This window comes from Cervus elaphus, chromosome 9 (assembly GCF_910594005.1).
Source record: "Cervus elaphus chromosome 9, mCerEla1.1, whole genome shotgun sequence".
Classification (NCBI taxonomy): domain Eukaryota; kingdom Metazoa; phylum Chordata; class Mammalia; order Artiodactyla; family Cervidae; genus Cervus; species Cervus elaphus.
This window is the reverse complement of record NC_057823.1, coordinates 4,824,087-4,884,536: the sequence shown is the minus strand read 5'-3', so window position 1 is coordinate 4,884,536 and position 60,450 is coordinate 4,824,087. Positions and strand designations below refer to the sequence as shown.

Below are 60,450 nucleotides of genomic sequence, written 5' to 3'. Positions count from 1 at the left end.
CCTGGCCGCTGGGCTTGCAGGTGCAGACTGACAGCGGCGAGTCGGTCTGGAGGAAGGCGGAGAAGGTCCATGAGGGGAGGGCCAGGGCGACGGGCCTTGGCGTCCAGGACTGGGAGGCGGAGGCGGCAAGGACGTGGAGACGAGAGGAACGGACCTTGGATTCCTTTTCTCACTGTGAAGGAGTTTGAGGGTTGCTGCCAGAAGCCGAGGCATGGGAGAAGATGGCCATGTGTAGGCACCAGGGCCCGGCAGGTCAGTGACAGAGGGGAGGAGAAGACTGGCTGGTGAGCCTGGAGCAGAGTTCAAGCCTCTTGAACAAAAATTGCCACCATCTAGGATTATGGGAAACTCAGGAGGTCTGGCTCTCAGAGCTGTAGTTTTACAAAGGATCATTCCTGGGTCTTCTCAGAGAATGGCAGAGTCAGAAATGGAGGGAAGGGAGTGCAGTGCTGAGGGCCCTTAGGGCCTGTGATTTGTTGGCAGTGACCTTCTTCAGAGGCATCTCCCCCAGCTAGCCTCTGGATCTGGTTCCAGCAGGTCTGAAGGTGTGAAATGATGGGAGAGTTGTTGTCAGATCCGTGTTTCCATTAGCAAAGCTAGAAGTGAGGCACGAAGGCTGGACCCATTGGGGAAGATCTCAGAGGTCAGTGGGTAGGGTGAGAGGACTTTGGGGACGGGGAGACTTGTGAACTGTAAAGGAGGAACAGCCCTCATAGGGTGGCCAGGGCAAGGGCCAAACTGGAGGGAAGGAGCAGGACTCTGCAAATGGGGAAGTTAAGGGGCTAAGGGGTTCCGAGCACAGTGGCAGAATTTGGGTAGGCTGGCAAGCCTGTGACCCAGGGCCAGGCTGGGGGCACCAGGCCCTCAGAAGGGGGGTAGTGTAGAGGAAGGGATCCAGGTACAGAGTTCCCCTTAGGCCACCCTCATCTTGGCTACCAGAGCCAGTTTTCTAAAACTAAGTATGGCCCATCTGTGTTTGAAATTGTAGTTCCTGAGTGTTGCCTGCACTGATAAGGGCCCACCTGATAGGCTCCTGCCCACACCCAACCATACCTGTTCTGGATGCACAACAGAAAATAGGAAGCAACAATTGCCACCATCAAGGATTATGGGAAACTAATGAGGTCTGGCTGTCAGAGCTGTTGGTTTACAAAGGAGCATTCCTAGGTGCCTCTCAGATTAGAAAGGAGCGCCTATTCTCAGATACACTGCAGTCCTGACTTTGCAGCAATCACCCCATGCAAAGTGAGTTCCAAAAATCATTGTACACATCAGAGGAGAGCATGTCATGTAGTTTTCTGAAAGGATTCTGCTTTTTTCTGGCTTATGACATGCAGTGAACATTTATGGACACAGCTGAAGTGACAGGATAGGGGTCAGGGAGCTGGCCTGTACTTGGAAGAGTGTACAGAATTCCAGTGGAGGCTAACAAGTGAGAAGATTCTGCCACAAGTATGTTGAGAACTGCAGGGATGGGGGAGAGGGGGACATATGGGCATGACTGACAGCTGATCTAGCCTGCCAGGTGGGGAAAAGCAGTTGAGGAAGGCCTCCTGGACAAGAGGAAGCCTCAGCTGAGGATGGAAAGGCAGCAGGAATGTGCTGGGCCAGTGCTTTAGGCAGACAGAGCACTCAGACCCAGCGGTTCTGAGGTGAAGACCTACACGCTGTGTTCAGGGAACCACACGTCAGCTATTCTTGTTGGAGGTGGAGAAGGGATACTGGAAAGTTATGGGGGCTTTGAGGTGGGTGGACTGGCACGGGTGACTGGAGGCCCATAGGCTGGCTTCAGCTTATTAAGTGCCTTGTTTAACCCTGAGAGTTTTCTAGGTTTCTATGTTTTTTAGTTGCCACCATTTAGAAATTGGGAGCTTTCACCTTGAAAACTCTCAAATTGTTGGTTTCACTGTCTGGCTAATAGTTAAAGCTCTGGCAACGTGAGGCTCACATTCCCATAGTTTCAGCTGGAACTGAGTGGCAGCTGCCCCATTAGGTGAGACCCTAGTTCACCACAGTCTTAACTCCCTATTACCCACTTCTGCCTGCGACTTCACTCACCCCTTTCCTACTGGGCCTTGGGGCATCACAGGGTGGAGACCTGGCTATGGAGGTAATGGGCAGCTGCTGTGGAGTGTTAAGAAAGGAAGTGAGCAATGTGATGGGATGTTTGTTTTGGAAAGATCATTAAGGCACATGAAGTTTCAGGGCTGAGGGACGTAAGATCACAAGACCAGTTAAAGAGCTATTGCTAAAGCCCTTGTAAGAGAAGATGACAGCTGGCCTGGGTCCAAGGCAGCAGGTGTCAAGAGGAAGGAACTGATTTTAAAATTGTTTCAAAACTTTAAGAAAATGCAAATTAATTTACAACCCACTATCAGTACACACCCCGCTACACACCCCAATAGGGTGGCTGTATTAAAAAAGACAATAGCGAGTGTTGGCAATGTTGTGGAACTCTCATACACTGCTGGTGGAAAAGCAAACTGGTTTATCCACTTTGAAAAACAGTTTGGTAGTTTCTGATGACATTAAACATATACCTGTCATATCGCCCAGCAATCCCATCACTGGCTATATACCCAAGAGAAATAAAAGCATGTTCACATAAAGAATGTTCATATCAGCTTTATTCAAAACAGTCAAAAACTAGGAACAACCCATGTGTCCATAATTCAGTGAATGGAAAGGAACTGTGGTATATCCGTGCAGTAGGATATTGCCTGACAGCTGGCCAGATGGCAAGTGCACAACAAGGAAAAGTACTAAAAACAGTAAGTGAAAGAAACCAAACATAAGACCACATATGATTCCATATATATGACCTTCTGGGAAAAGCAAAGTCATATTAGTGGTTGCCAGAGGTCAAGGTAGAGGGTGGGGGGAGATAATTACCAGGAGCCACAAGTGAATTTTTAGGGATGATCAGTTCCGCTCAGTTCAGTTGCTCAGTTGTGTCCAGCTCTTTGCAACCCCATGGACTGCAGCACTCCAGGCTTCCCTGTCTATCACCAACTCTGAGAGCCTGCTCAAACTCATGTCCATCGAGTCAGTGATGCCATCCAACCATCTTATCCTCTCTCATCCCCTTCTCATGTCTTCAGTCTTTCCCAGCATCAGGGTCTTTTCCAGTGAGTCAGTTCCTCGCATCAGGTGGCCAAAGTATTGGAGCTTCAGCTTCAGCATCAGTCCTTCCAATGAATATTCAGGACTGATTTCCTTTAGGATGGACTGGTTGGATCTCCTTGCAGTCCAAGGGACTCTCAAGAGTCTTCTCTAACACCACAGTTCAAAAGCATCAATTCTTCCACAGTCAGCTTTCTTTTTGGGATATTGGGTATACTCTATTTTTATCTTAATTATGGTGGCCCTCATATGACTATGACATGGGTTCAATCCCTGGTCCAGAAGATCCCCTGGAGAAGGGAATGGCAACCCACTCAGTATTCTTGCCTGGAGAATCCCATGGACAGAGGAGCCTCATGGGCTACAGTCCATGGGGTTGCACAGAGTCGGACATGACTGAAGCGACTTAGCACACAGGCGTATGACTATATATGTATCAAAACTCAGAACTGTGCACCTAAGAAGAGATGACTTAATGTGTGTAAATTATACAAAGAAAACAATGTAAAGGAAAAAAAAAACTTTAAGAGGTGAAATTGTTGGGTCTTGGGGATAGGGTGTAGGGCTAAGAGAGGAGTAGTCAGGAAAACCTGGCTTGGTTTTTGACTGGGGACTTCTGCCCTTGGCCTGCCCATGAGGAGGCCCTTTAGAATCTGTTTCTGGCTGCCCTTCCCTGCCCTGGATGCTGCAGACACTGCCCACCTCCCCATCCCACATGGGCCTCTTTGCCTGGTTTCCAGTCAGGCTCTCCACTTCAGTTATGGTCCTTTGGGCAAGGGATTAGCTTTTCTTAGCCTTGGTTCCATGTGGAGTGGGCTTTCAGTCTCCCCCTACATGGCCTGCTCTCCCTCCACTCCCCTAAGCCCTCCTCTGTCTTCTCCCCAACCCTTACCAGGACCAGAGATGTGCCAGAGGGTTCAAGTCAATACTCTCAGTTGTGTTATAGAAAGCCACACTGCATTTAAGCCAGTGGGGAAAATGTGGGGAGTTTCCTGCACCGTAGCACCTGAGGGATTGCAGGGGTAAAGCTAGTCTCTGTACTGCAGGCTTGAGAGCTAGGGTGAGGCTTTGGCAGCCAGAGGGAGGCTCTCTGTCCCATCCCATTCCTCTGTGTCAGCTTCCTTCTTCCCATATCACCTTCTGCTGTCCCACCACCCGAGGGGATGGCCCTCTGTCTCAAATCAAGTTTGAAAAACCCCCATAGGAGGACTCGAATAGCTCACTCCCACCCCTGTGCTGGTCAGTCAGCCTCATATGAGGACATGGAAAGAGAAAGGGTAGAAAACAGTTGGGAAAGGCAGAAGTCTGGATTTTACTTTCCAGTGATAAGAAGCAGGGTGTCCGAGCTGGGGGCATAGCTGAAAGTATGGGAGCTGTATGCAAATGGGGACCCCATGGCCCCAAGACTGAATGCCATGATCCTCAGCACTCCTCTTCCAGGTCTTTCCCAGAGTACCAGCTGCTGGACCCTTGCTCAAACGCAAGGGACTGGAAAACTTTTCTGCAAGTCTGACCAACCCTGAAGACTAAAGGAAAGGCCTGACCCCCCATCTGCCCACAAGTCCCCCACCACATTGACCAGTGGTGAATCTCAGCATCAAAGTAAGTGCCACTGTGTGCCCAGGACTGTTCCACCTACCTTGAATCTGACTGAACAGTCCATGGTCACATGGCAAAGAAAACTAAGACAAATCAAATAGAAAAATAGGCTATGTAGAGAAGGAAATTCCAACAGGAAAAAAAAAAAATCTTCGCAAGCTTCAGAGGATATGAAAAAATATTGCCTCCTTGAAACAAGAACCACCATTAAAAAAAATTCAGCGCACAAACTATGTCTTGTGCTCTCAGCTGAGATGGCTTAGAAGTAATGACATCCCGGGAGTAAGACACTCAGAGCCTAAGTCTTGTTTCTAATGCCATTCTCAAATAAAGGAAACCAGGGGTCCTGAGAGCAATGGCTGATTCTAGGGCAGGGTCTGGGAGTATCCGAGATGAGCCTAGAGCAGGCTGTAGGCAAGACAGGAAGTGCTTCCGAAGCACATCCACAAACAAGGGGGCGTGCCACAGGAGCCCACTGAAGGAGTCCCAGTAGCCATCGCTGGAAAATTTGAACAACAAAATAAGTAACCTAGTTCTAGGTTGTGACTCAAAGTATGAAAATAAATATCCATGAGTTTCATAGTAATAGAAATAGATGATTTAACAACAAAAAAGTGGGGAAGAACAGACAAATCTGTACTGAATTCCAAATAATTTATGTGGATACGTCCCTCCTATGGAGGTGAAGCATAACTCCCTGCTCTTTAAGTGTGGGGTAGGTATTGTGGCTTCCTTCTAAAGAGTTCAGTATGGAAAGCGGATTCCCCAGAAAGCCCTGGGGAATAGAGAATCTGACAAACACTGCCTCAGTCAGGTGACCATGTTTAACATCACAGTGATAAGACATGTTGACAGTATGTACCCTTGATGTGAAATGATGAGAATGGCATTTTACTTCTGGAGTCTTCCTCTCCAAAACACAGAACACCAGTCTTAACCATGAGAACCATGAGAATAGCATCAGACAAATATAAGTGTAGGACATTCTACAAAATATCCACCAATAGTCCTCAAAACTGTCAAAGTAATAAAAAACAAGGGAAGTCTGAGAAACTCTCATAGCCAGAAGGAGACATGTGATGTCCTTGAATAGGAAAAGGGAATTAGAGACAAATTATGGACATATGAATAAATTATGGGCTTTAGTTAAACATATCAGAGCTTAAAAAAAAAAAAGAGTTCTTGAAAATTAAATCATTTGGAAGAAATGAAAAATCTTGGTAGTAGACAGGTTGGGAGAGAAAACTGAAAAAACCTCCCAGTTAGTAGCACAAAAAGCTAAGATGAATCATAGAAAGGATGAGAAATTACAGGTCATTCTAGTAGCTTGACTTCTGTAGTCAAAGTCTCTACCCCTGAGATATATGCTCCAGCAGCTTCACCTCTGAATAACAGAAAGGCTTGAGAAGCAAAATGAAGTCTACAAGAAAGTAACTCAAGAGAACATCCAGACCTGACAGTTATGAGTAATCAGACTGAAGTCAACACTAAATGAAGAGAGATCCAAGGCACCTTGTTGTGATATTTGAGAACATAGGGACCAAAAGGAAGGAAATAAGGAGGTCACTGACACAGGCGTACCAGAGGGACTTTGGACTCCTCAGCTGCAATACTGAGAACATGATAAGGGATCGTTGCCTTTATGATTCTGAAAGGAACATTTTTATCTGACCTAGAATTATATAATTAGCTAAACCTTCAATCAAGTGTGAGTAATAAAGTCATTTCTAGACATGCTGGGCCTCAAAACATTTACCTCCCAGCATCTTTACTCAAGAAGGATGTGCTCCACTAGAACAAAAAAGAAAATTCAGAAGAAGACTATGAGACAGGAAGCAAGAGAGATGAGCGATGAGGCGGGACTTCCTGGAGGAAGATGAAAGGTGACCCCAGAGTGACAGCTCTGCTGCTGATGGGGAGGGCAGCTGAACCACATGGCCTGTCATCACCAAGACCCCCATTTCCATCTGGTCACCTTCTTTACTTGAGGACAGAATGCTCAGGAGAACTGGCCCAGATTCTCATCAGAGCTTGCCTTGACCATGTGTAAGGAGGGTCTCTCCTCTTAGGCTCTGCTGAGGACACACACATCACTCACAGGGGTTTTCAGCTTTTCCCCGAGAGCAGGAAGTAGACCACAGTGGGCTCAGGAGTAGAGAAGACAGAGCAGCCACTCTCACTGACCCGGCTTCTGCTGCATGTCCAGCACCTGGCTGACACCTGTCTGTGGAGAGCCCTGTTTCTCAAACCCACTCGTGGTTTTGCTTGCAAGTTCCCCAGAAAGGGCCTTGTCACCTCCTGGAGAAACGGAAGTCAGACCGTGCCCCAGGACTGCTCTGCTCACCTCCTCTGGGAGCCTCTGCCCAGCGGGGCCAGTGCTGCTCTTCCTGCATGGCTGATGTGTGCTTGTCCTCTGATTTCAAGACTAGGTAGTAATTTTGTTTGAATATTATTATGTGAATATGATAAACAGAACTATAAAGAAAAGCAAGGGATCAATTAGTATGGAAGTGAGGATAGTCATCACTTCAGAAGTGAAGGATGAAATACATTTTTCTGGTTCCTGTTCAGATAAAGATGTTCTGGCTAGTTTGTAGTCTCCTAACCTCAAAAGTTGTTCTGGTCATTGTTTGGTCAGGAGGACAGAAACCAGAGCAGGCATTTCCAGCAGAACTTACACCCTTGTTTATTTGTAAGAAGGGCAGAAGGAAGGTCTGAGAAGGCCATCAGGGCCCCTCGGGTTCCTGCCAGCTCTTCAGAAGTGGGATCCTGGAGGAGCCACAGGAAGCCTCTGTTGGTGGCCAGCAGTGTGGAGCACTGCCATAGTGGGTGTATCAGCGCTAAGGGCCACAATAGGACCCCCCATCTGCTTCTGCCAGAGCAGAAATAAGTGATACGAATTTCTCAAAGAATAATGCAATTTCTAAACTTTCAAATCTCCCGGGAGTGCTTCTCACTGGTGGAATTTAACTGGAAATGTAGTCCCCCAGTTTCCAACCCCCGTTATACAGGGGAGAGCCTAGGAGGAGATGGAAAAGTCACTGAATAGCCCACAGGTAATTCAGAACTAAGATCTGATGGTATTCTAGAGCCCGACATATCAGTTAGTTGCCATGAAGACACCATTCGAGCTATCTGGGATAGCACTTTCATAGGGAGCCAAATTCCAACTGCAGAACTGCCTCTCTGGCTTTCTATCTTCCTGCCTGATTCTATTAATAAAATTGGTAACTTTATAGGATCATTGGGGAAAAAAGTACAAATCTGAGTTTCACCTCTGTATGCTGTGTGCAGGCTCTGGGCAGCCATCTCAAGCAGCATCTCGTGGCCCAACCCCCTCCAACTTCTGTCGAGTGGATACTCATTCCAGAGTTCCAAACCTCCTGCATTTTGTTCCACCCCAACACAGTCCTCATTTTCCTCCTAGAAGCATACGGGTCATGGGTATGGGGGCAATGCCAGTGGCTACCAAGAAACAGGGCCGCCCCCATGAGTTACTGCTCAGTTTGTTTTGAGGGGCCCTCAAAAATATGTACACAAAAAGAACAAGATTAACACACACATGCACACAAAATTTTACAGTTATTTATTGTCTTAAAATTGCATAGTACTTTGATTGTGCATGCTTTTAAATAGAGGGCAAGGTAGCCCACTTGAAACTATTCTCTTGCATGGGATTTTTCGGGCTGTTTTTACTATGGGCAGGAGCAGGGACCAAAATGTTGCCTGGGCTGAAAAAGAACCATGATGAGATGAAAGAGAAGTTGGACAGTCGGAGAGATTTAGATGAGAAGACACTGTTGAAAAGAGCTGCAATGTGATAGACCTATGGAGGCATAGGAAGATGGTGGGGGGGAGCTTCCTCGAGGTCAGGGCACAGGACTCAGTAGCAGCCAAGAGAGGATGGGACAGGAGAAAGGAGTCCAGAGGGGCAATGCCTGGCACTCAGATCTGAGATGAACATTCCCTGCCAGGGGGCCGGGTGCACTGGGTAGCCTGAGGGCACCGTTGGCTACAGAAAGCCACATACTAGAAAAATAACTTAAAAGCTATACAACTGTCATTATAAATACTTTGTCTTTAACTAGTGTTGGTTAAAAAAGGTTCACAGTTACTCTGAAGAGAGCTGTATCTCTATTGCACGGTATTGGAAGAGTCTGCTCAGATCCCCATGTGTAAACAATGATTCCCTTCTCCTCTGGCAACGTCAGGACACAGAGAAAACACTACTTGCTGTAAGCAAAGCACTTGGGTACAAGGCACATGGAAGCTGTCAAGCTCTATCGGGATCTACTGAGAACACGCCGAATGCCAGCTTTTCTTCCCACTTGGTTTCACTGGGACAGGTCTTCAAGGTGGCAGTGGTCTCCTCTCTGTTCTCATTCCACGGTTACAGACTTGGCCAGATTTCTGGGGAAGTCAACCTAAAACAACAGAAAGTAGCTGCTCAGACCCACAGGTCTCAGCAACACACTGTTGTAAAGCCAGCTCTCAATGTACTTTACAATAGGAAGATGAATATTCCTGGGCACCTCCAACCATGAGCTCCTTGAGACCTGCATCTTGGAAGGGATTTCTTATTCTAGAAACAATTATGTTTATACAGTAAACGTTAATGGTGCACCTGATATCTGTCATGCAGTGTTAACACTATTAAAAGGATATGATTCATGCTATTAAAAACAGCTAGCTCAATTTGTACTGTTAAAAATTCACTTTTCTTGGAAGTAGACACACTAAAATATTGGTTAAGGGTGGGGCTTGGGAAGGAAATGTGACTGAGGATGGTTGATAAAGTGGGCTTCAACTTTATCTACAGGGTCTTATTTTGTTTACAATAACATTAAAGAAGAGAAGAAATAAATGTCAATGATGGATGATGTATGTACCATCGGATGTTTGTTATATTGTTTTTGGTGTTGATATGTATTTTTTAAAGCTCCTCAGAATAAAATTGTAATAAAACTTCTATCTGCACACACACTTTCTGGTGAGATCATAAATTGGTTCTTTTCTGGAACAGAAATTGAAATAGGAATCCCAAAATGTTGAATGATTTGCTAGATTGAGGATAAACCTTCTAATATGGGAGGAAGATGTACATATGCACAAAGATAATTCACTGCAATTGTTATTTATGCAGATATTCCAAAAGATTAGAAACAGTTTAACCAATAGAAGACTGATTAAGTCACTGTTAAAATCTAGGTTATAAGACTGTGGTGGAATATTGTGCAATGATCAAATGCTGCTTACAAGTTCAAGATCTGAGAACTTGTATACACTTGTAATATATTAAAAAGAAAGTTGTGAAATTTCATCCTTGATATTATCTCAAAAAATCTTAAAAAATTTACAGGCACAAGGAAAAGACCAAACTAAGATATTAAATTTGCTCATCAAATTGCCTCTGGGTGAGAAGCTTATGGTTTAATACGGTCTTCACACATCTTGCAGTTCCTGTTGTTGTTTTCAGGGGGTATAAGTTACTTTAAAAAACTATTTTAAATGAAAATATTGCCCTTATGAATATTTATACCCAATAAGTATTTAAGAGCCAAATGGAACTCTGGGATTATGTCTCTCCCCTTTGCTGGATGAGGTGCAATTTTTAGACGTACGTCATATCCTCGGAGTACAGCCAGGTGGAAGGAGAGGAGCTGCAGTGGAATCACACTCAGGATACCCTGCAGGCAGTCCACGGTGTGGGGCAGCTCGATCGTTTTATATGCGAACTTGGAGCTCTCGGTGTCGTCCTTGGAGCAGAGTATAATCGGGCGACCCTAAGACAGAGAAATGTGATCACAAGATGCAGGTCATCTCTGAAAGGAGCAATCCGTCACACACAGCAGAGTTTCTAAGATCAACGCATTGCAATAATAACAGTGATCTTTTGTCTTTGCTGGAGTTATGGGTCAGGTGAGGTATCTGATTTGTGTAAAGGTCAAAGAGTTTGGAGGCTTTTGTCAAAAAGGTTCCTATGCTTCCGGGGTTGTGGTGGTGGGGCACCCTCCTGCTGCATTAATTCAGCACGCATTTATTGAGTGGCTTCAGTGTGCCTTGCAAAGAGCAGGAGTTCTTACCCCTTACTCTAGGGGCTCATAGTCAAGTGGTAGGAAAACAAAAATGTCAATAAGCAAACCAATAAATAGCAGTGAATTTCCGATAAATGTCACCATGGCAGTAAAACCCTGTAACATGATTGGGAGACAGTTGGGAGGGTTTGAGAAGTTCTCTGAAAAGGAGGCATTTGTATAGAGACCTGAATGATGAGAGGCCAACTGCTGGAAGAAAGGTGGGAAGACTGTTTGGGGCAGAGGAAGCAGCCTGTGTTTTCCAAGTTCTAGTGGACTACTGAAACTGGGGGTGGGGGGCGGTTTCAGTAATGGAAACTCCTGAATTTGGATCCAGTTGGTCAGAAATGTGGGTGGGCTGGGAAGCCGAAAGGCTGCAGTTGGTGGCTGACATGAGGGTGGTCTTGTAGAGGACAGAGTCCTTCACCTGTGAAATCTAACTCTGGGTGGCCAATATCAGAATTGCTCCCCAGGGATCTCTACCAGACCTCCTTTGGTCTCATGTTTCGGATCCAGGACCCCTCCGGGTCGTCTGGATCACTGGGCCTCACCTAGGAGCTTCTGTGGGCATGGCTGCAGGCTGGCCAGCCATTTTCTGAATGTGCACCATGCGTGAGGGATCCCAGAAGTGTGTGCTCACACCTGCTCACCAGCAGGAACGAACACTCACTGCTGGTGCTGGCCAACAGTGGGTGAAGTGGGCATGAGTGGAAGAGAACAGGAGAGAAGTGACCCAGCCTGGCGGAAGGCCTCACCTGGCGAGCTGTGACCTGCTGCAGGGCGTTCTGGCATTTGGCAAAGCAAGGATCCTTCATGATGACCATGATGACAGGCATCTGCTTGTCAATTAGCGCCAGGGGGCCGTGCTTCAACTCTCCAGCCAGGATGCCTTCTGAGTGCATGTAGGTTATCTCTTTAATTTTCTGGGGAAACATGAGGCGGAATCAGTGTAATGCTGCTAATGGGAGCAGATCATCCAGTGGGGAGAAAGGGAAGCCAGGGAAAGGATGATCCAGGAAGCAGGGAGCCGAGGTCCACAGGCAGATGGACACACTGGAGTGGTCAGTGGTACTGAGGGCAGCCAGTGAGGCCAGGCCCAGGGAAGAGGGTTACCTGCTGTCTAGAGCACGCACAAAGCCCAGCACACAGCTTGTATCCTCAGTCGCTAGCTCTGGGGCACAGCCATCCTGCCCCCACCGTGATGGGCAAGTCAGTATCAATCTAGCTTTTCCCCTTTCCTTTTGAGCCAGCCCCATGGTTTCCCTAACAGTCATAGTTTGTAATGATGGCATTGTATTCTATACCTTCATTTAATTATCTGATTAACTAATCCCTCAATTCTAGATCATTAATAACTTCTAAAGTGTTGCTCCAACTTAACTATCAAGCAAAAAGACACACACTGGGGTGTTAATGGAGTTTCCCCCTATGTTTAGAGAGATCCATTTTTTTTTCCAGTTACCATTAAAGCCATGTCACTGAACTGGTGAGAGTGTTGAAGAAAACATTTCTCAACTCCCCTAGAACTATTTGGGTCAGGGAAACATTGTTAGAAGTGTGGCTCCACCCTGGATGCTGCAGACAGCAGAAGTACTGTACCCAAGCGACCACAGAGGGGCCACGGACTTGTGCCAGCAGCAGTGTAAAAGCTTCTTTCTTTCCTCCAGGACTAACTTGGAGACATAGTTGAATATGCATCTTTCACCAGCACACTCAGGAGCTGCAGCTGAGCACCCCAGGTACCAAAAGGTGCCCCGCCCGAGCAATGAGACTATTGCTCCTGAGCAGCTGTGTGCCTGGCCTCTCAGAGGTGCCAGAATCTCCACTGGAAGGATGTGGGAGCTGAAGCTTACTGCAATCAGGCAACTCATGGCTTGCACCTCACCCCAATTCCCTACCTCCTGTAATACTGTTTCCCACCAGTGGCATCATTATTCCAACTGGGCGCAGTGGTGGGCTATAGGCACTTGCTCCACAGGGAGAGGAGGGGGTTCTAGCTGAGTTATAGATGCTGCCGCCCTTCTGACACTGTCTCCCATTTACCTTGCTTGATCATCTGACCCATAAACAGCAAGTGGAGAGTGAGTAAGCCAAGCTCTAGGCTTGGGTCTCTGTGCATCTCTTTCCACCCTCTTAGTAGCCCTGTGGTCTTGGTATCTTGCCCCTACTCCATCAGCTTTCTCTCAAGCCACATCTTTATTGCTGCAGTGGGCAAAACAGCCAGTCATTGATATAAAAAGTGCACGGCTTTCTATGCTTATCTCCTGCACCTCACCTCAGAAGATTGAGGAGTAACACGGGCAACTTTGTAGAGACTCTACCCTGCAGTTCTGGTCTGCCCAAATCCTCCCACACAGACTTCTTGTGGTAATAGAAAAGAGCAAAGTGTTTTTTTTTTTTTTTTTAACTGAGTTTGAATTTTAGCTTGATCACTCCTACTATGTAATCTTGAGCAAGGTGAATTTTTTGGAGGCTCAATGTCCTCCTGGGTCAAACATGAACAATAACTGCCAGTCTCTCAGAAGATGCTCATGAGGTTTGAATGGGCTATCCCGGATAGCGCCTGGTGCAGGCTCACACCCCAGGGCTCTGGGCCCTGCCCCTCTCTGCAGGAGAGACCAGCATCTCTGTGTCAGCAGGGCTAGAACACTGGGTCAGAGAGCGACACCCTCCCCTCCCCCAGCCCAATGCCCTGCCCCCCTTCCTGTCCGTTTCCTGAGGTGTCTCCTGCGCCTGCCCTCACTCAGGGGCCGGTGGAAGTGGGGGTTGGGCAGAGGGTGCTCACCAGGGCTCCTTCCAGGCACGTGGCATAGTTGTAGCCTCGCCCCATGACCAGAAGCGACCTCTGCGTGTAGAGCTCCAGGGCCAGGTCGTGGATCTTCTCATCCAGGGACAGCACTTCCTTGATCAGCTCTAAGTCAAGCACAGAGGAGAGGGGGAGAGCCAGTCACACCAATTATAGAGCAAGATTCACAGAGAAAAGTCATGGTGTATAAGACAAGGCTTTCGAACTCACATCGCTTACACACTTGTCTCCCTTGCATTAGTTTAAAAGAATTTTAAATGCGGATTATGGGAAACAGCTTCTGTTATCGGCTAGGATTTTATTGTGACGGTGATTTGTATTTGTGTTCATATTTTCCTGACCACATAAGGTAAGCAGGGAAGTGTTATTTCTAGCGCCATTTTACAGGCAAGGCAACAGAGGGTCAGTGAGGCTAAATCTCCAGCTGGCCAGCCAGAGCTGACACTCCAGATTAATACTCCTTATCTGGCCATGTGCTATGTCTGGAAAAAAAGCCTGTGTGAGATGGACCAGCACTCCTCAAACTCTTTGGTCTCAGGATTCCTTTATAATCTTAAAATTTATTGTGAATTTCTAAGAGCCTTTATTGCCTTTATTTTTGTGGGATTTATCTATCAATATTTACCAGATTAGAAACTGAGAAAATTAATCACTCATTTAAAAATAACAATAAACCCATGAAATTAAAAAAAAAAAAAACAGTGAGAAGAGTGGCACTGTTTTACATTTTTGTAAATCCTTAATGCCTGACTTTTTCATAGAAGACAGATTCTCTTATCTGTTTCCTCATTCAATCCATTGCAATATGTTTTTTGGTTGAAGAAAATCTGGCCTCACAGATTTGTAGCTGGAGAAAGAAAGAGTATCTAAATAAATTTTTCAAATAATTGTGAATGTCTTTGATATTATGACAAACTTAAGAAGTGACAATTTCTTAAAATAGTAAGTGCAAATGTGGTATCTGAGATCATATCAATAAAAATTTCCTACTTTGTCAACTTAAAATGTATACTTGCTTAAATGGATCTTTACATGTGCATAATTTTGTAACACTGCATTGGCCATTTGCAAAATATTGATTCACTGGATTATTCAAATCTTCCAAAAATGGACACATTATAAAATATTTTTTAAAAAAAAATCAGACTTGTTAAAATCACTGTGAGCTTATCAGAGATGTTTTTGAGTACTGGGAGGTCGTCACACTTGAGCTGACAGCTGCAAGTTTTCCAGATCCTGTTTTGGTTGAAAGCTCAAAGGTTATCGTTGGCAATGGATACTATCATCAGCTTTTCTTGAAGTTTTGGGCTAAGTTGGTTCACTTTTGAGAAAATGTCTGCCAAGTACCAAGTCAGCTTGCTACTCAGTCAACCACAGGGCGCTTTTCTCTGGAACAACCGTCGGACTTCAGGGTGCAGCAGAAGCACTTTCTGCATACGTCCCATTTGTCACATAGAATATTAAAAAGTGTTACAATTTAGTACGATTAATGCATTTTGCCACATAATCAAAGACATTGCTAAGTGAAGTTGTTGCATTTTGGTCATGAGAACATTGTACTGCCTCAGCCCTGAAGACTGCTGAAAGTGCCAGTGGCGGCCACTGTAATGTGCTGTAAATGTCCACACGGCGGGGGAGGCAAAGCATCTTATTTATCATGAATACCATGTTACTACAAAAATAGTTTTCACTGAAAGGGTCTTTTAGACCCCCAGGATCTTTGGGTCACATCTTGATAACTGCCCACTTACCAGAAGAGAGTCCTGTTCTTGCAGGATTATTACCTGGCTTAAAGTTAAAATGCTTTTCTTGTTAATAAATTTTTAGAACGTTGTCTTGGTCAGATTCAGACCTTGAGATCTTGTATGGCTACACAGTGGTTTTCCCTCACTGCCTTCTCTTTGCCCTTGGTTGCAGAAGAAAGTCTGGTAAGACTGGGAACAGCCCCGCCCAGAAGAGCCTTGGGGCCGTTCATGTTTCCTGAGCAACTCCTGATTGTCTGCCCTGGCTGGGCACCTGGACACCAGCAGTGACTCTGACACGTAGAGTTGGTGCTCACTAGGTTGACACGGTTGGGGAAGACAGGCCAATACACAGGAGAACAGGTAATTTCAAGTCACGGCATGTGCTATAAAGGAAAGAAATGGGTTCCTGCTTATAGAGAGCTAAGCAGGGGATTGGGCTTCCCAATTCTTGCAGGCAAGAATCTGCCTGCAATGCAGGAGACCCGGTTCGATCCCTGGGTTGAGAAAATCCCCTGGAGGAGGGCATGTACTCTTGCCTGAAGAATTCCATGCACAGAGGAGCCTGGAAAGTACAATCCATGGTGTTGCACAGATTAAGGCCCCTACTAAGGTTACCAAGGAGGGTCTCAGGAGGCGACTTTTCAGCTAAGACTTGGGTGACGGGAGCTGTTTGTCATATCAAGAGCTGGAGGAAGAGGGTTTTGGTAGAAGAAAGAGCCAGTACAAATGTCTTCAGGTGAAAAGCGCTTGGCATTGCTGAAGATCAGAAGGTTGGTGAGGGAGGCCCCGGAAGGGAAGGGAGCTGGCAAGGGTCAGAGGCACAGGGGCCCAGTGTGCAGGGCTCCAAGGCCTAAGGACAAGTGCGGACTGGAATCCTGGCCCAGTGAGGGGGCTGCTACAGTTTAGCAGTAAGTAGAAGTTTTGAGGAGAAGGGAATGATTAACAGAATCATTTATGGAGAGAGTCAGGCAAAGGAGCAGCCAGGAACAGTCCACAGGATTTGACAACGAGCAGGTGAGCTCTGGAACATACCGGGCAGAGATTTCAGGCCATGGATGATCTCTCGCCTTCTGTTTTGCAGTGAAATGCGGTCTTCAGACATCATCAGACCAAACATCACCAAGGAGATGAACTGACTGGTGTAAGCCTGAGGACAGAAGAGTGTTGCTAGCAGAACTGGGGCGATGTGCATGTGGTGACCGCTCAAGATGAGACAGATCCCGGGGCTCCCCTCCAGGGCTCCCCTCTGCTCCCCACCCAGCAGAGGCCCTCCTGTGGGTGCCCACGTGGCTCCTACCTTCGTGCTGGCCACACCGATCTCCGGCCCTGCGTTGATGTGGACGCCGCAGTCAGTCTCTCGGGAGATGGAGCTGCCCACAGTGTTGGTGATGCCCACGGTCAGAGCTCGGCGGTCCTTACAGTAACGCAGTGCCAGGAGCGTGTCTGCAGTCTCCCCTGCCACACAGATCCTTCTTTTCAGTTCACAGGTATGTGGCTCTGCCAGCCTTAACCTCCACCCCTGACTCATTTACTTCTGGCTCATAGGCAGAAATTGGTGCCCAGACAGTTTGTGTGTGTTTAGAAAGGAAAATGTGTGGTCAACAATTTTTTCTAGTTGATTCTTTTTTTTTTTTTTTTTTTAAGGTAAGATGTTCTTTATTAGCACAAGCTGGAATTAAGGTTGCCGGGAGAAATATCAATAACCTCAGATATGCAGATGACACCACCCTTCTGGCAGAAAGTGAAGAGCAACTAAAAAGCCTCTTGATGAAAGTGAAAGAGGAGAGTGAAAAAGTTGGCTTAAAGCTCAACATTCAGAAAACTAAGATCATGGCATCTGGTCCCATCACCTCATGGGAAATAGATGGGGAAACAGTGGAAACAGTGTCAGACTTTATTTTTTTGGGCCCCAAAATCACTGCAGAGGGTGACTGCAGCCATGAAATTAAAAGGCGCTTACTCCTTGGAAGGAAAGTTATGATCAACCTAGACAGCATATTAAAAAGCAGAGACATTACTTTGCCAACAAAGGTCCGTCTGGTCAAGGCTATGGTTTTTCCAGTGGTCATGTATGGATGTGAGAGTTGGACTGTGAAGAAAGCTGAGCGCCGAAAAATTGATGCTTTTGAACTGTGGTGCTGGAGAAGAATCTTGAGAGTCCCTTGGACTGCAAGGAGATCCAACCAGTCCATCCTAAAGGAGATCAGTCCTGGGTGTTCATTGGAGGGACTGATGCTGAAGCTGAAACTCCAATACTTTGGCCACCTCATGCAAAGAGTTTACTCATTGGAAAAGACCCTGATGCTGGGAGGGATTGGGGGCAGGAGGAGAAGGGGACGACAGAGGATGAGATGGCTGGATGGCATCACCGACTCGATGGGCATGAGTTTGAGTAAACTCCGGGAGTTTGTGATGGACAGGGAGGCCTGGAGTGCTGTGATTCATGGGGTCGCAAAGAGTCGGACACGACTGAGCGGCTGAATTGAACTGAACTGAATGCCAGAGACACAATTAGCACTTAGATCTTGAAAAAAAGGAGAATTCTCTAGTCTTAAAAGTAAATAGGAAAATAAAACATTCATGGGGATTTGGATTCAAAGTTTGAAATTAATTTATCACTTCTCATTTTACTGTTTAGTGTGAAGTGCATGTTCTAGGGCTGTTGAAACCTTGATCATGACAACTGGCAAACTATTCAACAGGATGGGGCCTCCATATGGGGACTGCCACCGCAGAGGCATATGGGAATCACTTGATCACTTGGGTGTTTAGTAATGCAGTTAATGTGGTTCACTGTGATCATTTCTGTAATTAGATGAAAGCTGACTCCTAAGTGGAACTAATTTGGAAGGAATTTATTAAAAGTCTGTGTGTGGTTGAATGTTAAACAGAACATTTAAATTCCATAATTGAGGTTTTCATGAAAAATATGTGAGACAAGTTTTTCTAAAAATGGCTTAAGATTCAGGATGGGGAACACATGTAAATCCATGGTTGATTCATGTCAATGTATGGCAAAAACCACTGTAATATTGTAAAATAATTAGCCTCCAATTAATAAAAATAAATGAAAAAAAAAATAAAAATGGCTTAAGACTCTCTTGTCCCTGGTCTTCTCTAATTTTTCTTGAATCGTATAAGACAGAGTGGTTTATACTTACTCTTCTGTTATCTCACTTCCCATTTTCTATTTAACCCACTCTGTCTGGCCTTGTGCCCTGGTGGATTCTCAGGTTCAAGATTTCGCTACTATTTATGTGACAAGTAGTTTCTCACCCACTGTCCCACTGAATTCTCATGACAGCTCCTCCCCAATGGGAGGCATCACCTCCATTTCCCCTTTAGGATGAGGTATTCAGAGATGGAGGAAATCAATGCCTCAGTTGCTCAAGGCCAATTAGCTATAGGTGATGGAGTAGGCCTGGCTTGGGCCTGGCTCCCAGTATTCTTTTTTGGACTCTAAACGATCTCATTCAGAATGGGCTGAAATTTAATATTTAAAAAGCAAGAATGACCCTAAATGGTGCTTCTCAAACAGATCTTGTTTTAGAGGAAAACATTTCTTGTAGCCTCCAAGTGTGGACTCAAATTATTTTTATTAAAAAACAACTTAAATAGGTTCACGCATAAAACAGCAAGAAGTCCCTGTTGGTTAGTCCTAAAGAACTCAAGTGAAATTAGATATGATCCGGAACATAAAATCAAACATTCAATGTCCACACAGCCACCGCTCTTGGCTCTGCCATCCTAACTTTGTTCCAGTGCAGGCTGGTGCAACTGTGGCCCACTTCTCCTTTCCTGTTTCCACTCAGACTTGCATCTAGCACAATGGGCCACATGGCCCTTTCTCAGCACCAGTGGGGGCCAGGGCTGGGAGTTGGGGACATATCTATATTCATCAGTATCCCCATTTTTGATAGTTTTAAAATTTTAATGTAAAGAGCTAAACAAAATGAAACTTTAAACTCCTTCTATGAAGTCACTCATGAGGTACCACTGCAAAATTTCCACACTAAATGCACCTCCATTCTTTGGTTAATGGCTTCCATCAATTCATGAAACATTTTTAGGCTCTGACAGAATTATAAACCCAAAGGTAAGTGGCAACTGAAGCTAGAGGGCAGCACCCGGGAACGAGGTGGTCAGCTAGATAGTGGGTATGTCAGTGTTAGTTTTTCTTAGCTTGTCACTGAAATGGAAACGCTATTGATAATTCATGCTGAAAACAGCATAAAGAGATATTAGGGCATTCTGTTAATGCTGCAGTTGTGATAATGACACTGTTGTTATATTTTTTCTTTTATCATTTACAGATACATTCTGAAATATTTATGGATAAAATAACATGTTTCATATAGACTTTTAAATAAGCCAGTGAAAGAGAGGGGTTAAAGTGGCTATGATGATACAAAATGGGTGAGCTATTTCATAACATAACTGCTTAGGCTAGGTGCTTCCTCATGCGAGACTCTCTTCTATAAAGGTTTGGAATTCTGCATAGTTAACTGTTATAAGAATTCTCCCAGAGCTCATGCATACGAGTTCCAAGCACACAGCTGTGGATCACCTCCCGGACCCTCTGTCCTGCCTTGAGCTGGAACAAATGCTCCAGAATGTTAGAAAGTCACCCTGGCGGGGTTTCCTGAGCTGAGAGAGGGTAGCCTGGATTCTCTACATGTGAAGAGTGTCTATGCCTCCAACTGCTGGACTGCGTGAGCACTGCATGGTGCCCAAGCAGTTCTCAAAGGGACTATCAACCAGGAGCATTAAACTTTCCTCTAATTTAAACCCAACACACATTTATGAGTACCTCGGTGAGGGGGCTCTTAAGTCCTGGACTTGGAATGTCAGGAGAAGGAAAAACTGCTGCATGGCCCTCCTCATAAAACGGGACAGTAGTTGATGACTCTGAGGGTTAAGTGACTCTGAGCCTCAGAGCATGTGGTGCACAGTCTGTGCAGAGAACATCACTGGATGAAGGAGGGGGGAGCTGTGGAGTGCCTCACTGGGAGGACAGAGCCCTGAGGTGAACTAATGGAAACCTATAGCCCTTACCTGACTGGCTTATGAAAAAGCAAACGTCATCCCTGAACACAGGTGTGTTCCTGTCCAGAAAATCACTAGCAAGTTCAACCATCACAGGGAGCTCGGTCAGTTCCTCCAAAACTTGCCGCGTCTAAAGCCAACAAAAATGGGAACTGGAGTCAGTTACAGACACTACAGGGACAAAGACAGCTGAGCTTCTAAGACATCGCTACATACAGGTGGGCAGGGAAATTCAGGCATTCACAGGCCAAACTGCAGAAGAAATGGCTCCATGCCAGTTCTCATACTGGCTCATGGCAACAAATTTGGAAGGCCAAACACAGGACAGGATCTAAGACTCATCATGCCCTAGCCGACACTGCCTCCTGGGCACAATCGAGGGTCGAGCCTGTCGCACTTACGGCCACAGCAGCGTGGTAGCTGGTCCCACAGCCAATCACAATGAGCCGTCGGCATCGTCTGATCTCCTTCAAGTGGTCTTTCAAGCCACCCAGGAGCACTGCAGGACACATGCAGAGCATTAATGCTGACATGACGCAGGGACCACGCATAGGCCTAGGGCTCGGATGAGGGATTACCTGTGTTGGTCTCAAAATTCACTCGACCTCTCATGGTATTGAAAACTGATTCTGGCTGTTCAAATATCTCCTTCTGCATAAATGCACTGAAGTTACCTGGTCAAACAAGCATCAACAAGATGAGTCAATTTTAATTTTGTTACACTACCACTGCTTAGCTTTTAAGAAAAGTTATGCAGCCACAGGGACACGTATAAAGGCCACTACAGATTACGAAGGGTATCTCCAGGTATTGTCCCATCTGAGACTCACGGTGACAAGTCAGGTCAGGTATGCTTACTGTCTTCACTGTGCATATCACACCCTGCAGCTTGAAGGAGGGAGGGATGTAAGCAACAAATGCGTGGCTGGCCTTCCTGGGCCATGCTCCTCTTGGCAAGGCCACAAGAAAGCATAATGCTTTCCTTCCTTCTACCCTCCTACTTAGGAAAGTACGCATGAAGCAAGTCCAAGGAAATAGGCCACTTTTTAAAACCAAATACACTCCTAACTTCTGTATTGAAATGAAAAACAAAAAAACCTTTTGAGCCACATATTTCTAGGGCTCTGATGTGAATGAAACCAGATAATATCCCAGACATCCTGACAGGTGTTACGCCTGATGCCTGTCAACAGGTGTGCAAACAGGGTGAGTGCCCTCTGTGACATACAGATGCACGATGCCCAGCATTGCAGCGTCCTCGTATGCTGCCCTCGGCAGAGAACTTGTAGAAAGAGTGACACGAAGCAAACAGAGCAAGTGAGGAGAGGTGGGGCCGCAGCAGATACAGATCAGAGAAGGGCTCTCTGAGGGCGCGACGTTTCGGGGGAAATGACCAAAAGAAGCCGGTCCTGTGAGAAGCTGAGTGAGTGCCCCCCTCAGGTAAGCAAGCACTCCACTTGTCTGAGTAACGGTGAGGAGGGCCGGATGGGTGGACAGAGGCATAGTGAGAAAGGGTTGCATGAGGTGGTGCCCGGCTGGGTGTGGGTGGTTGTGGGCTGTTGCTGGGAGTGTGGGTTTTATTCAAGGAGCAGTGGGAAGCCATCGGAGGGCTTTACGCAGCAGGATAAGGGGGTATGATTTGCGCTCTTAAAAGTTTACCCAGGTGGCCCTGTGGAGAAGCGTGTGCACAGAGACCAGTGTGGGTGCAGGAAGACGGGCTCCCCTGGCGAGGAGAAAGCAGTCCTGTTTACCGCAGGCCTGTAGGAATGTGTCCTAGAGAGTTCTGAGGGGAGGTAGTTGATGGACTGAGGTCAGATCAAGCAGGAAGACCTGGTGCCTGGACACAGTCAGACATTCCCTTTGGAGTAGCCAGGCCAGGCACCCCACATTCCCTGAGCTACATGAACCACAGACCACCTGCGGCCCCACCCCAGTGCTTAGAGCAGGCAGGAAGGCTGTGGTGCCCGCCCTGGACTGGGAAGAGAGTCTCCCCCACAGAGTACCTGCCCCTGAGGTTGCTGCACAGGGACTCTCAAAAGACACTTGCCTTTCATGATTTGCTGCAATTCCATCTGCAAGGTCTGGATGGCTCGAGATGGGTCATCACTAGCCAAACGCTTGACCCGATGAATAGAGAGCTTCCCATCAGCCACTGCGGCAATGTCATCATCCTCAAGGAAGATGACCCGGTTGGTGTGCTCTATGATAGCACTGGAGCAAGGAAAACATGGGTGTCAGAGACAGGGCCGACCCTTGACAGTTACAAGGTGGCAGTTACTCACTGCGTCTCAACTGTGGGTCCGTATCAGCAGGACCGAAGAGCATTTTGCCATATGCCATAGTTACACTAATTCATACCTCTCGTCCCTTCCAGCCCCCAGAACTACTTTGAAGCCAGCCCCAGACATCAAATCATCTGTAAACCTTTTGGCTTATAGCTCTAAAAGATAAGAACTATTTTGTAACCCTACTCTAATACCATTATCACATCTTAGAGTAATAGTTATTCCTTCATATCATCAAATATCCAGTAGGTTCAAATTTCCCCAATAATCTCATAGATGTCCTTTTATAATTGTTTTCTTCAAATCAGGATCCAAACAATGTCAACTGTGGAGAATGTTCAAGAACTAACATATTATTCTGAATCATAAAGGGAAAGTATGAAACATTTATCTTGCCTTTCCAAATGATTTGTCTTTCAGGATAACCACATTTTACGAAGACAAGTTTCTCTTTAGAGGAGGTAAATACAGCTAATAAGGAATGACAGAATTATAATAATCAACCTATGAACTTATAATTGTTAATAGCTCTAATCAAGGTCTATCAGTGGCTACTGACACGAAGAGATGAAACTCTGAGAGCAGCTTTATAATGGATGAATAAGGCCGGTGATACCGATTTTAACAGCACTACAAAAGGACAATGAAACAGAGAGCCTCCTGATGGAAATACACACTACCTATTAAATAGTCTTGCCAAAAAAAAATCAAACCTGATGATCAAGTTTCTAGATAACTGTAAACTCCTGTTTGCAGGAAATACAGAAGACCACGGAGGAGGCACACAACAAAATCCATTTAGTGGGAAACTCATTCGGACAAATGACTCTTCTTGTACACACATACACATGCATGCAAGCCAAGGGAGGGACTTAAAGGTAACTGCAAGATCTACCCAGTAATGAAATGTGCAGTCATTGGCGTTTATTTTTATATTAACTTTCTCTGTGTGGAAAGTAGTAACGATTTTTCCCTTGAGATGGTAAATGAAAAAGAAAGGTAAGCAATAGTACAGGTGGTACACAGATATGCTAAAAGCCATGAAAGTGGGCTTTTCTGGTGGTTCAGACAGTAAAGAATTCACCTGCAAATGCAGGAGATCCCTGGGTCAGGAAGATCCCCTGGAGAAGGGAATGGCTACCCACTCCAGTATGCCTGCCTGGAGAATTCCATGCACAGACTAGCCTGGCAGGCTATAGTCCATGGGGTTGCAAAGACTTAGACATGACTGAGCAACTCACACTTAACACCCTGAAGGTGGTGCTTGAAGGGCCATGAGAGGAAAAAACGCTCATTCCGCCAAGTGCTACACCAATATGCGCCCTGCGCAGAAAAATGAGATTTAAAACTGCTGATACAAAGCTAAAAAGAGAAAACAATCAAGTTTATGGTTCTAAGAGAGGCATCTCCAGATCCTAGCGAAGAAAGATAATGTAGGATGGAACGCGCTTGCACTAGAAAAAATATTTTAAACAATAAATGTTCTTTGAATAAAAAGCAGAAAACACAGTCAACAACAGGAAGAAGTAAAAATGGCCTGATTCAATCTCTAGTAAAGAAATACCGCTTACACTGACTGTACTTTCCTTCAGACAGGGCTTAACATGTGTGCTTGATTTACGTGTGCATGTAATCTGCATGTTTAAATATAACGACTGTTTTAATTTACAGAATGGATGGGGAGTCATCAAGATTACAGGCCCAGGAGTTAGACCTGAGGTGGAGTCCTCATCCCTGTCTCTCACCAGCCTGTGGCCTTGGACAACACAGACACGACCCCTCTAAGCCCGCCTTGGGTTCCTCAACTTCAAAATGGAAGGTGACCACTGTGCCTCCTCTAGAGGTCTGTAGTGACGACTACAAGGAGTCTTGGTAAAGCCCTCCTCACTGTGTCCAGCTTCCAGTGCACAGGGCAAGCTGGTCACTGTTGTCACGAGAGCTCCACAGCATGCCTTCATACACCAGAGGGTCACCTCCGTCACTCTTATTTTCCAATACGTATTGTTTCATCTATACACACAGCACACTGTAGAATCACTTTTTCAAGTTCCAAAAACTTACACAAACAAAAGAATGTCAAAGATTCAATGATAGAATTGAATTTACAGATTAAGAAGAGTAAATTTCTTTAATAATAATTTTAAATTATGAAATTAACTGTAAACCAATTAATGTCTTCATAACAACATTAAGCCTTCCTACCAAGAAATGTGGTAATCTCTCCCTTTATTCAAATCTCTTCTTGTTTCTCATGGTAAGCTTTTGCAGTCTTTTCCAAATAGGTTTTGAATTATTTTTATTTAAATTTATTTTAGGACCGCCCTGGTAGCTCAGCTGGTAAAGAATCCGCCTGCAATGCAGGAGACCCTGGTTCAATTCCTGGGTCAGGAAGAACCACTGGAGAAGGGATAGGCTACCCACTCCAGTATTCTTGGACTTCCCTGGTGGTTCAGACGGTACAAGAATCCACCTGCAATGTGGGAGACCTGGGTTTGATCCCTGGGTTGGGAAGATCCCCTGGAGAAGAGAACGGCTACCCACTCCAGTATTCTGGTCTGGAAAACTCCATGGACTGCATCGTCCATAGAGTTGCAAAGAGTCGGACATGACTTCCCTACCAAGGAATGTGGAATCTCTCCCTGTATTCAAATCTCTTCTTGTTTCTTATGGTAAACTTTTGCAGTCTTCTCCAAACAGGTTCTGAATTGTTTCTATTTAAATTTATTTTAAGGGATTACAACTTTTTTTTTCCAGCTGTGGTAAATAGATTACTTTTTTTGTTCAACAAAGTTTTGCTGAGAGTCAACTGTACCAGTCACTTATGGAGACATGAGTGGGGGATAGGGTGGATGTGGTCCCCTACTACCCATCTCGAGCTGACAGCAAAGTGGCTACTCCTGGGATGTCAAATTTCCACGTCTTTATACTCTGAAGACCCATAAGTATTACTTCTGACAGCCTATCAGGTGGACTTTATATAATCATATAAAAGTATATGATCATATTGCCATAAATAATTGCTTAATCTTTCATGTATGGCTTTTTTTTTTTGAGAAACATCTACCGTACTTCACTGAATACAAGGTAATATTGATCTTAAGATTGTGATTATTTTATGTGCTTCTAAAAAATTAAAACTATAGCAAATTATAATTGCAAGATGCTACTCATAGATGCTAAAATCTATAAAATAACTATATCTTAGAAGCACTGAAATATTAGTTTCTCATTGAAATGGTGCACTAAGAAACACAGTTTGGGAACTGTTGCCCTTTCCTAATCAGCATGAAGTACAGTGCTGGCTGGGGGCTGAAACAGGCCTTGCAGCCTGGGCTGCAGATCCCCGTTACTTCAGGTTTCCCGGGAGACCTCACCTGGGGAGGTCTTGCTTCACATCGAGGCCCTGCCAGAGGGTGGTGGGGAAAAAAGGCATAATGAAGATTTGGATAAAGGAGGTAGTAGTGGTTGTGTTTATGATGGTTTTCTAGGGCTTCCCTGGTGGCTCAGCTGGTAAAGAATCTGCCTGCAATGCAGGAGACCCAGTTCGATTCCTGGGTTGGGAAGATCCCCCGAAGCAGGGCATGGCTACCCACTCCAGTGTGCTTGCCTGGAGCATCCTCATGGACAGAGGAGCCTGGCAGGCTATACAGTCCATGAACTTGCAAAGAGTCGGACACGACTGAGCGACTAAGCGCACATGATGGTTTTCTATTTCAACTAGCAGGAAAGTGCTTCTGTCTTTTCTGAGTGTATTTGTGTGTATCCATTTTTTGGATACACTAAAATGGGCATGAAGCATACTTTCTCAAGTTTCAGAGTTACTGTTTGGTGTACTGATGAGAATGTGGACTTTGGGATCCACTGGGCCAGAACCCTCAATCTTGACTCTGTCTTTTATGAATGGGCAGACTCTGGCAAAGGCAGGCGAGGCTCAGGAAGGACCGAAGGTCTGGAGACACTTGCCCATCTAAAGGGAGCAGCCTCTGAATCGCTGCAGAAATGACTGGAGGGAGCTGTCTGGTGTGCTCAAGTCTGCTGGTTATCCAGGAAAGTCAGACGTTTAGATTTTTATGGAAAATTTCCCAGTTTTACAATGTTGGCAACTAATTCAATTATTCTGTACAGCCCCATATGTTGTTAGATCAGTGGACTTCGCCTTTGGCCACCAGGGCTGCTGCTGCCAGCCATGCCCAAAGTGGTCACTGGGCGAGGATTCCCTCGGGAGGGCCGTCACCTCTTCCCTTTGCTGAGCTTTGAGAAAGCAGCTCAAATGAGGGGGTAAGTAAGAAAGGAGGGTGTTCAGCCAGTCTTTCTTGATTCCATAATCCTCGGAAAGAAAGGAAACAAGGTCTGGCTACCTTGCATCAGAAGCAAAAAAGAATTCCACTGCTTTATTGCCCACAGCGTGAAGGCAGGTCGAGCTGTCCAGCCTCTTCATCCTCGTTTTACAGATATTCTTCACATTCTCAATATTGCCTAGAAAATGAAGGGAAGGATCACAAATCCTGTTCAAACTATTTCCTCTGAACAACAGGAAGAAGCCAGTTTCCCCTTTGAATACGTGTGGCAGAAATGTGCAATTTTTAGCTCTGTCTGTATCAGCCAAATTGTGTAAAAGATCTCCAAATAGGAAGAGCTCTGAATTGACTGCTAACAAAACAAACCAAATCAACACTCAAATCAGGACATGGGTGCCTTTATGTAACAGAACCACATACAGCTCCCTTGGCTTGTGTACGTAATTGAAAATATACACAATAAAAAGCTTTTGAAAACACGGAGCCAAGTCTCAGTTGCATGAAGACCATCTGGACCTGGTCCCAGCAGAGTGCAGGGACGCATCCTGCCTCTGAGGGGAGCTGCTGCCCCCGAACACTGTGGCGCTGTTCAAGTCCTTCTCATGAAACTTACGTGTCCTATATAAGACGGGGATCTGTTCTGTGGAGAGTTTGTATTTGCTCCTTACTCCGATGAGTAGGGGACTGCCTCTCCTGTAAGAATAAGAGGGAACTGAGTTACCTATCGCCTTGACACCCTGGGCTGGGTTGGATGTCCTCTGAACACTGAAATGGTACCCACATTGAGCCCCCTTCCCGGGGCAAAGTAACTCCAAGATCCCAAAGATTGTCCCAGAAGTTATAGAACCACTAATTATAGATAATTTAGAAAAATAAACTTTTATTGCTTCTTCACACTACCTTCCTCTGCATTCAAAATAGTAACATCATGATAACAGACTTTAAAAGGAGCTTCAAAATGTGACAGGGACCAACGAGCATTTTATAATTCTATAATTTGAAATACTTAAATTCCAAATGGCAATTTAGTTCCTGTTCAAGGAAAAATAAAATTATAAAACATTCACATTATTTCCTGCCTTGATATTGTGATAGTCTGGGCCACAGGTACGTTCTCAATGGCTCCCCAGCGCCTTCAGCATGAAGCCTGCACCCACAGGGCGGCCTAGATCCTACGGAGCTGGACCTCTGCCACCTCCCGGCTCCCCACCAGCTCTTGGGTTTCACGGGGTAGTGTCCAGACAGCCCTGCTCGCTGCTGTCACCCACGCCGGGCACATAGAAGGTGTCAGTAAGCGCACACTGAGACTATAGGAGCCTCAAGTCCCACCGGCGCCCCTCCCTGTCACCATCCTGGCCTAACTGCAGATCCCTCACTCGAGGCTCCTTGCTCACGCTGGTTTCTCGGCCTGCCTTACCCAGGCCGACACCTGCTTCCCCTTGGGCCCCCTGTGCACTGCCTCCTAGCCCCCATCCAGAGAACGACATTCTCAGCCCAGGTCTGCCCTCCTGCACAACCAACTGTCCAGTCCTTAAGGGTCCAGTGTCCCTGGGTCCCCGGCTCAGCACGCAGTAAGTGCTCAACAAGTATTGGTTGGAGTGATGGATAGATGAATGGGTAGATGGTCAGACTGACTGTGGATGGATAGACAGATGGATGGATAGAAGGGATGGACAGATGAATGAGTAGATAGACAAATGGTGGATGGAGAGACAGATGGACAGGTGGGTGGTATAATGGCACCCACACAGTACTGGGCTCTAACAGAAGGACATGTGGGCTGACCCAGGCCCTCTCAGCTGATTCTTGGGTCACACCCGGCATGAAGGTGATGAAGCTTGAGCTCTTGGCTTTCAAGGCCTCTTCTTTACTGGACTCAAATCAACATTCATTTTTGTTCTTAATTTCATGTTCGTAATTTTACATGCTTTTTCTAAAGGGAATCTTTGAAACTGACCTGAAACCTGGATCTGCCCTTGCTATACAATTTTATTTTCAGTTGGAATTTGTTGTCAATTCCTAAAAAAAAAAAATCTAGAGATTTCAAATAAATATCCAATTTTCTAGTTTCTCTTTTAAAGAAATCAGAAACTCCAGCCACAGTTGTCCCTTAGTACCGTCCACTTTGCCAGAGGCCCTGCTCCTACCTTGGGCCTCAAGCTAAGTGATTTTGTTTTATTTATTTGTAACTGGAAATGTCAGTGCATTCTGCCTTACCTTGTGGCCACGGCTTCTCCAGGGTAGTGGATGCTCTTGAAAACCAGGGCAAATGCGCCTTCCTGAAAAGACAAGAAAGGAGAGTGAAGAACAACTCACTCTGGCTAAGCTAGGCTGCTGCAGCCCAGTCAGTCCACGACTGCAGACAACTCTCCCTGGGGCCTCTTCACTGCAGGCGGTCCTGGGGTCACTCACTCAGGGTTCTGAATGCAGGATGGCGCATGCACAGGGATGTCAGGAGGGGAACGAGAAACCGACCACACCACAATCAAGCACCAAAGCCCGGAACTTGTGGATTTCACTGGGAGCAATACACATCACCCTGTCCAGGCCCAGAAGGAACAGCTTTTGGCTCTGTGATGACCTGGGTGGACTGCTGCGGCTAGGAAATGAGAACTGCAGGGGTGCGGCCCTGGGCCTCAGGGACTGTACCTACTCAGGGAGCAATCATGAGGATGAAAGGGGCTAAACTAGGACTATGTTTAGCGCCACACACGTTAGTGCCTGGGTTCAAATTCGGGCTCCTCGCATCAACTGGGCAATCGTTTCAGCCTTCTTTGTGCCTCGTGGTGAGCGGCCATCCTGTACGATTTCTGTGAGCCAAAGCATTTTAAGTGCCTAGAACAGTGCCTGCCATGGAAGCATGAGTTGTTATAATTATTATTTCTATGGCAGTAACGACTCTGTGTCTTACCTTGTTGGTTTGTGCAAATCAGAATTAGAATACAGCTCTCCTATCTCCAGACTCCAAATACTCTCCCTATTTAAAACCTTGATGCAAAACTCTCTCCTACATTCTGACCATCCATACTAACCAGGGCCCTACTTGACCTTATGTACAACCAGCTATCAGTCTGGATTTCTAAGACTTGGGAACCTGGGCACACCCAGGGTCTCACGCTATGGCCAGTGTGCCAGAGATACCCAGGGCCAGCAACTCCAGGCCTCTAAGGGTCTTTCAAACTGCCCCAGATGAAGGGGGTTTAGACAGAATCTGAGGAGCCTGATATTCATCCCGCTGGTTTGTCAACAATGAAGTAGGACTGAACAGAAAAGTTCTTCCCAGTCTCTGCCAAAAAGAGCTCTGTGTTGCTACGGGTACACCGCTGACGTTTAAAAGGGCCACCACTGGGATGCATTCCCAAAATTTAAAATTACAAAAAAAAAAAAATTACAAATGGGAAAGAGGAAATACTGTGCTGCAAAACTAAACTGGTTCACTGTGCATTAGTTATGGGACAGGCTTTTATTTATAAATATGTTCTCTAAATTAAGGTCCCCCAAGACAGGAGTCATAGGGCAAAGGGTTTAACAGTAGACTTACTTAAAAAAAAAAACTGAAAAGACCAAAGGGTCACATATTTTAAACTGCAGTGTTTGTACCCAAAGAAGCCTCTGACCCCAGATGTTCCAGACTCCTGGCCCTGAACACTGTCTCCAAACTGCCCCCATCTTGGGGAAACTACGGACGGCACCGATGCTCAGAGGGTGGACTCCAGCAAGTCTGGAGCCCTCTCCTCCTCCTCCACCATCCCACAGAGGGCCTACTCTACCTCCTTCTCCAAAGAGGGGTCTCTCCTGGACAGTCCCCCACCAAACCTCAGAACTCCTCCCATATCTACAAGGATGCAACCTTTTAAGGCCAGACACTGTGGATAAGCCATCTTTAGTCCTCAGGTCCTTGGTGCGGGTTTGCCTAATAAATGCCGATGAAAACTGAAAAGGAATGAAGGGAGGGTTTAGACAACTGAGAACTGTAACTTACCAGCTGCTGAATGACTCTCTCTACCAGAGTTGAAAATGTAATGTCCTCAGTTTCTCTGTTGTCGAACACGTATTTAATCAGCTTGGCAATGGTTTCCGTATCTGTTTCTGACTCAAACTCATAGCCTTTGCTTTCCTGGAATATTTGGTTGGACAAAGTGTCAGATAACAGGCATTGTGCAATGCTGGCCTGGCCAGCTCCCTCTCCTCCCTTATGACTTGTCCTTGGAGTGACTTAAGGCGAGAACAAGGAAAACAGGGAAGGGATGAGAAATGTTTGCCTGAATCCCACAGCCTAACACAGCTGAGTCACTCTAGTCTTCCCTGAGATCATCCCGCCTCAGAAGCTTGTCCTTGCAATTAATCTGGACATTGCAAAAAATGTAGCAATCAAAATGATCAAATACACTGAGTCAAATCCACCACCTCCCAACCAATACCACAACCTCTTCATACTTGAAACACTTGCGTCTGTCTTCCCACCCTGCATTCCATTTGGTGTATGAGTCGGTATGTTATTTAGTGAATACACTTTGTTCTTTAGAATCTGCTGTGAATCTGAAACAACATTTGAGGTAAATGTGAATGCCCTTCCCTCTCCTCCAGGGAGATCTGGGAAGGAGGCTGAGCTAGGGATAAGGTCTGCGTCCAGTGTGGTGACGTGGCCAAGAGTGGATGGCAATTTGCTCCAGCCTTTTTTTCTGGCAGGAAATAAGACGGTTGGAAAGTTTCTAGGAAAGACCAATATCACTTGACTTAGATGTTACCCAGGGGCCGTATCTTACCAGAAATTTCCTCAGGTCTTTGTAATTTGTGATGATCCCATTATGGATGACAACGAATTCTGGAAGAAAAGTTTAGTCAAGAGAGAAATGCTATGAAGATGTGAAGTTCAAGTCAGATGTGAAGACAGACAATTTGACAGCTTGAAACTCTACAAACTTTGCTTATACAGAAACTTGTGTTAAGCAAACTTCATTTATAGAGATGAGAACTGACATCTGCCATGACTTCAATTTAAACCCGAGGAAATAACACCTTTCTCCTTTGATAAAAAGGAGAAAGCCTGGCCATGCACTGAGTTCTGATTTGTGGGCTACAATATCATGAAATAGACGTTGGTATTTATGTCACGTGAGATGATTAACCCTTCATTATCTATTAACTGTCTTCATATCCACTCCCTTCTCCATTTTTTTTCCATGTCTATTGTGACATTGTTTCCTCACATTGTTTTCTTAACCCTGTCACACTTTCTCTCATCAGAGCCTATTGTCTTAACTTCTCATCAATAATTTGTTTTCAAGAATCTGTGTTTTCTTTGTAAAAGACTTCTTTGTGTAATTTTTGTATGCAATGCAGCTGTTGGGTATAAGTCTTCCTTGAAAGAATGCTCTTCGGCTATCAGTGATGAGTTAGAGAAACCTTACGAATCTTATTTCCCGGTTGTTTTCTTTTCAATTATTCATCCTGAGTCAGGGCAGGCACTTCCAAGTTTGGGTGTGGGGTATCTGCTTGGAGCCTCCCTGCTTTGGGGACACAGACTCACTGTCTGCACTGAGGTGGGGTCCACCCTATCATGTGAGTGGGCAGGAGGCTGGGATGATGCGGCTGCTCTGCTGAGAGGCATGCCCTGGGCTTTCCTGTTCTCTGGAAGAGGCTTCACCCTCCCAGACTGGGCAGGGGAAGCTGCCTCCAGGCACCAGTGTGAACAGGGGCAAAGGCACCAGGGAGGTGCTGTCTCCTGTGGCCTGACTTCCACAACAACTAACAGCAAGTGAGGCTTGTCAAGTGTTTAGTTAATCGTATTGAGTGGGCCAAAAAGTTTGTTTAGGGTTTTTCCCTAAGATGTTAAAGAACAAATTTTTCAGCCAACACAATAAATACCCTTGGTGGCTCAGATGGTAAAGAATCCACCTGCAGTGCGGGAGACCAGGGCTTGATCCCTGGGTCAGGAAGATTCCCTGGACAAGGAAATGGCAAGCCACTTCAGTATTATTGCCTGGAGAACCCCCATGGACAGAGGAGCCTGGCGGGCTGCAGTCCATGGGGTCACACAGAGTTGGACACGACTGAAGTGACTACCATGTTCAACATGTTCATTAAATACCCCACAGCCACTCTTATGTATCTGACCCCTGCTCTAATACGATGCTTGGCAAGAACTTGCATTATGCTGCATTCGGGAATCAGCCTGGGTTTTGGGGGCCCTGGCTGACTCCAGAAATCATTCTCTCTCCCGGACACTCTTCCCATCATGACCAGGTGTGGGTTGTGGGGTTTTCCGACCTGACCAGGCCCAAACTAGAGTGGTGACCCTCTAGATGATGTCTCAGACCTCTGTCGCCCTTGAAGCCCTGTAAGGAGTCAGGGATTATCCCCTGCCTTCTCATATGCCCATATGTCCTGCTCCCAGAGGCCCTATCAGCCTTGGGGGCTGAGCACAGAGTCTCCGAGAGCTTCCAGCGGCAGCCCCGAACCCACACGTCCTGCCTGTGTGTGGAGGAGCTGGGGGCACCGTTTAAGGGAGCCGCCACACAGAGAGCCGTCCTGGGGGCTCAGGCAAGCCATGTGGGCCCAGGCCTACTGGGGGCTGACGTGCTGCAAGGGGACTTGGAAGGTCAGGATTGGAGCAGGCACCTCAGGTGTTAGACAAGACCAGCACTTCTACCTGCCCTGGTGCGGACCACTCTCTTCAGAGGCAGGGCTGGGTACAGCCGGATGAGAGATGAACTCAAACCTTTCCTCAGGCACTCTGCCCTCTGGAACACCCTGGTCCCTAGTCGAGAAACAATGCCCAGGTCTTCAACCCTTTGCACCACCAAGTCCCCCTGAGGCTGGGTCCCCAGGGCCAACAGAATTTGTGGGAAGGGCCACTGTGTTCCTGTGGATGCCCATGGAGTCAGCACTACCCAGAGGCATCTGCACTTAGGAGGCCAGGTTGAATTTGCCTCCTGTCCAGGGCCCAGGGTCACCAGTTTGGATACTCAGGGAAGACAGGGCAGCTGAGAAGCCAGGTGGTGCTGAGTGTGGATCAAGTCTGACACACACGTCACAGGGCCAGTCACGCCCCTGGGACAGGGGAGCAAGGCTGTACTACATACCGTTGCCTTTGTCTGAGCGCTGCGGGTGGCTGTTGACAGCATTGGGCACCCCGTGAGTGGCCCAGCGTGTGTGGGCAATGCCAAAGTGGGTCTCAAACTCCACTTTCAAGTCCATGCTGTCTTGTTCTAGATGAAGGAAAAATGTTTGCCACACTTTAAAAATAAGCATTGACATGATGCTGTTACCTAAGGTGGCTTCATTAAACGGAGACAACATCAGCCACACCAAAAGTACATTCCATCATAAACCACAAAGGCCCCATTCTGGGAGTTTCTGCCAGACCCTTGTGTTACTTAGTACTTATCAATAACTTAACTCACTTACTTGAAATAAACTCACTTTAAAAATAAAGGCTCAGGGATTTCCCTGGTGGTCCAGAGGCTAAGACTCTGCACTCCCTATGCAGGGGGCCCGTGTTTGATCCCTGGTCAGGGAACTAGATACCACATGCTGCAACTAAGAGCTGGCTTCAACTATAATAAAAAAGATCCCACGTGTTGCAGCTAGGACCCAGTGCTAAATAAATAAATAATTAAAGAAAAAAAAAAAAATAAAGGCTCAGACGTTAAAGCGTCTGTCTGCAATGCAGGAGACCTGGGTTCGATTCCTGGGTTGGGAAGATTCCCTGGAGAAGGAAATGGCAACCCACTCCAGTACTCTTGCCTAGAAAATCCCATGGATGGAGGAGCCTGGTGCAGGCTACTGTCCATGGGGTCGCAAAGAGTCGGACATGACTGAGTGACTTCACTCACCATAAATGGGAAAGCAGTATCATTTGCCAGAAAAATTAAAATACACAAGTACTAAATATTGAAAAAAGAGATACTCAGAGCACCGTCACCTGAAATAAACCATCCCAGGCTCTGGGCAGCAGTTTTGCAACATGGATTTAACCCTCCTCCTAAAGACGAATAAGTTAACGTCTTTAGTCTCCAATGCTGCTGGGATGAGAGCTTCTCAAGCAGCCTAGGCTGTATTTGCTACGAACTCGGCAAGTCCTCCACTTACTGTAAAGCTCTTCATCAAGGGCCTTGACATTTCCTCTTTTCTTGACTAGCTGGATATGCCTTTCTTTGACTTCATTATTATTTCCATCAATTGCCACACCTGTAAAGTAAACATGATTTTTGTATTGGAATTTGTTTTGTCTCTTACACGTCATTATAGGGAGCAACCCAGGGGAGGGCTATACAACTGTGAATTTATTAGTTCTCATTCCTTAGGCTTGCAGCCCAGAAGAGAAGCAGACAGTGTTAGAACATCAGCTTGGAAAGAGGAGGCCACGGCTGTGGCAGTGCTTCCCAGCAGGCAGGGAACACACGCTGGAGCCCTGCTGCGGCTGCTCACCCAGGGTAACTCCTGGGAGCCTGCCTGCAGGAGGCGTGCCACCGTGTCTGCCACCAAGGGCAGTGGGCTCACTTAAGGAAGCTTCTGTGCTTTGCACTCTGGCACTGTAACAACAGTGTTTCCACTGCACTAGTGCTCCTACAATCTTCCATCTTGCTTTCTATTAAGAATTTATGGACATTGGGTGCCTGGGCTGCGGGCGGCGAGGCTGCGCGCTCTTCCCCGGGCCGCTCACTGCAGAACCAACTCCGGTGCCGCCGCCGCCGCCGCCCGTGAAGCCGCCGCCGCCGCACGACGCCCGCCGCCGCCCCTGCCCCGCTGCTGCCTCCGCCTCGGGACCGGCTGTATGGTTAGGCCACAATCTTCAATGAGTAGACATATTCCTCAGTTCTGTGGTGTTCTCGGTCACACATTTATGGAGTTTCTGAAGGGCAGTGGAGATTACTGCCAGGCACAGCACGACCTCTATGCAGACAAGTGAACTGCAGAAATTCATTACTGCTCAACCAAGAAGCCCCCGTAAGACTGGTTAACCTGGACACAGAAGTGTTGAATTGAAATCCACAGAGCATTTTTTTACAAGAGTTCTGATCTGGATGGGGTAAACCTCAGTGCACTTCCTTTCTATTGCCTCAGTATTACTGGATTGAAGAATTGCTGCTTCTTGTTAAGAGGTTCATTCATTCATTATTCCCAACTTCATACTTAAAAGCACTGAGAATTTCAAGTGGAGTATATTGAAGTTGACTGCGTTTCTTTGCATCATTTCTGTATTCAATTTTTTAAATTCTTTCATATCCCTATTGAGTGTTTTTTAACTAAATTAACATGGCTTGAATGAACCGCCCAGCTCCTGTGGAAGTTACGTACAGGAACATGAGATTTCTTATTACACACAACCCAACTAATGCAACGTTAAGCAAATTTATAGAGGAACTTAAGAAGTATGGAGTTACCACAATCGTAAGAGTATGTGAAGCAACTTATGACACTACTCTTGTGGAGAAAGAAGGCATCCATGTTCTCGATTGGCCTTTTGATGATGGCGCACCACCATCTAACCAAATTGTTGATGATTGGTTAAGTCTTGTGAAGATTAAGTTTCGTGAAGACCCTGGTTGTTGTATTGCTGTTCACTGTGTTGCAGGCCTTGGCAGAGCTCCAGTGCTTGTTGCCCTAGCATTAATTGAAGGTGGAATGAAATATGAAGATGCAGTACAGTTCATAAGACAAAAGCGATGAGGAGCTTTTAACAGCAAGCAACTTTTGTATTTGGAGAAGTATCGTCCTAAAATGCGGCTGCGCTTCAAAGACTCCAATGGGCATAGAAACAACTGTTGTGTTCAGTAAAACCAGGGTGCATGATGCCATTGCTTGGAAGTGGAACCTGAGACACGATGGAATTTGTCATACATAGCAGATAGCCCAGTTGACTTGGTGAATAAGTCTGATGAAGCTTCCATAGGAGTGTTGAAAAGCAGTTTTACCAGGCCACAGGCCTGGCAGAATTGCAGTCTCTGTTCAGGTTATGATCAACCTATTTGAATACTAGTAAAGAATTCTTGCTGTTCAGCATTAATATGTGCTTATAATTTGTACCAGTTGACCTTTCCTGAAATCATGCAGTATTGAGTCATGTCATTAAATCTGTTTCCATGCCAGAATCTTACCAATACGTAAGAAATTTAGAAAAACTAGGTGCCAAAATACCCAGCACAATACTTGTATATTTTTAGTATCATATAGAACAAATCCCAGGAACTATGAACACTCTGGACCTTATGTGGTTTATTCCTTGCATCATTTCAAACATAGTAGGGCCTATGAGGTTTGTTTGCTCACAATATGTTTACATCGCCCACATTCATACCAGTATACATCAGATTTGCTCCCTTTTTAATTAACCAAGTCTTACAGTGATTATTTAATATCTTTCTATAAATCTCATTTTATGTTGTAGAAGGCCTCCATTTTGAAAATCTACATTGTACAGAAGCACATGTCTTTAATGTCTCCAGACAAAAGCCTTACAGTTCATTTTAATGTTTGCACTTTGGGGTGCAACTTACAGGGAGGGGCTGAAAAAAGAATGGGAGGGGGCTATTAAGTATTTTTAGTAAAATGTTGCCTTTGTCTTGTGCAGAACATGTAGAATATACGCTTTAATTTAGTAAATATTTTTTTAAAAGGTAGAAATACTTTGTTACTGTAACTAAAATAATTCTTAATCAAAATTTCTGAAATTCTTGTAATTTTTTTTCATACTTACTGAAGTTGTTTACCGACTTAGTTTTGTTTGAAGTGTGATTCCCAGCCCCTCAGAAAAAAAAAAAGTGGGTTTCTGCTAATGAATTGAGCAGACATTTAATATTTTATATACCTTTTGAGCTGTGTAACTTAATATTTGGATACTTGACAATTTGTTTTATTATGTAATTGATAAAATGGTGATGTGTATTAACGTTAGCTCAACCATATATTTATACTGTCCGGGAACAAGTGGTTATAGTTCTGTGGGAGAAATAATTTGTCAGTGTTCACCAGCTTGTAAGAATCTAGTGCAAGAGCTTAAACATTAAATAAATGATGATATGCGTTTATCGTCAAAAAAAAAAAAAAGAATTTATGGTGGTGGTGGTGGTTTAGTCGCTAAGTTGTGTATGAATCTTGTGACCCCATGCGACTGTAGCCTGCCAGGCTCCTCTGTCCATGGGATTCTCCAGGCAAGAATGCTGGAGTGGGTTGCCTTTTCCTTTTCCAATTAAGAATTTATAGGGATATATAATTATCTGGCTCTTCTTTTTCTCCTAAGGCTGCTTAATTAAAAATGGGAACAGACTAAATAGCCACCTCTTATGTGGATGGAGAAGTGAACTGTGAGATGGCCATCCAGAAGAGTACTGTGCAGTCACTTAGATTATGTTAGGAAGCATTGAGGATAACGGAAAATGACAAGGCAAGTGAAAGAAGAATACAAAATTACAGAACGGCATAATTGTAATTAGGTAAAAACAATAAATAACTGCATGACACTTCTACTGTCCCCAGACCCCAGATGACCAGAAGAGGTATTGATATTGATGGCGGGCACTTTTGGTGGATTTTTTCTTACCCTTGTTTTTCCTTTCTATTTTTCTATAGAAATTTTCAAATTTCTTTAATGAACAAGCATTATGTTTGCATGGTGGTCTCCTTTGGAGCTTACCTGCTGAGTCATAGCCTCTGTACTCAAGCCGCTGCAGGCCCTTGATGAGGGTTTCAAAAATCTCCTTCCTTGTCCGGGGGACTCTGTAATTCATGTAGGCGAAGATTCCTGTTAAAAGAGGGGGAAATCATACATTTACAAAACACTTGGTTCATGTTTAGAAGAAAACACTTCTGGGGACACAGACACCGCTGGACGTGCCTCATCGGAGAGCTTCCTCTGCCTGCAGAGGACGGTGTGGCCTTCCCCAGACACAGCGGAAGAAGAGCCGAACTCCCTTCCTGCTTCTAGAAGGGTATGGTATGCAGTCCTCCTGCAGTGACTAAAGGACTCACGAAGCCTGTGAAGAACACACACACACAGCATGGCCTTGCAATTCCATGATTTCTCTGATGGACATACTTGCAGAAGACATCGTTCACTGTGGCAGCATTTATAACAGAAAAGATCAGCAAAACAAAGCAACTACCTAGGGACACCTGGAAGTCCCCGCTCTGTGAACTCCTTGGTTTGCACCGAACACTCCTAGGAAGAGTGATAAGGAGATCACCCCGGCCTCCCGCCACAGGTAAGAGCAGGGGCTGGGACCTTAGTTCCACTTTCCACTTGGCCTTGCGGCTTGGAGCATTACATTCAACAAGCACTGTTGTTACACAATAGCAAGCATAAAATCATCTCTTGGCCCCACAGAGAATCCTTATCATCAAGGAAGGCCTACCAGTCAAGAAGATTTTGTTTGGCTTTATTTTCAGCAATCATATATCAAAACAAGATTTTACCAAATAGGAAAAAACAGTCATCATATTGGTTCTTTTCAAACTCCTCCACTCCAGTGCTTGAGACTATGAACCCTGGGTCTGTGTCTATCTTGCTCTGGGAGTGTTCCAAAACATCATCTCTCTGTCCTTGTGCCCTACACAGGAAAACTTGCCTCTCTCACAGTTCAGCTCCAACCCCACCTTCTGGGGCAGGCTTATCCGGGCCCTGGCCAGAAGAGTTCACTTACTCAGGTGGTGCCCAGTGCTCTTACATCCTGAGACATCTAAATCTCCTGACAAAGTCACAGACAGGTGCTTCTATCTTTATATTTCTTACTGTGTCTTGGCACATGGTCCTTGTTCAATAAATGCATGTGGAATAGTGTTAAGTAAGGAAATAAGGGTTAGTTGCTCAGTTGTGTCCGACTCTTTGAGACCCCGTGGACTGTAGCCTGCCAGACTCCCCTGTCCATGGAATTCTCCAGAAAAAAATACTGGAGTGAATTGCCATTCCCTTCTCCAGGGGATCTTCCCAATCCAGGGACTGAACCCGAGTCTCCTGCATTGCAGGTGAATTCTTTTACTGTCTGAGCCTCCAGGGGTGCTGAATAAAATGACCACAAATCTGTATTAACTTAAGAGTCCACTGATGGATGAATGAACAAAGGAACTGTGGAATATATATATATATGTAATATTAATGGAATATCATCCAGCCATAAAAAGAAAGAAATTCTGCCATTTGTGACAATATGCATGAATCTTAAGGACAATATGCTAAGTGAAGTATATCAGACAGAGAAAGGCAAAAATTGTATGATCTCATTTATATATAGAATCTAAAAAAAAACTAACTCATGAATAAAGAAATCAGATTAGTGGTTGCCATAGGTAGTAGGTAAGGGGTGAGGGAATTAGGTGAAGGTGGTCCACAGGTAGAAACTTCCAGTTATAAGATTAATTCTGTGGATGTAATGTATAGCATGGTGACTACAGTTAATAATATTCTATTGTATATTTCAAAGTTGCTAAGATAGTATATCTTAAATGCTCTTATCACAGTGAAAAATTTTTAATTATGTGAGGTGATGAATGTTAACTAATCTTACTGGGGGTAATCATTCTGCAACATGTATATACATGCATGAATGCATGCTAAGTTGTTTCAGTCATCTCTGACTCTTTGCAATCCCATGGACTGTAGCTTACCAGGCTCCTCTGTCCATGGGGATTCTCCAGGTAAGAATACTGGAGTGGGTTTTGCCATGCCGTCCTTCAGAGGATTTTCCTAAACCCAGGGATTGAACCCACGTCTCTCATGTCTCCTGCATTGGCAGGCAGGTTCTTTACCGCTAGAACCACTTTGGAAGCCCATGTATACACATAAACACATACCTATATAACACATATCAATACATATATACATATACAAATCACTATGTTGTGTACCAGTCAGTCCTAAATACTCATTGGAAGGACTGATGCTGAAGCTGAAGCTACAATACTTTGGCCAACTGATACGAAGAACTGACTCATTGGAAAAGACCCTGGTGCTGTGAAAGATTGAAGGCAGGAGGAGAAGGGGATGACAGAGAATGAGGTGGTTGGATGGCATCACCGACTTGATGGACATGAGTTTGCGCAAGCTCTGGGAGTTGGTGATGGATAGGGAAGCCTGGTGTGCTGCAGTCCACGGGGTCACAAAGAGTCAGACACAACTGAACAACTGAATTGAACTGATGTGTACCTTAAACTTACATGTCAACTATATGTCAACTATATCTCAATAAAACTGGAGAAAAAATTTGCCAAAGATAAACCTTGGAGAGGGCAATCTGCCAGCATATAACTGAGGACTGATAATGATTATATAGCAAACCACTCATGTGATATTTCTGTAATGTTTCTAGATTATATTCAAGTTAATACTGTATAATTGAATGAATGATTAAACTTCAATTAAGTAAATATTATATGCCACCGACTCGATGGGCATGAGTTTGAGCAAGCCCCAGGAGTTGGCGATAGACAAGGAAGATGGCTGGACAGCATTACCAAATCAATGAACGTGAACTTGGGCAAACTACGGAAGATGGTGAGGGATAGGGAGGCCTAGTATGCTGCAGTCCATGCAATTACAAAGAGTCGGATACAACTGAGCAACTGAAGTGAACTGAACTGAATTGAAGCAATAACAAGGGTCACATCACGTGAAACATAACTTGCTAAAATTAATCTAGACACAGTCAAAAAAAGATGATAAAATATACAGTGCTAAAAATTATATTTTGCATTTCTAGGTACTGTATGCTACTGTATATAGGATATATTTGCACACAAGTATTAAGATGCAGAATTTATATTTTAAAACATGCACAGTGTGCTTTCTGAGCAGTTACAGACATTTTCCTCTAAAAATGGCCAAGGATAATTTTGGTAGTCAGTTATTTTTGTCTTCTAGGTCAGGTGAGAAGCATTTACCCAGCTAAGCATCTGTGCTTCAGGAGCTCACGATTTATCCTACACTTCAAACCTAAACATGTCTGGCCACAAGATGTATTTTTGTCAACTTACTTAAATATAAAAAAAGACCATTACTTTTTAATGTAAATTTTTAACAGTTCTAATAGGATACAGGGGCTTCCCTGATGGCTCAGTTGGTAAAGAATCTGCCTACAATGCAGGAGATCTAGGTTCAAGTCCTGGTTTGGGAAGATCCCCTGAGAAGAAAATGACAACCAACTCCAGTATTCTTGCCAGGGAAACCCTATGGACAGAGGAGCCTGGCAGGCTATAGCCCACAGGGTTACACAGAGTTGGACACGACAGAGCAACTAAACCACCGTTGGGATACAAGTCATATGTTTTTGCTGTTCAGTTGCCCAGTCACGTCTGACTCTTTGTGACCCCATGGACTGCAGCATACCAGGCCTCCCTGTCCCTCACCACCTCCCGGAGTTTGACCAAGTTCACTTTCATTGCACAGTGATGCCATCCAGCCGTTCATCTTCTGCTCTCAATCTTTTCCAGCATCAGGGACTTTTCCAATGAGTTGTCTGTTGGCATCAGATGACCAAACTACTAGAGCTTCCGTATCAGTCCTTCCAGTGAACTTTCAGGATAGATCTCCCTAAGATTGACTGATTTGATCTCCTTGCTCTCCAAGGGACTTTCCGCAGTCTCCTCCAGCACCACAGTTAAAGGCATCAATTCTTTGGCGTTCTGCCTTCTTTATGGTCCAGTTCTTACAATTGTACCTGACCACTGGAAAGACCATAGCCTTGACTATACAGACTTTTTTCAGTAATGTCTCTGCTTTTCAACACATTGCCTAGGTTTGTCATCGCTTTCCTGCCAAGAAGCAATCGTCTTCTGATTTCATGGCGGCAGTCACCATCCACCATGATTTTGGAGCCCAAGAAGAGGAAATCTGTCACTACTTCCACTTTTCCCCTTCTATTAACCATTCAGTAATGGGAGTGGATGCCATGATCTTAGTTTTTTTAAATATTTAGTCTTAAGCCAGCTCTTTCACTCTCCTCCTTCACCTTCATTGAGAGGCTCTTTAGTTCCTCTTCACTTTCTGCCATTAGAGTGGTATCATCTGCCTATTGGAGGTTGTTGATGTTTCTCCCACCTATCTTGATTCCAGCTTGTACCTCATCCACTCCAGCATTTCTCATAAGTCACATACCATAATATTATACACTTGAAATAGTATATAATACAATGGTTTTTAAGTATATTCACAGAGTTGTGTAGCCATCACCAAAATCTATGATTAGGTAAAACTTTTCATAATATTAACTTTTTTGCAAAAAGAGCAGGAAGTTCCCTGGAGGGATATGGTGAAATTCCAGTCAATGTAAAGAGCACACAGCTATGAGAGAGATGGCTGTATGAAGGATGGAGCAACTCACAAACCATTCTTGTATCTTTTAAACTGTGAAACTTTCCTGGCACCTTGGGAATTGTTCTAGAATTATACCTGCACTTCGCAAAACGGAGCTAACAGCCATTGCAAATGACACAAAGGCCCACCCACAGGCCAGTTATTTTAAATCCAAAATACCCTTCCGAAAGAGTGCTATATGGCTCTGCTCTTAAATTCTCCCCTGTAATTCCCTTTCCTCTGGGTCACACTTCACTTCTGAACTCATGTCAGGCACATACACATCTCTGGCTCTGAGATCTACAACAGCCTCCTTGGTTGCGGCTGCCTTGACTGCTGCTCCACAGTCCCTGATGGGCTGGAACAAGCTGGAACGGCTAAAGGGTCCTGGCCCTCAGGAGCACCAGCTGTGTCCACACCCAGCTGGGAGGCTTGGCAGCCACTCAGACACTGTTTGGTTGATTACTGTGGTGAGAGGGGTTGCCAAGAAGTGGTTTTCAAGGTCTTTGCGCAAGAAGGCATAAATCTAACTTTTAACATGAAATCTCTAGCATACCAACATGTGTTCAGTAAGTTCTTTTAAGCACTGTTTCTCTCCTCTGCTCTTGGCTGCACTCTCCCTGCATGCTATCAGATGAGAGTGAATAAACCAGCACCTCCATGAGGCTCTTACTGTTTTAAAAATAATGATATAGCATACAAAGCTGCTTTCTCAGGAATCTTGCTTGCTATTCATGTCAGATTTCCCTTCTGGAATCCCTTCCATCAGCAATAAGAGTTGCAGAGAGAATCCATTTTTTTACCTATGAAATCAGTTAAGATCAACCAGCTTTTGACAATAAGAGTTTAAATTTGTGCACTCTCTTGGAAGGCAATTTGCAATCTCTCAAATTAAAATGTACACATCTGGTGATCAAGCTTCTGCACTTCTAGGAATGCATCCAGCAGATACTTGTGCTGAGATTCAAGTGTACACGCATGAAGATAATTGCTCAGTGCTGTTTGTGGTAGCTGAAGACTGGGGACAGCCTGATGCCTAGCAGGGCCCAAGTAAGTGATGGCGCAGCCACACACGGCCACTGCGGGGCCACAGGCAGGCAGCCCTACATAGAGCATATGGTAAAGCTGTGTGTTCTCTTGGAAAACAAGCTACATCTCCAAGATGTGTCAAGCGCAACAGTGGCCTGCAGAGTATGTGTAAATTATCTAAGGTGGGGCAGGAAGAGATGCAGAGTATTGCTGGCAGACCCAGGGAACAGTGATGGCCTCTGATGAGGATGCTGACAAGAGGCAGAGATTTCTTTTCTGCTGCATATGTCCTTAGTGTACAGTCAGGATATTTTGCCATGTGCCTGCATATAGTATTTTACTATGCGCTGCTATACATATTGTACATATATAATTAGAGAGTGGTGGGTACAGGATTGTCATCTAGCCCAGTTCGACCTCACTGTAGCTCCCCAGCTCTGCTCACCTGGAGGAACAGTAGCCTCCACAAGTGAGAAAGCCCTGTCTTACAGCCAGTCTCATATGGAAGAAGACAGCCTTAGGGTCACCCCACCTGAGTGACTCCTCTTTCGCCTGCTCACTAGTCTGTGATGGTGAGAAGCACAGAAGGCAGCAGCTACCACCTGCTGCCTTTGCCAAATGCTGATTTCAAATCCCAGCCCACCCCTTGTTCTGTCTGTGTGGCCTGGAGCAAGTCACTGAGCTCCCAGGGGAGCACGGTGATGGCGGCACCTACTTCCCAGGGCTATTGAGAGAATTCACAGGAGTCTTTGTAAAGCAGCAGGAACAGTGTCTGTGGCTGTGAAAAAGGAGCAGGCGAGGAGCTTCTTCCTCCTGGGGAGAATGTGGCACAAATGCAGGTATGCATACGGCACAAGAAGCTCTTGAAAAGTGATTAAATAAAACCACAAGGAAAACAGTACCATTTTACTGTTATTTGTTTTTGGCTTTCTCCTTGGGGAAATGATGGTTAAACCAAATGTGTGATCTGGTGACAGCTTCATTAAGATGTAAATCATCCCATACACATTTCTCTGACCCACAGGGGCCACATCACTGAGCTCGGTGCTGCTGAGACGGCCCAGTCAGGGGGCCTTGCAGGGTGAGTCATGAGAGGACGTGGTTCACAGGGACCATCCCCCTGCTCAGGAGATTTGCAGGCAGAGAGGCTAGATGCTGAGAGGTGGGAAAGGGGCAGAGGACTCTTGGCCTGGCTCTCTGAAGAGGTGGCTTCAATTCATCCTGCAGGGGCCAGCTGACAGGTCACCCACCTGGCCTATTGCAGGCTGTCCCCTCTCCCAACTGTTAAAAGGTCACACAGCCCTTTATTTTCCGTGTAGCACTTCCCTTCTCATCTTCTGTCTGACTCCCTTCAGGATTATAACCTTCATGAGGATGGAGACCACACATGTCTTGTTTGTCTATCCATTGCTTATTCATTGCCCAGAACCCAGAGCAGAGCCTGGTACATTTTAGATGTTCAGTAACTATTTTTTTTGAATGAATAAATGCATCAATAAGTGAACAGGTTTAGGGAGTTGATCTTAGAGAAGGTGACCTTTGAGCTGGGCTGGAGACAGCCACTCTCAATGCATGAGCAGTGAGAACCCCGGAGTGTAAACACTGGGGACACAAAGGTCAGAGAGGTAGGTAGTGCTGAGCCTGATGTCCCTGCGTGTTAGCTCCTTTCACTGGGGCAGGAAGGCACTGCTCCAGTGGTAATCCCAAGACACTCAAGCACAAAGACATATGCCTCAGCATTACCCACCCCCAGCTACCATGTACTATGAGCATCCTAGGGCTGGAGTGGAGAGCCTTCTAGATAAATGGACCATGTCCTGAGGAAGGATCCCAGAAGGGGCTGCAGAGTAAATCACAACCATTACTATGATCGGTTATGAAGCGTTCCCATGTGTCAATCTCATTTTATCTAAACCTCACAATGCCTATGCTCAGGCTGTGGCTCCCATGGACAGACAGGGCATTTCTGGCTCCAAGGCCAAAGAGTTGAGTAATTCACAACTAGGTGTACCTGACTTCAGACGGCGCAACACTGCTGCTCCCCCAATTAGCATAAGACCTGTCTCAGAATCCTACCCCCAAGGGATGAGAAATAGTTAGCAGATGGGATTTGGCCTGTGGGGAGATGCCCACCTGGCTGCTGATGGACACACTCAGAACTCCCTGGTGGGGTCCAGGCCACCTTGATACACCCTCCCCTGACCCCTAGGAGGTCTCCATGGGACACTCCTTTTTCTGACTCCAGCTTTGTCTTCTCATCCAGTCCCCTCCCCACAGAGCAGAGGCAAGCCACAGCAAGGCAGGCTCTCACTACATAACTCCCTCTCTTGCCCAAGAGGGATAGCAAAATCCCTCCAAGCTGGTTGTAGAAATGCCCAGTCCTGGGGCAGAGGCTACCTTGGCCCAACCACTGCAGCTCAGGGTATACCCTGTACCCACTCTGCCATCCTGGCATCCAGAGCCTCCAAACAGCTTTTCAGGGTCCCACTCTTTTTTTAAAAAGTTTATTTTATTGGAGGATAATTACTTTACAACACTGTGATGGTTTTTGCCATACATCGATATGAATCAGCCACATGTGCACATGTGTCCCCCCACCCTGAACCCCCTCCCACTTCCCTCCCTACCCCATCCCTCTGGGTTGTCCCAGAGCACCAGCTTTGAGAGCCCTGCTTCATGCATCAAACTTGCACTGGTCATCTATTTTACATATGGTAATATACTTGTTTCAATGTTATTTTCTCAAATCATCCCACCTCTCCTTCTCCCACAGAATCCAAAAATCTGTTCTTTACATCTGTGTCTCTTTTGCTGTCTTGCATATAGGGTTGTTGTTACTGTCTTTCTAAATTCCACATATATATATATATATGTTAATATACTGTATTGGTGTTTCTCTTTCTGACTTACTTCACTCTTGCATAATAGGCTCCAGTTTCATCCACCTCATTAGAACTGACTCAAATGTATTCATTTTTATAGCTGAGTAATATTCCATTGTGTATATGTACTACAACTTTCTTATCCATTCGTCTGCCAATGGACATCTAGGTTGCCTCCATGTCCTGGCTATTGTAAACAGTGCTGCGATGAACATTAGGGTACACGTGTCTCTTTCAGTTCTGGTTTCCTTGGTGTGTAAGCCCAACAGCGGGATTGCTGGGTCACATGGCAGTTCTATTTCCAGTTTTTTAAGGAATCTCCACACTGTTCTCCATAGTGGCTATACTAGTTTGCATTCCCACCAACAGTGTAAGAGGGTTCCCTTTTCTCCAGACCCTCTTCAATATTTACTGTTTATAGACTTTTTGATGGCAGCCATTCTGACTGGCATGAGATGGTGCCTCATTGTGGTTTTGATTTGCATTTCTCTGATAACGAGTGATGTTGAGCATCTTTTCAAGTGTTTATTAGCCATCTGTATGTCTTCTTTGGAGAAATGTCTGTTTAGTTCTTTTGCCCACTTTTTCATTTTTCTGGTATTGAGCTGCATGCACTGCTTATATATTTTTGAGATTAATTCTTTGTCAGTTGCTTCATTTGCTATTATTTTCTCCCATTCTGGAGGCTGCCTTTTCACCTAGCTTATAGTTTCCTTCATTGTGCAAAAGCTTTTAATTAGGTCCCATTTGTTTATTTTTGCTTTTATTTCCATTACTCTGGGAGGTGGGTCATAGAGGATCCTGCTGTGATTCATGTCGGAGAGTGTTTTGCCTATGTTCTCCTCTAGGAGTTTTATAGTTTCTGGTCTTACATTTAGATCTTTAATCCATTTTGAGTTTATTTTTGTGTACAGTGTTAGAAAGTATTCTACTTTCATTATTTTACAGGTGGTTGACCAGTTTTCCCAGCACCACTTGTTAAAGTTTTCTCCGTTGTATATTTTAGACTCTTTTGTCAAAGAAAAGGTGTCCATAGGTGTGTGGATTTATCTCTGGGCTTTCTATTTTGTTCCACTGATCTATATTTCTGTCTTTGTGCCAGTACCATACTGTCTTGATGACTGTAGCTTTGCAGTATAGTCTGAAGTCAGGAAGGTTGATTCCTCCATTTCTATTCTTCTTTCTCAAGATTGCTTTGGCTATTTGAGGTTTTTTGTGTTTTCAGGGTCCCACTCTTAAAACTGATGAGAAGAGTGAGAAAAGGTTCTAAAGGGAAAAAAAACACAGATAAACACAGAGGGACTCCAGAAGAGACTGCACATGTGATGCAGGACAGGGGCAAGCCCTTTGAGAGGGGACTGCAGCCCCTTGGCCCAGCCCACCTTGGGGGTCTGAGAATTCTAATGCTCCCTTCAAATATGGCTTGAGAGATCATCTAGGGACTCAGGACCAAACGCACCTCAGAGATCCATCCATGAAGGCAGGGGTGCTTTAAACCTTCAAGTGAATTTGTTATTATAACAATGACCACAAGGAGGGGCAATGTCTCTGGATTTCTAGTCAGAACTAGGATCACTGAACTCATGGAACCTACCACCCCTGGGGTATAGGGGTACAAGATGGGGAGAGGGGTCATTTGGGGCTTGGACGATGAGGGAAGAAGGTCTAACTTCACAGAGGGTGGATTGGGGTCCATATTCTGATTCTGTGGCTACAGTTTTGGAAAACATCTCCACCTTTCCAAGGATCAGCTTCCCAGTGAAAAGCACTGCCCTATGATTGAGGGTGGACAGTCCCAGACAGAGTACCACCTGTACCCCACACAGGGTAGGGGCTTACTCCATTAGGGCTATGTCACCACCCAGCCAGGCTGGCACCCTCCAGTCAGAGGTTGCTCTTTCCACTACTACCAATAATGCTTTTCAGAATTGAAGCATCTGATGTCCTCAGTCCATGAGCCTCATAGAGATTAGACAATATTCTGAGTCCTAAACTGGAAGGCATGGCCAGTGAGATCTCTGCCTCATAGAATTCATGTGTGTGGTGTATGTGTGTGTGTGTGTGTAAGAGAGTGTGTGCATGTGTGTGTTTGAGTGCCAGGTATGTGTGTTGGGTGTGTATCGTGTGAGTGAGCACCTGTGTGTGAGTTTGTGCTTGAGTGTCAGATGTGTCTGTGTGTGTGGCATGCCAGGGGAGGTAGGATTATACTCTTCCAGGTGAAGCCCCCCAAGGATGGAGGCCACCAGGCCAAGAACAAGGGCTGCAAGAGGGGGCTTTGGCCTCTCTGGATGTCCAGGCCTCCCTCATGCAGACCAGGGGTGGCTACTTTATTCATGAAGCAGGGAGGACAATTCCTGCTGCTTCCCTGCAGAGCGAGAGTAAAGTGAGTCAAGACGGAGGTCCCACAGCTGGGTCCTCAAGTGGAGGCAGAGGAGCCCCGAGGCCTGGCTCAGGGTCAGGAGGGGGTTGGCTCCTCTGGGGACAGCCTTACCCTGCCTCAGGCCTCCTCGGGGCTCCGAGGGTTAAAGTTACTACAGCGCTTGAACCCCGGGAATAACAGGAGACTCTGCTTCCTGCGGTAAAGGTGAGCAAGGCATTTTCAAAAAACTCGTGGTGTCCCTGTGCCATCAGCATTTCACCACTTCACCAAAACAAAGGGGAAGCGACACATAAATACTCTAAACTGTACTTAAAAAACTTTCAAGAAAATAGTTCAAACTGCCATATTAGGCTAGACTGGTTTTTTTTTTTTTCTTTACAGTGAAATGTTTCCTTTGAAAATTAAAGAGGCAGATGACTAGATGAAATTTCTTGGCTTTGCACCTAATGTGTCTTCAGAACTTTCTCCAAAGAGTGTTTGTAACCTCAAGTTCCTATTCCTTTATAAGCAAATTTTGCTAAATATAAAAATAAACTCAATTTAAAAAGCCCCATTTGCTAATCTTATATCACAAAATCTCCAGAAGGTTTCTCAGAACTCGGGAAACCCCTGATGAATAAGACTGACGGGTAAATGGCATGATGATGGAGAGGAGGAGGAGCAGGAGGAGGATGAGGAGGAGGGTAGCAGTCTGTGCAGAGTCCTTGCTCTGCCAACCTCGCTGCAGCCCTCCGCACGAGAGTGCCAAAAAAGTCCCACAAGTAGGGGCGTCAGTGTTCGGAAGCTGCTGAGACTGGCTCCTAAGGACCAGCTGTGTGCATCGCTTCCCAGTGCTAAGCTCAGGGACCTCACATTTGCTGACCTACCTGAAATCAGCCATGGTAAGAGTATTCATACCACAGAAACTGATGAACGAGCTAAAGAGTTGTTTAACATTTATCAGCACATCACTGGGTAGGAGGTTCTGTTTCTCAGGATTCCTGTAACTTGGAGAGGCAACAAGCTAGGTGACCTGACCCCAGAGTCTGAGCTCTATCAACTCAAGCCCAGTCTCTTCTGAGGCATCCATTCATGAACTGAACTGTTACAAGGGGGAAGGGAGTGTCGAATATGACAGGGTTCTGAGAGCCGAAAGAACTTTGGGACAAAAAGATGAGCTCTCCTGAGTCAAGTAATCTCCCTGACTTGCTGTTTCCTCCGCTAAGACAAGAGGCAAGCAAACCCCCATAAGCACTGACAAACTCTCCTGAAAGACCACTGTGCAGTAAACACACGGTTTGTGTAGTGTGTGTGTGTCCTGGCCTGTCTTGATTCTGGGGAATAAAACCATGCTTGTGTCTTGCAGAAAGAGGTAAGTGGAAAGGGTATCACCTGCATGCATGGAGAGCAAGACGCACATTATTTATATGACATGGGAACTGACTTTTAGAGAGAGTATGAAAACTACTTGGTCCAACTGGGTATGTAGCATGATGCCAGTGAAGGAAGGGGTATTTAACTGATGCCCATGTTCACCTTCTGACTGCAGCGGCTCTAGTTTGAGAGTGGAGTGCTGGGACCAGAGGAGGTGGGTGTTGATCAGGAGCCCTCTGGTCACCATGCTTCTGGCTAGCCGGACAATCTGTTGCTATGTGGGATTGGCAGCACTGGACTATTCTTAGGGAAAGCATCTGAAAGCAAGAATCCAACTGTAGTAGGATGAACAATAGCCCACAAAAAGGTTACTAAACATATACAGTTATAGTAGGAAATGGCAACCCATTCTAGTACTCTTGCCTGGGAAATTCTATGGACAGAGGAGCCTGGAGGGCTACTGTCCATGGAGTTGCAAAGAGTCAGACGTGACTGAGCACAAACAGACATATATATGAAGGACAGGGAAGATTTAAGAATTCACAGACAGGACATGCAATTCTTTCTGTCAAACCCCCACGCATGCATGCCATCATGCCCTTGCATATGCTGTGCCTTCAGTCTGGTATGCCTATCATCCTCTTCTCTCGGGAGAGTTCAATCTTGAAATCAGACCTGTGGCACTGTCCCAGGCCCCTCCCTCTCTTCTGGGGAAAGTCAGTGTCCCTGTCTCCACTACGCTGGGGTCCCAAGCTCAGACTGCACGGGGGCCATCAGCTAACATGTGTGAGTGAGGCAGCTGAGTCAGCGTGGGAGAACAAGGGAGTTTGCACCTGTCATTCCAGGGGCCACTGTAAACTATTCAGAAACATGGACTCAGAGTTGCTCATCTTTGGATTTTTTCAAGGGAAGTCAAAATCCTACCTAATTATGTGAAATCTCCCAATTGTGTAGCTTGGTAAGTACAGTAATTAAAAAAATAAAGTTTCTGTTTCTGCACCAAACAGAAAGCTGTCTGTCTGCTGGTTTGGCATGGGGCTGCCAGGCTAAACTTCTCAGTTCACTGAAACTTTGAGGGTCATCTGCATAGTGCACAAAGGGTCAACTAAAACTGGGTCTAGCTTCCTAGGGGAGAAGCAGCAAAGAGAAGGGGGATCAGGAGCCACTGAGAGCCTGGTCATCAGCAACTGATAAGGAAAGACCTCCAGTTCAACTCCTGCTGACCCCTGCAGAACCAGCTCCAGAGATCTGAGCTCTGAGATGGCTTCGAGGTGGCATCCCAGTGGAGCCACAGCCAGTCAGTCCAGAGAAAGCAACTGCTCAAAGATGTGCACAGATTTCCCTGGGCCTCAATTTCCCCAAATGTAAAGTGAAGGGGGTAACTGGTTTATTCCAAGAGCACCTTCATGATTATTGCACTATCCTGGTACCAAATGCACAATCGTTTCTTGAATATTTTTCTATAAATTTGACAAAAGTTCCAAAACTTAAATAAGTAAATTCATTACAAAAGGAAAACAGACATAAAGGAAAACCAGTATCACTTGCCATATATATACAGACCATACAATAATCAAGAAAAACACTAACAAACCAAACCAATGGGTTCAATTCCAGCCCACTATTTCTGTAAGCTCCGAGCTCAGGACAGCTTCCTCTGTGCAAGAATCAGAAATATGTAAGACACATTAGCGCCCAGCTAAGACTTTCTCTTGGCTACAAGAAAAGGAAACAACGTTCCCGCGCAGTAACTCCACAAGACTTGACTTCACTGAGGGCAGGAGGGTGGGTTAGAGCCCTGATGGGTCAGTTACAGACTGAAGCTGGGATGAAAGTCAAGGTGGTCTTAAGGGCAAAAGGGCATCTGAGAGGAAGGAGGGAAGCTGCTCATGCTAGAGGGGCAGACCCAGTGGGAGGATCTCGGTCTGGCTCCAAGACCAACAGGCGGCCAAGGGCCTTGAATGACACACTAAGGAGTTTGGAACCCAAAGCCTTTTGGCAAAATTGCCACCTTTGCCTTCTCTCTCTCCCCAGGAATGGCCTACAGGCAACCCATTATATACAATACCAATGATGCCCAGGAATCTTGACATTTTTGCTGAGAGTTCCGGAATTTAAATTGATGTCTGTTTGACCTGGGGCAGCGGCATCCCAAAAGTCTGGGGCCTGTTCCTCCATCAGTCGGTCCCTTTCCCGGTTTACAGGAGTGCCTGGCCTCAGAAACAAGGCCTGTACAGACTTTGGCCCACAGCTCACCGCTGGCACACTCCACCCCAGTAGCCCTCAGCAAAGTCAGACAGAGGCCTTTCATGGCTTCAAACGTTCCAACAGGTCCTCCACCCACAGGAGGCTGAAATGGGTAACTGAATCCCACTCAATTAAAAAAAAAAAAAAAGCACAGTGACCTTTTGTCCCAGCAGAAGTTCTCAGCCGTGTCCCCAGCAGGGAGGCGACCCAACAGAGAGAGTAAGGGATCGTTGATGCGCGCGCCGGGCTGGGCCGCCCTCCCCACCGTTAAGGGGTCACCGCGGTACTCAAGAGGCGGGGCCCCAGCCCTCTCCCAGTTTAGGGCTTCTTTTCCCAGATTCGCCCGACGCTCGGCGGTTACTGTTGCTCCTTCCCTGCGCCTCGTCGAGCGCTCTTTGCAATGAAGGGGCGGCAATACGGAATCCACCCTTCTAGGGACAAGAAGTTCACTTTGGGAAGCGAGGAGGACGCACAGGCCCTTCCCGGGCTCACCAGGGGCCGCTCCCCACACCACTGGGGCGGAGCAGGTGTGGTCGCCTCTCCTCAGCTGCTGGAGATGGAGAGCCAGATGGGCACCCCGAGCCCAGGGAGCACGCTAGCTTGCATTTGGCCGCCTTTGTGGGAGACTTGGGGGCGCTTTCCCCACTGGACATGAGGTGCAGAGGAAACACACCTCTGTGTTTCGAGGGCCCAGGACAGGACCAATTCCCTCCCCGATGTGGGCTGCAGACTGGGGTGAGGCGACCCCTTCCTTCACCCTGCAGTGGGACGGCCAACTCGGCGGCAGGCCCAGCCCGCGAGAGCCCCTCCTCAGTCGGCGCCCCCATTTCGCGCCACCTCCAGTCCCAGGCACCCGGCTCTCGGGCCCAGGCTCTGAGATGCTGGGACTCCGGAGTCCGCGGCCGCCGCGGCGGTGGGCACTGCACTCACCGCACATCTCTGCTGCTGCTCGCGCCCTTGCTGGATCCTGGCCTCCGCTCGCCGCTAACCGCCGTCTCTCCCGAGCGCGCCCGGGCCTCGGGTCCTTATAGCGGGAGCCCGCCGCCAGGGGCGGGGCCGGGGCGGGGCCTCTTCCCGCCTGTCCGCTCCCCATTGGCCGCCGGTTGTCGTGACAACGGCGGGCACCCGGCCCCCGCGAGTCTGCAAGCCGCCTACGAGGGGCGGCTCCGGCGCTGTAACACGTGGGTGCAGGAAACAGGCGGGAGGTCGCAGGGAGCTTCCTGAGTTCAGATCGAGACTCAGCCACAGAGTAGGTGTGGTGGGACCCCGAGCAGGGGCCTGAGTCGCTCTGTGCTTCAGTTTCCCCATCTGTAGAATGGGCATAGCAATGAAACCTACCTCCCGAGATGTAATGTGGTTTCCAGTGTAAGTCACAGAGCCCTACGTCCCGCATAATAAACCGCGTTTCGAGTGTGCGTCCCTCTGCGTGCTAGACTCCTCTCAGCGCACAGGTAGGCTCAGAGATGGAATGGGACTTTGCCAAAATCCGGCAGAGGGGGCGCTGTCAGAACTTGAACCTGGGATTACTGCAGAGCCGGAAATCGGAGGCCGGGATTCCCCAAGCACTGAGCAAAGCTGGGGGAGCCTAGGAAGCCGCCCAGTCCCGGAGGGAGGTGTGCTGGCCCACTTCTCGGCGCAGCTGGCCTGCGCTCGGCGGGTCTAAGCTCGGGAACCCTAATCTGGCCCCGCCGTGAGTCACCGAAGCCTGAGTTCCTGCGCCCCCCCCCCCCCTCCGCCCCTCTCTGCGCTTTCAGCCTGGTCTCCGGAGGAAGGTCACGAGAACTGCCCCAACATTTGCGTACTTTGAGGCCATCTGGTGTTTTTTTTATTTTACTTAAAAAAAAAAATCTTGAAATTCTAAACAGATACTCTTAAGTCGTATTAGAGGGGGAAAAAAAAAAACGAAGCTTTTTACGTCTTGTCTAGAACAGTTTTCCTGATGTAATCTGTCTCTAGCGTCATAAGACTCTGCAGGACCTGGCAGGCGGAAGTGTTTATTGTACCCATTGGACCTTTGAGAAAACTGAGGCTGAGCAACAGTAAGGAGGGGGCTGGTTGAGTAGAGCTGCTGGAAAACAGGTGGTTTTCAGGAGCTGCCACATTTGCTTTCCCCCTCCACAGTGCACTGTCCCTTTCACTCACTCCTTCCCTCTTTCCTGAGCAGCTGGCTTCGTGCCTGTCCTAGTAGTAGGCCCTAAAGATCAGTAAAAATAGATCTCGCTTGGGCCCTCCTGGCGCTTACAAAGTGGTGGGGAGGCAGACACTTGGTCCAGTGTCACAGAGAGCTGGGCAGTTCTGGGTGGGATATAGGGAGAGCGGACAGACCTGGCTGATGTGGAGGGTGCCAGGCTGCCTGGAGCTAGGCAGGGGCTGGAGCTGGTGCAGGTCAGTATAGAACCAGGGCAGTTGCCAAAGGAAGTCAACAGACTCAAGAAGGGAGGTACTGATACGTGCAAAGATCCTGGGGCTGAGGGCTAGACCTTGAGTTGGGAGATGAGGCTGTTCTGCCCCAGACTGACCTCCACCCTCTGTAACTGAGGAGGGAATAGGGTGATATTATTAGGCCCTCTGATAGAACCAAGACACCAGGAGCCCTGAGGTCCTAACAGGGTCCACATCTGTCCCCTATCCTCCCCAGGAATTCACAGCTCCCTCTGGTGAACGGCATGAATGCTAGGACCCCTGTAGGGGTATCTGCAGTGCTGCCCTGCTTTGGGGACCAGTCCCTGGGAGACTTTTGGGAGGACAGTGGCCTGGGGCTGGCCACATAACCGATAGGTAACTCGGCTGTTGGTTTAGGGATCAATGTGTGGCCCATGCTGGGCCCTTGACAATCTGCTTATGGACATGAGGGAGGTCAACAGAAAAGACGAGCTTGTCCCTTGTCCAGCTGGCAGACTGGTGATGCCTAGAACACTCTTGTCACATCCAGGGTTGCGTGGGGAGAGGCTTTCTGAGAGCAAAGGACCCAGAGCAAAGCAGATCCCTAGGATGGAGAAAGATACATATTTTTGGAGCCCCCGGTTTGAGCTCAACCTGAAGCCACAATCTATCCCTAGCTTCTTAATATCAGGGCTTAGTAAATTCCTGTCTTCACTTGAGGCACTCTGAAGTGACTTTTGTCATTTGCAACCAAGTCTAATCCTAATTACTTCAATCTGTTGGAACTGGGATCCAGAGGAGGTCCAAGAGAACAATTAGGTTGCTGGTGGCCCTAGCACATAAGGTCTTGCTGACTGGAGCCCCTTCCTGGTCTCACCTTGTCCAGGACCTGTCTGGGTGGGGGCAGCTCAGGAGGCCCTGAGGTTTGGTGAAATTAAGCAATCTGACCAAAGTCACAAAACCAGGAGCCAGGGGGCTGGTCTGGATCAAGAGACTCAACTTGGTTCCTCTCGGAGGAGGGAGGATATGGGACCCTTCAGAGATACCTTCCCCAGCCTGGCCCTGCTCTTGTGCTTCCAGAAGGGTGACCCTGGGTAGCTGGAGTCAGAAGCCCACAGGGCCGGGTGGAGCAGGGCCCTGAGCCCACTCCCAGTGAGTGCTGGTTGTCTAGTGCCCAGGCTGATCGCCATGGCTAGGAGTGACCCCTGTGGCCAGTGGGGAGCTTACACCGGCATTGCAAATGGCAACCACAGAGAGGGCTTCTTTTCCTGCACTTTTTTTTCACCCTCAAGTCAACTTTTAAAGTCAGACGATTTGCTCATTGATCTGATTTCTTCCAAAGAGCCCAAAGATCTGCTCTCCTGCACCCCGTACACAGTTCATCTGAGTCCTGTGGCTGTTCTGGGGGACACGGAAGGTACCTGCTATCTCCTGGTCACAAGCCCTGTTCAGCTGTTTTCTCAGCTGTGACATTTCTGTCAGAGCCTCGGGAGGACTGCAGGGTCCATGGTATGATGAAAGCCACTCTCTGACTCCAGCAGAAGTCCTGACTGGGCTGTCACCAGCTCCCAGGGACTTCCATCAAGGACCTTACCACCAGTCTCCAACTGCCCCAGCTGGGCTGTGGCCCCTGGACAGCTTGGAGTGATGACCTCTTCCTCCTTATTTCCTTGTACCCTTCTGGGAGCAGAAATGCCAAGCAAACCTTGACATTGGCTCCTTTTTGCCCAGAGCCCCAACCCTGCCCAGAGCTGTGGGATATACTGCTTCCCAGGCCTCAGAGGCATGTCCAGGAAGCTAGGGATGTGCTTGCAGCTGGGAGCCCTGCATGGCATCACTCCATCTGGGGGAAGGCATGAGATTCTAGGGGGACTTTGAGTGGTCTCCACAGCAAGTGGGGTTCAGGGAGCGTGGGCCAGACAACCCAGATGTCATGACTTAGATGGAGTACCCTGTCTCAGGGCTGGCTGAGCCTCAGCTCAGATTGGAGGTGAGGAGAACAAGGAGCAGCAACAGATGAGATCAGACCTGGTGGTGGGGCAGGAAGTCACCCACCAGCCTTTCATCACCTCCCTCCTGATAGGCTGGGGTGTGCAGATGGGGTGTGAGTGGGGTGGAGAAATATCAATAACCTCAGATATTCAGATGACACCACCCTTATGGTAGAAAGCAAAGAAGAATTTCTTCGCTAAACAGGCTCTTGATGAAGGTGAAAGGAGAGAGTTTAAAAGCTGGCTTAAAACTCAACATTCAAAAAACTAAGATCATGGCATCCAGTCCCGTCACTTCATTGCAAATAGACGTGGAAACAGTGACAGAATTTATTTTCTTGGGCTCCAAAATCACTGCAGATGGTGACTGCAGCCATGAAATTAAAAGATGCTTGCTCCTTGGAAGAAAAGCTATGACCAACCTAGACAGCATATTAAAAAGCAGAGACATTACTTTGCCGACAAATGTTCATCTAGTCAAAGCTGTGTTTTCTCCAATAGTCATGTATGGATGCAGAGTTTGACCATAAAGAAAGCTGAGCACCGAAGAATTGATGCTTTTGAACTGTGATGCTGGAGAAGACTCTTGAGAGTACTTTGGACTGCAAGGAGATCAAACCAGTCAATCCTAAAGGAAATCAGTCTTAAATATTCATTGGAAGGGCTGTTCCTGAAGCTGAAGCTCCAATACTTTGGCCACCTGATGAGAAGTACTGACTCATTGGAAAAGTCCCTGATGCTGGGAAAGATTGAAATCAGAAGGAGAAGGGGATGACAGAAGATGAGATAGTTGGATGGCATCACCGACTCAATGGATGTGAGTTTGAGTAAGCTCCGGGAAATGGTGGTGGACAGGGAAGCTTGGTGTGCTGCAGTCCATGTGGTCACAGAGTTAGATGTGACTGAGCGACTGAACTGAACTGATGAGTGGGGTACAAAAGGCCCATGGCTAGGGAGAATCTAAGAGACTGACCTGGGTCCAGGGGTCAGGGACAGCCAAAACCTTGAGCCAGGAGGGAAAGTGAGGTAGGAATCTTCCCACAGAGTAAGGGCCTGGGGTAGGAAGGCCTCTGAAGTTTGGCTAGGGCATGGGTAAGGGGGAGCTCAAAACTTGCAGCCTAAGTTTTGGCCACCAGGTGTCTCTACTCCAACCCCCTCTCCTGCCCACCCCCCCTACTACACCCCAGCTCTGAGGAAACAGAAGACCACCCTTTCAGCACAGGCTAGGCCAACACAGAGGTGACTTTGCTGAGGAATTCCTTGGAGAACTTGTTTCACCTTCTCTCCCCTGCCAGAAGAGGTCTGCCACAAGGGTGAACTCATGTCTTTTTTAATTGTAAGTTAATTTTTTTTAAAAATAGGGCTAATTATAAATCTTTATAGCTTTGTTCTTCCAGAAGAAGTATACATTCATTTAGGAAATAAAGAACAAAAACAATTTTAAGGGTTAAGCATTGTTTATGAAAGAGCAGGTGTCAGAGAGGGCAGCTGTGGGAGAGGCTGCCAGACAGAACTGAAGGCCTTGTGGGGGAGAGGATGGCTATGCTAACTGCACCCCCTGACTCCAGGCCTCCTGCTGGGTTTCTAGAGCCAACCAGAAGTCAGAGGGCCTGGGACCCCAGATGAAGGCCAGCTTAACAGGGCGCAGAGCAGCAGGAGAGTGAAGGTGAATCTAGTACCCTTTTGTTTCTGGGGAGATACTTGTCTGAAACATGGAGCTTGAAACATTACATTGCTTGGCATGAGTTGAATTTGGGTCGTGCCATGCAGGTGTTATCATCACCAGTCTTCACCACAGAGCCTTCATGGGGTGGGCCTACTGCCCCCCACTCACTACCATCCCCCATCCAATGCCTGATGCAATCTCAGATTTCTGCTCATCCCACGTAGGCATACACCCTCTCCTGGCCAAGCGGAACAGAGGCCCAGCTTTCTCTGGGTACAATGGCCCCAGCGGGACATCAGGGACAAAGCTGGCATTCCTGGGCCAAATCCAGGCTTCACAAGACAATTTTTTTTTTTTTTAACTTGATGAATATTGATTTTTAATACTTTCTGAGTGACCCATAAAGAGGAAGTTGACATAATTATATAACATTTTAAGGATACTTTTAAAATACTTTACAATAGTACATATAGACTTTACTACAAGTAAAGATACAAAGATGAGTTCTTATGAAATATATACAGTAGAAAATATTTACACATTGAACATATTCTTTGCAAACTTTAAAATCCCCAGTATTATCAGATACTGGCTAAAAATAATCAGCTAGGGAAGAAAAAAATTTTTTTTATTAACTGCTTAACCGAAATGCATTTTAACTATGATCACAGTGAGATTCAAAAGTCAAAAGAAAATGCAACACCAGAGAAAATTCAAACCATTCTTAAAAGTTCAAAATAAATGGCAAGACAATTTAAAATTCTTTCTAATCAGAATTCAAACATTGGCTACAAAAGAGTTTTGGCAGTAGGACCATAATGTTGTTTAAATAATGACGATATATGCCAAAAATAGAGTTTGTAGTGAGGGCATGGGGATGTGACATAAAAAGTTTTCCGAGTGGTTATGCTTGGGCTGAGCACCCCTTGATGCTGATCTAGCCCTGTTGGTCTCCTAAACCCTACACATTTCCTTTAGGAAAAGCTCTAAATCCACCTGGCCAGGGGCATAACCCAGGGTGACATGAGCTGTCTGAATTTGCCTGGGACTGTTCTGGTTTTAGCACTGAAGTTCCAATGTTCCAGAAACCCCTCAGTCCTGGGCAAGCTATGACAGTTGGCCACTCTGGCTGTCATTAATCCCTGCCGAGACTCTGATCTGCATTCTTGTCTCCTTGTTTTCCCCTCTACCAAGGTGAGGTTAAAAAGGGCCCACGCTGTGCCTCAGACTTCCGGTTTCTTGTGACCAATCAGAAG

The 60,450-nt window shown here is 46.4% G+C and overlaps 1 protein-coding gene, 1 long non-coding RNA gene, 1 other non-coding gene and 1 pseudogene across 4 annotated transcripts; 3 read left to right on the top strand and 1 right to left on the bottom strand.

Moving 5' to 3' along the window:
- Nucleotides 1-8,291: 8,291 nt before the first annotated feature.
- GFPT2 (glutamine-fructose-6-phosphate transaminase 2) lies at nt 8,292-54,203 on the bottom strand. The gene is made up of 19 exons (XM_043910667.1): nt 54,086-54,203; nt 38,615-38,722; nt 35,071-35,169; nt 34,062-34,187; nt 31,743-31,801; nt 30,959-31,093; nt 29,194-29,255; nt 27,590-27,669; nt 27,037-27,154; nt 22,441-22,604; nt 20,972-21,067; nt 20,795-20,892; nt 20,403-20,523; nt 16,645-16,802; nt 16,380-16,494; nt 13,582-13,709; nt 11,552-11,719; nt 10,344-10,505; nt 8,292-9,146 (listed from the first exon to the last, which is right to left on the bottom strand). The coding sequence occupies exons 1-19, from the start codon at nt 54,090-54,092 to the stop codon at nt 9,102-9,104; spliced, it is 2,049 nt and encodes a 682-aa protein (XP_043766602.1). The 5' UTR covers nt 54,093-54,203; the 3' UTR covers nt 8,292-9,101.
- Nucleotides 16,721-17,041, top strand: LOC122699123. The gene is made up of 2 exons (XR_006342559.1): nt 16,721-16,834; nt 16,992-17,041. It is a non-coding gene; the product is annotated as an uncharacterized LOC122699123 (long non-coding RNA).
- Nucleotides 35,651-38,026, top strand: LOC122699122 (annotated as a pseudogene). The gene has a single exon (XR_006342558.1). The product of XR_006342558.1 is annotated as a protein tyrosine phosphatase type IVA 1-like (transcript).
- Nucleotides 42,015-42,086, top strand: TRNAC-ACA. Its single transcript has one exon. It is a non-coding gene; the product is annotated as a tRNA-Cys (tRNA).
- Nucleotides 54,204-60,450: the final 6,247 nt, after the last annotated feature.

Coding starts and splice junctions, on each gene's coding strand:
- GFPT2 (XM_043910667.1), bottom strand. Junction 22,605..27,036: donor TTTTTTGCTTCTGATGCAAG/GTAGCCAGACCT, acceptor TCCTTGCTCCAG/TGCTATCATAGAGCACACCA. Junction 20,524..20,794: donor GCTACCACGCTGCTGTGGCC/GTAAGTGCGACA, acceptor TGTTGGCTTTAG/ACGCGGCAAGTTTTGGAGGA.